Below are 70,808 nucleotides of genomic sequence, written 5' to 3' on the forward strand. Positions count from 1 at the left end.
TTTTTTTAAAAAAAATCTCATCCTGAAAAAAATTCAGAGATATGATACTGAAAACAGTTCATTTATCAAAATTTCCCTCTCTCTGTTTTGTATACAGGACTTTCTGCCTTGTTGCTTAAGGACTGCTGTTGGGCTGATGGGACATTTTCATGTAGAAAATGTGGGAGTGTTTTAAACTGATGTGTAAGGGTTTCTTCATATTTAAACCTCTTATTGTAGCTCTGTTTGCTTGCCAGGGCAGAGCAGTCTACACCTTTTGCTACATGCTTGCCTGCCATCATGATTTACATGCAGGATTAAAGCGGGGGCAATAAATTAACCAAGTGTAGCTCCATACTGCATAACTCTTGGCACTTTAAATGAAAAGCTGTGTGCTGTGGGCAGAGGAGTGCTTGGTGCAGAGCTTTGCCCTGCAGGCACATTTTTCACCGCCCCCTCTGTGGCCCCAGATGCTAGTGGTAGAAATGCCCATTTTACTCATTTTTCTTTTAGGGGATCATCCTTTTCCCTTTATTTTATTATTATTATTGTTTTTTACATTATCTTTCTTGAGACTGTTACCAACTGCAGATGAAGTCAAGCATTCAACCCAAGGCACAGAAGCGGAATGCATGCTACAAGCTGGAGCAGCATAAAATATTCAAAGAATGAACACGCACGTATTTAGGTCAAGGAAAATGAGGGATCCCTGCAGTCGCTTCCTTTCTGTGCCCTGAGCACACTGTTACTTGCTGGTATTTATGTGCCCACGATGTCTTCTTTCGGCTCCCTTCAGCCGAAGAGCTGGTGGCCTGGCATTGGGTCCCTGGAGCCTTTTCCATGTGATCTGCCTCCATCCCAGCTCAGTCCCCTTTCCACCAGCAGCATCTACAATGGCTTTACCTATGATAGCTTTGCTTTCCTTCTCCTTTTCTCCTCTCTTCGTGACTATTATCTCCTGCCATGGGCTGGAATAGCAGCTGCTCTGGGAAAAGAAAGAAACACAGGACACATATTTTGCTAATTATTTCTCTTTTATTAAACCTCGATCTTCCATTCTGGCACATGCAGGGCCAGCACAGTCTCTGTGAAGAGTATGTGAACATGCAAAATTTCCTCCACAGACTTTTTTGCCTGTTGTCCCTTCACATACTCTCAATGTGAGATTTCATTCATCAAGGTCTTTTTGCCACAAACCACACTTGCTCAGTGACCACTATATGGGAATTGAGATGAGAAAAGCTCAAACCGCTCCTTTTCCACAGCAATTTGCCCAGACATGGAATAAAAGCTGTTAGATCAATAAATAGATGTAAGCATTTTCTTTCTTTATACATATTTTTTAAAGTCTGTCCCCAGAAATGCAGGTCTAACTCACTGAATGCCTGAAAGCTGAATGGCTGGCACCCTCTTTGACCATTTCCTGTAACTTTTCAGACATATATTTCTGAAACATGTTGGAGCTGTGTTACTTTACAGCTAAAACTTTGTTGTTCCCTCCTACCTCATGTAAAAATCCACTATGGGCCAAACACCCACCCGGACTCTCCCAGCTGTGGGGTGCCAGAGGGATGTGAAGGAGCCGGCTGTGGGCGCCCCTTGTCAGGTCTCAGGAATGTGTGGAATGAGAGTAGGGAAAAGCATCCCCCGTTCTCCTTATCCCCAGCACGAGCCACGTCCACCACTACGTGGCTCAAAGAGAGCTCATTCGACCCTTTCAGGTTCAGTGCTCTGGCAGTGGTCACCAGAACCTCTCCCGTGGGCAGGCTGCCCCACACACCCCATGGCCCTGCCTGCTGTCCCCTGTAGAAGCCCCCAAATCCCTCCAGGCCACCACAGCTGAGAGTCTGCTCACTGCAGGGTCCAGGTCTCCGTAAGTGTCCCTCAGATAAGGGACAGCAGATGCCTTCTGGCTCAGGACGGAGCAGCCAGCCTCCACATCTGGGTGGGCTGCTCCCACTTCTCAGGCAGTGCCTGGAAGGAAGCAGGAGGTGGCCCCTCTGCAGCGAGGAGCCCTGCGAAGCATCAGCCCTAACCCCCGGGTCACGATTTTCCTGGCTGGTTCTGCACACTCCGTAATTTTTCTCCAGAACTAACAGGCTCCATCTCATTTGCAGCACATAACCTCTTCCCTCCGAGTTGCCAGTATTTCAATAATAAGATAAGCACTGGAAAATTAGCATGGTTAGTGCTCTAATTGGGCCATCTGTCCCCTCTCTGGCTCTCCATGTGTTTGTTGCCTTTTTGATTGCTGTTTCTTATCCCCACCAGAATCCAGCTTTGAAAAACAGGTTTTGGGGCCAGAGAGCATCTTCCTCCCCACCACACACATTTATGCCAGCACACAGCATAAAATGAACAAAATGAAAGCAAGTGCATCAGTCGGAGGTTTTCTACCATTTGTACAGACAAACGGGGAAGGAGATCCTGCTCCATGTGCATGTCCATCATGACACAATCCAGGCCTGCTCAGGCTGCCCAGAGAAGCTGTGGATGTCCCATCCCTGGAGGTGTCCAAGGCCAGGCTGGATGGGGCTTTGGGCAACCTGCTCTGGTGGGAGGTGTCCCTGTCCATGGCAGGGGGCTGGAACCAGGTGAGCTTTATGGTCCCTTCCAACCCAAACTTTTCTTTGATTCTGTGATTTTACAATCCAACCCCAGCACCATTGTGCTCAGCCATTCCTCAACCCCTCCACACAGTCCAGGTAAGGTGACACTGAGTTTAGTAATGGGAGCAATAGAAGCATTAACATTTATTTTTGTGATTTTTTTTTTTTCCAAGCAGAGACCAGCTTCTCTAAATGGATTTCTTCAATCCATAAGAATAATCCCCTGGGTTTTCATGTTCCCTGCAAGGAAGAATGAGCAGTATGTTAAAAAGTTCTTCCTACTGGTTTATTTCAATCTGTCTTCTCCTAATCCCTCTGTTTTAGTCTGGAAATTAAAATACACTTTCTTTCTCCTTTTATTGCAAACTCACCCAGCAATTGGACTGCTGAAGATTTGGAGAAATTCTAGTGGTACTAATGAGATACAGTTCTCTTTTGAGTAATATCTATCCAATGAGATTAGGAGAAGGTGGCAAAAATAATGTTTCATTTTGGGGATGGAAAAATGGAGCCGAGGCCAGTTCCCTTGTTAGGAAGCACTGCTGGGAAGCTCACACCATGCTGGCCCTCACGTGGCCCCCAGCACAGCCCCTCAGCCTTCCCCATCACTCACATGAGCCCAAGGCAATGCCTGACCCAATCGCTGCCGTGGGCCTGATCCTGAGGCTGGCTGCTCAGCATCCTGGCAGTCTCTGCCCTCCATGCAAAGCCTCAGTGAGATGGCATTAGCCTCGTGCAGTCACGGGATGAATCTGGTTCTCCCCGGCTCATTACTTCCAATGAGTAACAGCAGATTTGCCAATATTTATGCTGCACCCCCAGGAAAAGACAGCTTGTTTAAGCTGACATCAATATAAACCATCCTATTGACTCTGGCTGAAAAGCTGTCCACGTTTTCTAAACTGTTCAGTCAAGGTAAAAACCTTTGCATCCTTATAACCGTCTTCATATGCATTCATGCTCCGTATTAATATTCCCCATTACGGAGGTCAGAGAGCAGGGAAATGGCGTTGGCACTTTCCTTCAGCACCTCTGACAGCCTTTGACAGCTTCCCGACAGCACCGAGCGCGCTGTGAACAGCAGGGTCAGCAGGCTGAAGACAGGGTTATATTTTTATTAGAAGTACTTTTCAGCTGTGGCACAATGTCACATCCTCGGGAGTGCCTAGTGCACGTATACAAATGTTCTCTGCCTACATGACTGCCTTTGTGGGGCCCTAAGGGTGCAAGGCCAGCAGTGGGGTGAGAATGGAGACCCTGCATCTCAAACCCAGCCCTCCGCTTCATGGGGGACCCCGAGCTGAGGCACAGGACTTAGGAATTCCCAGTGTGTGTGAGAGCAGTGTTACCCTCCAGGTGGGAATAGCAAGTGCTAAACAAATATTTAGAGCCACGATTTTCACTCCATTTCTCATGTGAAGAAATGCTCTCAGTTTGATCTGCTTTATTGAACCCAGTTCTGCCTGGACTCGTTTGTGTTATTACATGGACATTACCAGGGCATGGATGGCAGTGTGCACCTCACAGAAGACAAAGAATGTTCTCTTTTCTGTGAGAGAGCACACGACGCTGGAATTCCTGCCCAAACCCCGCCTCATGTCGGCATACCCAGACTGGTTGAGGGGCTGATGATGTGAAGCTGGGAAGCAGGGGGCTCATGCTGGGCTCCATAATTGTGCTGCCATATCCTGGGCTGACATGGGGCAAGAGGAGCAGCAGCAGAGACATAGAAACACAGAATGGTTTGGGTTGGAAGGGCCCTTAAACATCACCTGGTTCCAACCCCCTGCCATCCCATGGGATGCCACCCACTGGCATGGATGCCAAGGACCCATCCAGCCTGGCCTTGAACACCTCCAGGGACAAGGAATCCATAACTAAGAAAAAACTTTTTTTTTTTTTTCCTTTTTTTTCTTCTTTTTTTCTTTTTCTTTATGGGTTAGAGTCAAACAATTCTGGCTGCAACGTGGATATAATCTAGATGAGGACAGCACAGCGTCATTAAAACTAGCCAGGAGGCAGAGATGGGTCTGAGGACAAGACCAGAGTGTTCCCTTGAGCTTCCGGATCTGAAAATGAAGTGAAAAGAATCAAAATCACCTCAAACACCCTTTTTAAATTATTTGCACAATATTGGAGATTTTATCCTGTCTTCAGCAGTGACAACAAGAAGGAGGCTATTTAGGGAGAGCACATGAGGCTGGCCTCTCTGTGCTGTTCTCTTCTCCAGCACACGCAGTTATATTAAGTCTGCAGAAGGGCACATTCTTCCCAATTCCCTTTAGTATTTATAGTTCTGAAGAAGGAAATACAAGATAAGTGTCTTATGAGAAGCCTTGCAAGGAAGGAAGCCTGCTGGAGCTTTGTGCCCTCTGTTTTCTCCCCACCAGAGCCACCTAAGCATGCCCTCCTGGCTGCTGGCCTCAGGACTGCTGACTGCTCTGCTGTCCTCTCCCCCTGCTCTGCTCCACGTCTGGTTCCACGCAGCCTCCAGGGGCACTGGGGGGGTGTATTGGGTTTACAGGGAAAGGTTTTGGTAGCGGGGAGCTGCAGGGGTGGCCTCAGTGAGAAGAGTCCAGAAGCTGCCCCATGTTAGATAAGGGCCAGTTTATGCCAGATAAGGGCATCAGAAAAGCCAAGCTATTAGGAGAGTAAGAGCCAAGGGAATCATTCACCTGTAATCACACCTCATAAGCGTGCACAGCTCCTGTAGGCAGATGGAGAGTGTAAATATATGGAGTATTTATTATAATTATCAGCCAGTTTAAGATTTTTTTTTTTTGGGGGGGGGTGGGTGGGGAGGGAGGGTTGGAAGAAGAGTGGGGTGGGGAGAGAAGTGTGCATGCTGTTTAAATATGAAATAAAAGACCACTTAAGGACAGAGGAAGCTTTGCTAAAAGGTCTGTCTTCCCCTGGCCTTATTTATTATTTAGGTCTTCAGCTGACATATTTAATACTGCCAGGCACTCGGAGACTGCTGTATGAAAGAAACGTGCTGCACAAAACCAAGCTTCCTCACAGGAGCAGGGAACACATCTTCCAAAGTTAATTGCTCTTTCACAATTAAATAAACCTCTTTATTGCTGCTCTGTTTGGTACGGAGAACAACTGTGCAGCATGCCTTCAATTTCTTCAAGGCACATGTTATATGGGCAGCTTGATCCTCCTCCCTTTTCTGTTTTGATAGCAGTGAAAGCTTCACACCAGTCAGTTGACTCTGACTTTATCTTGGCATAGACAAGAGGAGAATTATTTGTGTTATCTGTGATATTTTTTCTTAATGCTGAAATTGGCTAGAGACACAGAGACACACACTGATTTATTTCATAAACGCTGGAGGATAAAGCATAGAAGAGCTGAAAAGAAAACATGGACTTTGTCCCAGGCTGTTTTAAGCCGACAGCAGCAGATAATATATTAAGTGGAAAGCACACTAGAGACACCAGTGTGTGCTGTTACAACAAGGGAAATAAACCCACAGATATCAGAGAGAACAGCTGCAAATATCAGCTCTTCACCATGGTAGGAAGGCAGAGGCCACCACCTGAGCAACAGCCGTTCAGATGCTTCTCTCCTCCAGAGCAAACAGAAATATGGTTCATAAAGCTGCTGCAAAGACCTCCCTCGATTAAGTAACCAACAATCCTATGACTAAACCTGGCAACCTAAGCTGTCGGGGCTCTGCACAACAGGTGAACATTGCCCCCTGGCAGCGGTCCCTTAGCGAGGCGCAAAATGGGCAGCAGGAGGTGCACCGTGGGCCCAGGGCACGATGCAACCACCTGGCAGGGCTCGGCCCAGGGCCTGGTTTCACAGGCAAGCTGTGAATTGGCAGTGGGGTGGGTTAATAACTTCATTAAACTGGATTAAAACATGGCAGAGCTCTGGGCATTGTGCTCAGTGGTTGAGTCTAGTTGGAGGCCTGTGGCTAGCGGTGTTCCCCAGGGGTCAGTGCTGGGTCCAGTCTTGTTTAACTTAATCAGTGATGGTGAAACAGAGCACCCTCGGCCAGTCTGCTGATGACACAAAGCTGGGAGGAGTGGCTGGGACCCCAGCGAGCTGTGCTGCCATTCAGAGGGACCTCGGCAGGCTGAGGGTTGGGCTGAGAGGAACCTCTTGAAGTTCAGCAAAGGTAAGTGCAGGGTCCTGCACCTAGGGGGGAATAACCCCAAGCACCAGCACAGGCTGGGGGGTGGCCTGCTGGAGAGCAGCTCTGCAGAGAAGGACCTTGGGGTCCTGGTGGGCAGCAGGCTGACCACGAGCCAACAATGTGCCCTGGTGGCCAAGAAGGCCAACGGTGTCCTGGGGTGTGTAGGAAGAGTGTTGGCAGCAGGTCAAGGGAGGTGATCCTCCTCTGCTCAGCCCTGGTGAGGCCACAGAGAGGTTGTGGACTCTCCTTCTCTGGAGATATTCAAAACCCACCTGGATGATCTTCAAAGGTCCCTTCCAACCTTGGCCATTCTGTGATTCTGTGGTTTGCAGTGCTGGGTCCTGCCCCTGCACACCTGACCCAGAGATGCTGTCTTTGAGGATGAGGGAAATAAGAAGAACTGTGGGTTGGAGCGATCAAGTATGCTTATGGCTGCATGAAGGAGAAATGGAAAGGCTGGGACTTGATGCATGTGCAAAAGGGAGGGCAAACAAGAGTTCAGACAGGGCCAGATGCATATGTGAACGGCTGCATTACAGAGGGAAACACATCTTTCAGCACTTCCAGTGAGCATCCTACAGTGTGGGTACACCAACACGCTGCAATGACTTTCATGCAAACTTGCATTAAGAAAGTTACCTTACAGACAGTTAACTTCTGCAGCCATGAAGGGAACAGGATCTTTAGTGACATTAAATCTATTAGTTGGATACATATCAGAGACTTAGATTGTTTATTTACTGAAGTAATGGAAATGACAAACAGGTAACACAAAAATACTCTTCCAGGAGAGTAGGGGCATGTTTCAGGCTCTGGGGTTTCTCAGCTATTCCCCCAGTTTGCATTTATTTGTGGAGAGCTGCTGTGGTGAGGACTGATTTTGTAGGGCGCTCAAAGCATGCAGCAAGCTTCATTACTTGCACGCAGCCTCAGCAATTGCATGGGCAAATAAGAACACTCTCATGTTTGCATTTAGCACATGCACGGATGTATAACTCGGGCACAAAGTACACAGTCTCTTACAAACACAGCAACTGCAGGGATTTTCTCTTTGATGTGAGAAAAAAATAAAAAAAGAAAGCCATTCAGGCAGGGGATGCCAGATGGCTCACTTTGCACAACCACACCTTCACCTCGTTTGCTTCTGAACCGGGAGGCGGCTGACCCAGTTCCTGAGGCCTTCTGGTGGAAGTTTGGGTTCACTGAGAAATCAGGTGATCTCCATGCTGGTTTTGAACGCATTGATAAATGGTGGGAAAGGAAGGAAGGGAGGAGGTTTGGTTGATCTGTTTTGCTCTTTCTGAAATCAGAAATACAGTCTGCCTACTTTGGGGGAAGTTTCAAGAGTGAAGTTTCAAAATGAGCTTTGTGAGATCAGGTGGGAGCTAGATGGTACTAGTGGGAGATGTAGCATAGTTGCCTTCGCTGCAGTCTGAAGGAAAAACTAGCACACACAAATCACAGCTTTTGTGCATCTTGTGTTGGAAGTGTATTTCTAAGTGAGACTGTGGTGGAAGCGCCTCCTGACTGGGTGGTGGTGGCAGGAAGTAGACAGCACTGCTGGTGAAACATTCATGAGATGAATGAATCTTTAATTGTGGTGTTTATGGTCTGATTTGTTGCTCATCTTTTCACTTCATGTTGGCTGGCTCAGTGAAGTGTCTTATCAGTGAGAACAGCCATATGCTTAGAATCTCAAAAAATGCCTCTCTTAAAAAGACTGGATGCTGTGCTATTGGGGAACTGTAAGGGATGACTTTATTTGCAAAGTAAGGAAAAAATGTTTAGTGAATGAATGTAAAGGCTGAAGTTCTGTGGCTCACATTATGAAAGTGAGCAGGCTATTCAAATAGGATTTTTCTTGTTATAAAAACCTATAAAAAGAAAAAAAACTTCCAGCAGTTCTAGTTAATTAGGTCATCACTCCTTTTTTCCTTCCTTGTAAGCTTTTAATGGTATTCCAGTGTTTGTAACCAAATCTTTTGGTTCTGTTTTCTTGTCTGTTTCTAGCAAATTATAAAGAAGCCTCTGTGTTTTGGTTTAACAGTAATGAAGTGGACCTGGTATTACCTAGTTATCTCACAGGAGTATGCTGGAAGTTAACTACAGTTTGAAAAGCAAGCAGGTCCCCTGCTTCTTAATTACCATGTGGTAACTGTACAGCACTGCAGCCTTAAAAATTGCTTAATAATGAGTTACTGAAGATGTGACCTCATTTTATCCCTAGTTTCAGTTTTTCAAAGGTGAAAATGTTCCAGTTAGCCCTTGTTCTGCAATGGAATATTCATGACTAATTAGCAGCGGTTAGTTGACACAGATATAATTTAACTGAAGCTTTGGCTACAGTGTATTTACCGCACCAATAAAGATGCTAGTTGCAGATAACAACGCGTGTGGCAAAGAAAGTAGCGTGTTTCCCTGATCAATATACTTGTTGTAACTGGAGATAGCTCGGAGGCTTGAGGACTCAGAATTCCTGGAGCTGTGATTGAACCAACGCTACCAGAGGAAGCTGTGCTACCGAAGAAGTGACAAGTTAGAAATGTTTTCCCCTCTTTTCAGGAGGAATTCAAGACTGGGGGTGGGAAGGTTATCCCTAGACGGGATATTCCTAGACAGGCGTGAGGCTTAGTAACTTTGGCAAAGGGAATTAAAAAGTGACGTTAACATCAAACTAATAGTTACAGATCATTCTTTGATGAGGTAAAGCCTGTACCGTTCATCTATCTGTGTGTACATCTATGCCGAGTCTTTTGCGTGCAAAATAAGCCTTGTTAGGAGTTTTGGGGTCTTCATTAAGATAAGCACACAGGTACCATCCCCTCACTGGGAAATTGCGAAATAACCAGTGGGCAAACTCCGCACCCCTGGGGTGCTCCAACGCTCCCTCTAGCGACTCTGCACCACGGGTACCACAAACTGATTTTATTTTTTTTTTATTTTTTTTAAATTCATTTTTATTTTTATTAACTCCCCTAATGTCTATTTATCATATGCTTGCTGGCAGCTGTGCAGGGTGGGTGTCACATCCTACTATGGAGAAGAGGTATGAGTTCTCACCTAACATCTTGTTGCATGCACCAAGCAGGTTTGAAGGAAATGATTTTCATGTAGGTGGGTGTCATGGAGCCTGGTCCTCTGGAAGATTTAGTTCTCAAAAGTATTTCAGGTTTTGTTCCAGGACAAATAATTGTGCTACATCTAAATGGCCATGCTGCAATGGTGAGGGTGCAATGTAAAGCTTCACTATGGTGGACTTTTGGAGCTCATTGGAGATACCTCCTAACTTTGAGGTCTTCAGCTAAGAGCCCTGTACAAATTGTATCAACACCTGAATGATTAGGACTGCAGGAAAAGTCTCTTATCAAGCAACTGAGCAATTCAGAGTTTAACTCTGAGTTGCAAAAGTGACCTTGGACTTGGAGACACTATTGCACTTAGGTAAAAGTCACCTGCAGATATTTTCAGCAATGTACAGCTCTGCTGGTGAGATGGGAGCCTATGGCATTACTGAATTCCACAAGAAGCCTGCTTATCTACCCCAGAACGTACATAGATGTGATTTTTAAGTTGATCTGTAGACACTTAAAGGTGTGAAAGGTTCATTTTCTACTGAAGGGTTTCAGCAGGACAAGTCAAAAGTACAGATTCTCTTACTTGCCAGCCAGCTGCTACCTGACTCTGAAAAGGCACTCACATGTGAAGTGTCCATTTTTGACAGCAAATCTAATTGGGAAGGTGGAATTCTGCTTCTGAGGATTTCTAACGCTGCCTCAGGTGGGACATACTGCACAGGATTTCTGACCCAATGTATGGCCCTCATTGGCTGCCAGGGCTTTGATGTAGTAAGTGCTTTCAGGGTATTTCTGATAAAGCAGGCCAAAAAAAAAAAAAAGCCTCTTGCTTGTCTGTTTTTCCTAACCTTAATAACAGGGGATAACCACCTAGGAAGTACAGGTTCATTGAGTATCTAGTTTTGATTTTCCTGTGATACTGATGGTTCAGTATGCACTTGTCTCCCCTTCTCAGTTAGGTTAACAAAATCCTGTGGTTTAGGTCATTAAATCCTTCTAGGCATTGCCTTAAAAAGGAGTCAAGCTGACTGTGCTCTTCTGCTGCGTTTGGAAATAAAAACATTGGACGTGTTCCTTAAGACAGATTGCTTCTGGCAGATGACTCAAGGCTCTGAATGAACGGAGGGCTCTTCTGGTGCCAAGTGAAGTAGCCTTGGAAATATGAGGCATTCAGGACAGCTCTCTAGCACTTTCTGCTGCTTAGGCTAGGTGTCCTGTGTGCTTTTGTGGTTCCCATTTACTGGCACCGAACTCTCAATCTGGCAACCAAAGGTGTCATGTGAACTCTGCAAGCTGCAGCAGATGACTTGCTGTGCTGTGTTGCCCAACTATGTCCACAGGCATAGCTCTAAAATGTGTTAGCCCTCTCAGTAGCCATGGCCAGCTCAGCACTTGGTTGCACAACCGTGTCTGTTTATGGCCATACATGAGCACAGCAGCCACCCTCAGCGAGTACAGCTCACCACTGGACTCAGCTCTTTGCACGCAGGAAGATGGGTTCTTTGGAGGTAATTGCATCTGTGACTACAGGAGAGGAGACAAAGTGCAGAGTGAGTCTGAAAAATAATTGCTTAAGTCTGGGTTCTTGAATGAACGTGGAAGCATTAATTCTCCAAAACCTTGACCTTTACTTCTGGCTGCTTTGCCTGTTACTTGTACTGCAGTCCCAGTTCTGTGGCTGTGCAATGAAACCCTGTCACAGGAGCCGCCTCTGGTGCTCTACTTGCATTCCCATACAAGCAACACTTGCATGGGATGGGCGCCATCCTACCAAGGACAAAATATTCTGAAGTCCTGTATTTACATGGATAGTTCCAGGCCTGCCTTCTATATGTGTGTGTGTTTGGTACTTTTATAACCACCTGGAGGAAGAGAGAAGTCACTGCACAAAGCACGGTAGCTCAGTGCGCTGCTGGTCCCATTGCCTTTCTGTCTTATCCTTTTTCATAAAGACAATGAAGCCTTCAGGGCAGGCCCAGTCGTCTCTTCTGAGTTTGTTTATAATCTGTGATTGTACCTAAGCCTTTAGGCAATAGTCATACTGATTTTTTTTTAATAGGCACTATTTACAGATGCTTGTTACAACAATTCAGTTTCCTCACTGTGTAAAAAGGAATTTGTCATTGTATTTGGAGATGGCCTATGGCTTCTGAGTGTCTTTCTTGCAACTAAAACCCTTCTGGAAAAGACAGGAATTTGATTTGGCCAATATGCTACAGGTAGCCTTATCTTCACTTTGAGTGGCCTGCAGCTGCTAAGGAAGCCAAATTGCAGGGTGAGCTGGAAAGCAGGGATTTGTGAACTTGTAGTTCCTCAAAACTGGTGCAGGACTCCATACATGAGGGCTACACCTAAGCTACAGATGGTTTTCTTCAGTGTGACAGCCATGGGTGAGACACTGATGTAGTGCCAGCGACTCCTGCGAGCTGTGCCAAGGGGCACGGAGTCATCTCTCGGGATAGTACTGCTGTCCTCACTACTAGCTTTTGCACTTTGGGATGTGTTGGCTAAAAATTCCTGGCTGCTAAAGCAGCAGAGAAACGCTGACAGCTTCCCTGCTCTGCAGGTTGGCTCCTGGCAGATGCTTCAGCGCTGCCAGAGTAAAGCAGCTGCAAAGTAAAGGGATGCGAATTGTAGTGCTGTTGGTGGTCTTTCACTGGGACTACAGCTCAGGAGGAAATAGCAGCTGATCAGTGGGGAAGCTCGGGGCCTCACGTGGAGTACCATGGAAAAAAAAATTATATATATTTAGGGGAAAAGAATGTTTTCAAGTAACTCTTTTTTGAAATAGTCATAACTGAGATGTGCAGGATGAGCTTGTTCTGGTGAGAATCATGTGTCTAAATTGCTGTGCTATGAGATAAGGAAACATTCCTGTGTTTTCATTTTGTTTTATCTTCTTGCTCGCTTTTACGGCACCACTGTAAATGCCTCACGCTTCAGCTGTGCATATCCCAGAATTTAAGCCAGTGCTCCTTTACCCAGCAAAAGCTTGCGTCCTCAGCAGCCTCGTGGGCTGAAAAATACCTGGATTTGATGCTGTTGTTTGTTATCCGAAGCAAGGGCACCCCTGAATTGGCACCTCCTGACTCTCTATTGTGCTCTGCCTCGCCATGTGACTGTGCATGCTGCGTGTCAGGGACAAGCCGGCTATTCACAAAGCCACGCCATGCGTGCCTTGCCACTCACTCGCTGCACACATCGATCTTTTTGAACAAACACATCCATCGATGGCAAGGCCAGGGGCTTGAAAAGGGTGCAGCGAGAGATGTGTTAGGTAGCTTAATGCTCTTGACGGTCTCTTAAAACGGTTTGCTTGTGAGACTACATAATGAAAACGCTGTGCTTAATGTTATGTTAGGAGGAAGAGCTCAGATTGTAGGCAGGACAGTCGGTGGTCTGTTTTCTCCTCAGCTGTTAAATTCTCTGTAATGTAGCCACGAGGCACTGGCTTGCCTGTTCTTAAGTGCTAGCAAGTCTCATGGGGGAATCTCTAAAGCTAAAACCAAATCACAGCTTAATTTCAGTAACGTGGCGTTATCTGTGAGCGTGCCTGTGCTTTGCTGGCAAATATATAACAAATAGGAGGTGGAATGACCGAGGACTCTGCTTCCACAGCAGCGCGAGGCGGTGCGTTCGGTTATCATACCGTGAAGCCTGTTCATGCTAATGGTGTTAGAGCAAGTTTTTCTTGCCCTGTTACCCCGTGTGAAGTTACGTCGAGGAACAGAAGTCCTGGTGTTGCATTACACGCATACCAGACAAGGTGTACAGACAGCGAGACACCACACTTGGGGAGAAAAATGCTTTATAAGGAGTCGGATGAAGGGAAAAGGGTTGTGGCTGGAGGAACTGGGGCTGGGTTGGACAAGCCAGTAACCCCACTCTGTGGGCTCCTAATGCTGGAATAAAACTAAGGGATGTGCAGAACTGCCCCTGTGTGTGTTCACTCTGCAGATCTGAGCCTCCCTGAGGCGTGGCTGAGGTCTTTGAAGCCTTTTTCAGCTGAAGCCATCGCTCCGCGCGGCTGGGAGCCGGGGGCAGCGGCGGGGCCACAAAATGGCGCCCCCAGCCCCCAGCGGCGGCTCCGGGGCGCGTCCCTCCGGGCACCCCCAGTGCTGGGAGCGCCTCCCGTGCCCTCGACGCCTCCGTGCGGCCGCTGCCCGGCCTCTAAATCCCGGGGCCGAGCGCTGATGGCGGCTCCTTCCCCCTCGGGGGCCGCCCTCACCTGCGCGGGGCCGGCCCTGACGCGTCCCGCCCCGCCTGGCAGCGCGGGCGGCGCCTCCGCGGCACCGGCAGCGGGGAGCGGCGGAGCCGGGCCGCCATGGAGCCCCGCCGGGAGCAAGGTAGGGCCGGGCAGGGCAGGGAGCTGCCCTCTGCTCGGTGAAACCCCACCGGGGCAGGGGGGGTGCTCATTTATACGGGGGAGCTGCCGGCCAGACCAGGAACCCGGGGTGGAGGGTGTGGGGGGGGAGGCGGCTGCCACGTCCCGATGGCGCCGGCACCCCCGGGGGTTGCAGGGGGAAGGGGACCGCGGAGCACGGCTGGTGCCTGGGTCCGTAAATCCTTCCTAAGGGTTTGATTTTTTTTTTTTTTTTTAAAAAAAAGAAAGCAAAGCGAGCACCGGCCTCGATGGGTCCGGGCCTGTTGTGATGTGTTCGGGCCGCTGCTGTGATGCCTGAAGCTGTCTCAGGTTTAGTTGTTGCACTTACAGAGACTTGGGCAGCTTCTTGTGGGAAAAGCGAACTATTGAGCTTTCCTCGAGAGCTTTAGAGACAGTGCTGACTCTTCCTATGGGCTCGTCCTGTTCCTGAACTCATCGTGGCTTGAAATCCAGCCCTGGGTAAGGAGGGTGCTGCACCCCAGGCTGTGTAACGAAGCGGTGTATCTGGTGTGGCAAACCTGCCATGAAGCATCCATGGTAAAACACCTTCTGCTGCTTCGTTTTAGGGGGGTGAACACGCTATTTCCTCATTCAGGCGAGGTGAAGACCTGCAGGTACAAGGAGAAAAAGCTAAGGAAGGCACCACGCTTGTGCCTGTTCAGTTAGTGGCTGGTCGTGCTCTGCTGGCCAGCCCTCAGAGGCTTTATTTCTGGCAAGCTGGAGTGCTTGTGCTGGAAATCCCATCTGGTGATGCGGCGTTACTCACCAATGACATGCATTTTGCTAAGCCCCAGGCTGTCAAGTCCTGGCCCTGGGGCTGGTGTGAACATCCTGGGTTGCTTCTGTTAACCAGAGAAGAGTTAAAAACTGCCTGTGTTTCTCTCCTCCACCCACCATCTGCACGTGTCAAGAAGCAGTCTCTGTTTGGCTTGTGCACTGAGCCCTTATGCTGGAGAAGAGTGGACAGGAAGGTACTACTAGCCTGTGACCAGCAGCAGCAGAATCATTGAATGATTTCTTTCTCAGTTGGAGAGGCTTCATTTGCAGCAGAGGGATGTCTGGCATTCCTTTAAACGATGCTCAGTGCACACTCCTTTGCCAATCACTCCAGAAAGCTGGGGCTTTGAGTGCTTGGAGTCTCTTGCTGTGTGATTGCAGGCACCAAAGCAGCGCTGCCAGTTCAGGCTGAAGGGACATAGTGCTCCGAGCCTTCTATTGCTTTGTGTCCAGGTGCCATGAACAAAAATCCTGTTGTTGCATGGGCTGAGTAGCTGAATGGGCTAACAATTGAAGTTGCATGGTTTCTATTTTTTTTTTTTTAATTAAAAAAAAAAAAAGTACCTGGTTTTGCTGCAAAAGAGTATCTGTGTGCCTTGCCTCTGATACCATTAGTGCAGGTCCCATGCACCACTGGAAAACAAGGATGGAGCAGCCCCCACAGTACAGAAGCAGCGCCTTGTGGTGCTCTGACTGAGGAGACTGCTTCTGAGCAGTCTGGTGACCACACACAGCACAAACCATGATCTGGTGATACAGAAACTCTGACTTGGTGATAAAAGGTGGCTGTATATTCAGCAGCTTTTCATTTATGTGAACTGGGGACTTTCAAAATGTCCTGTTCTTGGGGGACTTTCAGGACGAGTCCCAAAATACTGCATGGGATCTCTTAAGAGAGCACGTAAGCCTTTCTTTTCCTAGAGCCTTGACTTGCATTTCTGGGGCTGATAAAGTGGACTTTAACGTTCCTTATATGCCGAGGGAACTGGTTGCTGGCAGTGGGACAAAGCTTACCTCATTGTCCGACCGAACAAAGGAGCACCTCTTTCTTCTGCTGTGTTTGCTTTCTCTATCACTGGGTACTTGCAGTACTGGAGGTGAGGTTTTTCTTAACACACTGTTGTAAAAGTCAAAGGCTTTGTAAGTAAATAAGACAGCTGGTGTCAGAACCGCGAAGGAGGAATTAGCTCACTGAGCTGAGCATCTCTAGCTGTGTCCTCAGGATGGAGGAGGGAAAAACAGAAGACCTGTTACATCAGCGGGTCCCTTGAACAGGAGCAGACCTGCCTGAAATCTCTGGGAGGGGGAAATCTTGTTCTGAGGGTCCTGGGTGTTGTTACATGGGTTATTTAATGATGTTTCTGTCCTATTTTTCTCCTCAGCGGGTGCCTGGATGAGGTGCTGAGCTGCTGGGGATCAGTGCACGGTGTTGGAGGGGCCCTTCAGCAGCTGACATGTGCAGCTGCCTGTGTTTTGGCACAGCGTGGGTGGCTGGAGCAGCGTCAGCTGTTCTTGCTGGGTCAGAGATTTGGGAATCGGAGGGTAACGGGAAGCTGTCACTTGTAATCACCCCTTTTCAGGAGGAGGAGCAGGTGGGGTGGTGATGAGGCTGGCCCTGCCAGTTCAAAACAAACTGGGACCATGGGGCTGTGAATGAGGTGAGTGCCTTGCTCTGCCTGATCCGTGTGCCTGGTGGCAGAGTGGTACAGCTGACTGAGGCTGTCGGATGCTCTGTAAGGCCCATAGGGGACAGAGGAAAAAAGCCTTAGTCATGGTTGTCTTCCTTCCTTCCTCCTCTCTTTGCTGCCCTTGCCGTGAGTGCAGTCATCAGATGACCTTGCCTCAAGCCTCTGCCAGGTTCCTCTTTTGGCCAGAGCAGTGGTGCGGGGCTGAACTGGGCTCCTTCCTCCTCACCATCAGGTCTCAGGGCTGTGTCCTCTTCCTCTCACCCCTTGCTCTTTTAACAGGGAGGGGCCCCCCAGGCAGTACAGAGGAGCCTTGTGTGAAGTCAAGGGATGAGATTCACCACGTAGCATCAGTGAGAGAGTGCTGGACACCCGTGCAGGTGAGGGAGGATGTCAGCTGTACCAAAGAAGTGATGTTTCCATGGCAGCAGGAACAGGGAGTTGTCTTGAAAGCCAAGGTCTTGATGACCAGCTTTCAAAAGGAGGGTGAAAAAAAAACCCACAACCCCTTCAGTCACTTGTAGGTAGACTGGTGACAGTTCCACTCTTAGCTCTGCTGCAGTCCTGGTAACGTGGGCGCTCTGTGTGGAGGCTCTCCCACCAGAGGAGGGGAGGTGTTCACCCTTGTCCTTTTGACGTCCTGCAGTGAGTAAGCAGAAAAATGTCAAACAAAGGATGACCGAAAGGGAAAGCGAGCATTAAGTGAGATTAAGCACTACGTTGAAATGCTGCTGTGCAGCCAAAAATGTTCCTCTGTCAGCTTCAATTTACGGCTGCAGAGGGACCACTTATGTTCCTCTTAAAGGCAGTGAGAGTTTTTAGAGTCACTCCTATCTGGGTTTGGATTAGCAGCAGCCAGGGAGGCCGGGGCCTTTGATCAAAAACCCTGAGGTGCTGCAGGAACCTCTGCCCAGCTGAGCTCCTCTGTGGGAAGAAAGATGCGGAGCTGCAGCCAGCAGCGGGCTCTGAGCTGTCCCCCTGCTTCCAGCCACGTGTTCTGTGCCTAAAACCTCCGTGGGCAACGAGGAGGCACACTTCAATTGCAGTAATGTTTCCTGACGCTCCCATGAAGCTTTAGCTGAAGAATAATTATTAATTAGGATCTAATTATTGCAGAAAGATTACTTATACAGACAGGGTGTCGTTAATAGTAATACAGCGAAAGTTCTTATCTGCGCACACAGTTTCTGCACCTTCTGGTGTTGTTCTCACCCTCCGACTGGCTTCTAAGGCTGGTAAAGTCACCTTGGTGGTGGCAGGGGTGTTGAGAGCAAGCTGGTGGTGTTGTGACCCCTTTGGTGGCTTCTTCATCGCTTTGGGATCTTTAGGATCCTCTTCATGTGTCTGCTAACATGCCTTTTACCCCTTTGCCTTTTCTTTCATTGGCCTGCAAGCTCCATGTTACTCTCAAATTCACTCTATTTGACACCTTTATCTGTGTTAGTTCCAATTTCTGTGCCCTGTTACCTCTGAAATCCAGTTTGCTCCCACTGTAAGTCTCTGACGTCCCCGTAGCTGTGGAGTCTCCAGCTTGGAGCAGTGGCAATACCCCACTGCGGGAATATCCCACAGAGGCCGGGGAGCAGCTTGCAGCTTGCTGTGGGTGGTGGGAGCGGTTGGAGGAGGCAGCCAGGCGCACGTTTTCTCCTGTTTTGCTTTCCCTTCCGTAGCAGCTAGAGGGAGTGGAGCGTTGTCAGAGCCTCCCAAGCTGAGCCACGCACAAAGGGATGTGACCAGGGCTGGGTTCGGTGCCTTGGTCAGATGCTTCTCGGGGATCAGAGCCCACGCTGATCTCACTTCGTGAGGAAAAACCTTGAGGGAGAAACTTTGTAAGTAATGCTCTTGAGGATCACCTGGGACAACCCTGGGAGCCTTGAGCAAGGTGGGGAGAGTTCAGGGCTGACACTGAGGGGCTCTGAGCTCTGTCACAGCCTGCGGTGCTGCCCCTCCGACACAGGCAGCCCCAACACGGTGACCTGGAGTGAGTTCCTGTCTTCTTCCAGGATAACTTCAGTGCCTGCCTGGCAGGTACCTGTCTGTTCTTGTTCTTCAAGGGTTTGTCCTCTGGCTTATGGCAGCCGACAGACCTGGCTGGTTCTTCAGGTGCCCCAGGTACTCGTGTCACAGTGTGCCTGTGCAGGCTAACAGCTGGGAGCAAGCCCCTGGAGGGCTGCAGGGAAGGGATGGCATCCAGGGGGACCTGGGCAGGCTCCAGAGGTGGGGCTGTGCGAACCTCATGGAGTGCAACAAGGCCAAGGGCAAGGTCCTGCATCTGCAAAGTCCCAAGCACAAATACAGGCTGGGTGAGAATGGACTGAGTGAGAGCAGCCCTGAGGAGAAGGACCTGGGGGTGCTGGTGGATGAGAAGCTCGACGTGAGCCAGCAATGTGTGCCTGGAGCCCAGAAAACCAACTGCATCCTGGGCTGCATCAAAAGCAGCGTGGCCAGCAGGGCGAGGGAGGTGATTGTCCCCCTCTGCTCTGCTCTCCTGAGACCCCACCTGGAGCCCTGTGTTCAGCTCTGGGGCTCAGAGCACAAGAAGGACACAGAAGTATTAGAGTGAGTCCAGAGGAGGGTCATGAGGATGCTCAGAGAGCTGGAGCACCTCTCCTATGCAGACAGGCTGAGGGAGTTGGGGTTGTTCAGCCTGGAGAAGAGAAGGCTCTGGGGAGACCTTACAGCGGCCTGCCTGTTCCTAAAGGAGGCCTACAGGAAAGCTGAGGGGGGACTCTGTGTCAGGGGGTGCAGTGATAGGACGGGGGGAACAGCTTTAAACTAAAAGAGGGGAGGCTTAGATTAGATATCAGGAGGAAATTTAAGGAGTTGCATTATTAACAGTTAGATCTGGAGCACCTTCTGTGCCTATGGCAGAGCTACCAAATCTGGTGTGACACTGATGTGCAGGGTATTATTAGCTAGACCACTCCTTAAACACAGAGGCTGAAAGGTTTACCAGACTAATCCATTAAATGACAACTCATTACATGGACTGGAGCATGACGGTATTTTGGGGGGGATTAGAATTGATGTGTTTTATGTTTACAGTTGTGAAATGGGGCATGTGATGGGTGAGCTTGTGCAATAGGAAGTGATGATGCTAAATGCAGACCTCCCTGCAAACCCTGAGAGTAAAGCTGTTCACTGCTCCTTGACGCTGAGGTCCTGCTCAAATACTGTGAGGCTCCCATATTTCAGTAAAATAAAGGGTTTAACTTGCTCTACCTACTTCTCTTTAGAAATACGAGTAAGGATACTGGAGATCAGCTTAACCAAGTATGTTGATGTTTAGGAGAACTTGCCTTCAAATGGAGTAGACTGGGACAGAATTATGTCATGCATAAATACACGAATACAGCTTGGAAATCTTGGCTTGAGATCAATGCTCTTCTTATCTGAAGGAGTTTCCCATTTAGGTTGTGAAAAAGCAAAGATAAATTGCCTGCAGTGTCACCCCGAGACAGAAAGTGGTGTCCTGCCCAAAGCCAGATCTGATGGAGGGGGGGGATGCTCGAGTTCCTCCAGGATCTAGAAATGCTTGAAAGCTTTTCCCCCTTGGCAGGAAATCATCTCTGGACAAGGTTTCTCGACCCTCTTCTTCACCTTCTCCTGCTGCTGGAGTGCTTCGTGCTTTATGGCTGGCCGGTGATTCATGTGACAGCGATATCTGCGGGCCAACCATTGCATTTAATTTACTGTCCTGCTCTGACTTGGAGCAAGAGCAAACGTCTCTTAACAGGATTTACTCAGCTCAGGCAGCATTAAAAGTCATTCAAGGACGTATCAATCAGATCAAGTCTCAGCGTACTTATTAATATAATGGTGGTGGTATTACTTTAAAGGTAGGTGCACGAGCTGCATTATATTTAACACAACCCCCTGCACTGGCTGCCTGTTGTTAGCAAATCGCTCCTGGCTTGTTGCACACACAGCTGCAGGGCTCTGCCTCGTCTCTTCAATGAGATGAAGAGCAGTGCAAAAACATTTGAACCCACAGCTTACTCTGTGCTCTCAAGGGAGAGGTGCCCAGGACCAGGGAGCTGCTGTGTGAAAGCACGGAGGTGGTTCTGGCACTTGCTGCTGGCACGCCTGTGCGAGCTCCTATTTCCTCAAGTTTGTGTGGGCTCACCAAAACTCTGCACTGGGTGAGAGAGGTAGGTGAATAATGAGCTTGTAGACATCAAACTGGAAGTGTCGTGCAATAATAACAACCAGATTTCACTTGTTTGACAACATTAAATCTTAAGTTTGGTTAGTCAAGGCCTGGGAAGAGGAAATAGGGAAGTGTATCAGCTTGGTATTGGCTATCACATTGGCTGGCTTGGCAAAACCTTTGTCTTTGTAGTGGATAACTGAGTAAGGAGATGGTGCAGCAGGAGAGCAGCTTAACCATGCAACCAGTAACTTCTGTGGGAAAGTTCTGGCAAAAAATGTACATTTGTACAGCTTTGTGGTCTTCAAGAGCACAGTGTGACTGTACGGAGCCTTGACTTGAGAAATCAGAAAGGTTTGTGCTTCTCAAGAGGAACCACTTGAAAATAACTGATGTCCAAGGAATGTGAGCATATCTTTGGTTTGAGAGTACAACAAGGGCTAGATTTGGCTGTAAGCTTTAAAATTCACTTCCACATCTTAATACTTATTTATTAGAGGCATGCTGGGGGCTGAAGCTTGGGCTCTGGGAAGAAAGGATAAGAGAAGCCTGGCTTCTTGTTCACTTCTGGAGGTTCTGGGTTACCCTGGAACGTGCAGGTGTGGTGTCTTGTTTCTTTGATGTCCTCACAGGAGGCTCTTTAGCCAAGTGTTAAGTCATGGTCTGGCAGAAATGTCCTGTTAGAAGTACCTTCGGTTGAATTCTGTGGCACTGACAGGTAGCTTGTCTTCCAGCTTTTCTGTGTTACAAGAGTACATTCTTCCTGCCGAAGAGGTGGATGCTCACTTGTCTTCTGGAGAATGGGGCTCAGGGAGAAGTGAGTGGCTTTTCAACACGTTTGCCAGGAGCCACTTCTGAGTTAAAGGTCTGAAGTCAGGTATCGTGCCCAACGAGCTGCCTGCTGCTTGTTCATTTTGTGAACAAAATGTAGGCAGTCCTTTTGGAGTAAATACGGAGTATTTGGCAGAGTGCTTCTGAGCCCTGTTTGTGTGCTGCTTGGTTGCGGAGGTGCTTCTGGTACTGCTGCCTGCCGTGCTTCTGTCCCTCATAGCACATCTACACCCTTTGCTGTGCCAAATCAGGTGCAAACCCAGTAACTGGTTTTGTGGGAGTTAGTCCGTACCTCAAGCACTCAGTGTTTGCTGGCATTGCTGAATTTAGCCTTGCTAAACCTACAAATAGTGCTTTTTTCAGTGCTTTGCCTTTTAAATTTCCTTTCTAAATCTCATAACACATGATTCATGAATCAGTAACTCAGCCTGCTTTGTTTCTGTCACTCCCAGCAGCGTTTTGTGGCAGGACCTGATGCTGTGAGGTTAGCTCTGTGGGTTCCCAGAGCCGCTTTCCAGAGCCAGAAGCGCCAATGTGCAGCTGGAAGAGGCAGGAGGCTGCAGAGCACAGATCAGAGCTGTCTTCTGGGGGAAGCTGCGAGTCGTTCCAATCAAACGCCCTCTAGTAAAGCTTTTAATTAGATTGCAAACTTACATGCTCAAACTTTAAAACAACGCTGTTCCACGCCACAGCCTTCTAATCTCTTCCAAGTGCCATCTAGCTGCAGCTCAGCAATATTTTTCTGACGTTTTCCCCATTTGTCTCTGAACGCGGGATCAGAGTCTCTAGAGAATGGCAGTGGAGCTGGGATAAGCAGCTGAAATCAAATAAAAAAATACAAATTCCTCTAAAACCTACCTGGCAGGGTTTTGATTCGGTTAATCTTGTTTGGAAGCGTTCCTCTGTGTTCTCGTTTTGGCCTGGCTTCTCCAAAGGTCGTGCAGTGCCTACCTGATGGCTCACTCAGCGTCCTTTGGCCTGGGCTCTCGGTGTGGGCTGGAAACATTTTTCACCCATTACTGCTGGAATGGACAAACGGGATTGTTCTGGCCTCTGAGACACAGCACTTTGCAATGAGGCAGGGAGTTCTCCCTAACAAAAACCTTAAATGCTAGAGGAGATGGCTTCAAAAGGTAGTGGAGAAGCTGTGTGACTTTTATCTGACATAAACAGGCTGTGAATCTTACGGTATCATCTTGTCTGGCTGCAGAATATGCTGCAGCACGGATCTAATGGGTTTAATGCTTTGCAATATCTCAGGAAATTAGCCTGTTTGTAATTGGACTGGGGGGAGGAGGGATGAGAACTGCTGCCCTTGCTGAGATCTGCCTCAGCGGGCTGAAATGCTGCAGGCTGAGACTCTGGCCTTAAAAAAGGAGCAGCACCAGTAACCTGGTAGTCATGAACCCAAAAGCATCCATGTTATAGGACAGTACATCTCACCTGGTCATTCTAACAGATCTGTTCTTTAATGTGGGTGAATGAGGACAGTTCAGTGCTGAGAAAATGTTGGGGGAGCTGTCTCTGTACAGAGAGCCCTCCTGGGCAGTGCTGTCGTGTGCAGGTTTGGTCCAGAGGAGGTCCTGGGGGGAGGCTGAGGTGTTAGCGAGGATGGTGGCGGTGAGTTGGGTGCTGCCAGGAGACAGCAGACACCTAAACCTCCACCTGAAGGTCTGCTGGCTGTCCCTAACAGGGCTGCAGGAGCCCGAATTGTGACTGTTCATCTGTTGCTATATCTCCACAGCTCCACTATTAACAAATCTTGGGGGCTGAAAGAGCTTCTGGTTTCTAAAGGAAGGGGCAGATAGCACAGCATGGAAATGAGAGCATAAATGCACCGATTTAAGGCTTGCCGAGTATCTGGTTTTCTGTCTTATTGCCTCATGGCATCTTTTCCTCTTAGAGCAGTCTTAAAGCCTTTCGGCGCCTGATCTGAGGCCTTATGGGTCCGTAAGGTGGTGAGGCTTTGAAGATCAACCTGATGCTACGGAGCCTACGCTGGCTTAAGATGCTTAAGTGGCTTTTTAGCTCTTGTGAACAGCACTGCTTGGTGTAAATTGGTGCTGGCCAGCAGCAGGCTGGGGTTGCAGCTAGAGAGCTGGGGAGCAGAGGGTACCTGAAGAAAGAGCAGCGCCTGGCAGTAAGCAGGCAAATGTCTGCTTAGTGGTGTTTGCTCAGCCTTTCTGGCTGTGCTAGCTGTGCTTCTTCCCATATAATCCACGAGCACAATCTGTGCTACCTGGTAATGCTAAATAGCTACCTGGAAAAGCTTCAAACACTCAGACCCTAACAGAACTGATTATGGGGTGATTAGTGGTGGGAGATGTGGTGGTAATGCCTTGCTGAGCACTCTGTGATACTCGCTTGAACTTGTCAGTAATTGGTTCAAGCATCCTTGACAGAAGTAATTTACCTTCGTGTCAGTCTTCTAACATGGTGCAGGTGCCTGAAGGGCCAACCTGTTTGTCCTTAGCCAGTCAGGATAACAAAGCAGTACAAGTTCTGGAGCAGCAGAAGCATCCACAGCGAAATCTTCAGTTTAAATCTCAGGGGTCGTGAGCAGAACCCCACTGCTACCTGTCTGTGGAGCAAGTAAGTGCTTTTAGGCTTTCCTATCTGTTGAGGAGGGCAAGACACATCTAACAGAGCATGGCTTTGCAGCCTTAACTCAGCTTGAGCCAGCTGTGTGGGCTCCAAATTCCTCTGGAGAGTGGAGGCCCTGCAGTGTTGGGGCTGTGGAGGGCTGGGGGTGACCTGGCTGAGGTGACCGAGGAGGAGCCTCGCTCGGGGGGACATCATCTCTCAGGCTGCAGTGAGGACGTGTGGCACACGCTGGTGTCTGTGTAGCAGTGGGTGGCTGGGGCAGTAACCTCAGACCAGCAAGCCAGGTGCCAGACGGGATGTGAGAGTGCCTTTTGCATAGCAGACATACAGGAAGAGTCCCAGATCGAGTTTTGCCGCATGCCATCTATTGAAAAAGCAGCACGGGGCGTTTCCTGTGAGCCACAGGAACATCAATGTTGAGTCTCATTCATGCCCTAGCCCGGGAAATGGTGGTACTGGTGGCATGAATGGATCACAAGGGATGTTTTTAGCTCTAACAGCACGTCAGGACAGTTGCAAGTAGCTCGCATCGATTTGCTCCCAGTGAGTGATTCTCTGGGGCTGTCAACTTGCCGGTGGTAAACCCCCCTTCGTGCTTTTGTTTCAGGGAAGTGGTGGTGGAAAACATTCAGCTTTGCAGTATGCCTCGTCTAACAGCTTGTCCTGGTGGCTAACCCAGCTAGACAGCGGCTCCAAGCTGCTGCACAGGGCACAGGCTGCCTCTGAGCTGCATGAGGAGAGGCTGTAGGGCACTGCCACCAAAGCTTTGAACTTTTTGGGGTGAACTTGACAATATTTCTGGCCGCTGCTGCAGTCACGTGTCAGAAACGCAGAGGGATGTTGTATTGTCGTCTTCTGAGTGGTTTCAGGCAGTAGCAGAGCTGTGTTTCGGGCTTGCGTGCGCTCATTGTTAGGAGCCTGCAGGCAGCCTGTGCCAGAAACCAAAGTAGGTCTGCAGCCCAAAGGAGCTGCTCTTTAATTAGCCCAAAGGCCTGCTCCTGCGGTGGAAGTGAGAAGCTAAAAATTTAAGTGGTGTGCTTTCTTCTGGTAGCCCTGGGGAGTTCATGGAGGTGGCTGTGCTGCAGGGCTCCTCCGCTGCTGTGGCTCTGAGCAGAGTGGCCTCGTGTCTCTGCTCCTGTGGCGGAGGAAAAGGAGAGCTGCCTTTTGGTTAATTCTGCGTGCAGGCTGCAGCTCGGAGCCCAGGTGAGGGCGTGGGGTTGGGAGGGCTCCGTTCAGGAAATCATTGCTGATTTCTTCATAGTACACGTGGCAAAACACCAGGATGAGGGCCGTGCCTTCCAGCGTTACCAGTTCCTGCCGTAAGGCTGCCTGACGCACCAAGGGCACGGGCAGTGCACCTCAACAGTGTTTTTTTAAAGAAAATGGAGGGAAAAAAGCCCCAAACACAGCTTCATATATAGATACGAAGCTGTCAAATACCGCAGTGCACATCTTCACCACCGTGGAGCTGGGTGGTGTCTCCAGCACAGCCCTTGAGACGAGGGCTGCTCTGTCACCTCCTGAGCTCGCAGAGCCGGGCTTCTGGCACTCACAGCTGGAGAGACAAGAGTTACACAGGCAGAATTTTCCATTAATCAGAGGAAAAAGTCCTCCCCAGATGGTATATAGGGTAGATTACGGCTACTAATCCTTTTGTGTCCTAGAAGATTAAGGATATCCTGGTGTGGCTGCTGTCAGCTGACCCTTTTTTATTTAAATGATTGAAAATTCTTGGTGCCATTCTTGCAGTAAGGGCGAAGGTTTCTCCATTCAGTGCACGGCTCCTGGGCTTCTGTTTGGCAAAGGCACGGTCTGTTTAAGTCCAGCCCCAGTTATAAATTTACAGGAACTCAACTTTGTGCCATGTAAACAGCAGAAGCTACGGCGTGGTTAAGAAATTCCTCACTGGACGGCTCTATCAAACATGGGAGAGGTGTCGGCTGACTTTTAGGAGGAGTTTTTGTACGGTGAGTGCCAGGTGAGGAAACGAGGGCTGAAGGAAGCCCTGTGGCTGCCGAAAGCCAGGATGCCTCCTTCGGCAGCAGCAGAGGGTGGCTACGTGCTCTGAGCTTTCTGACATGGATCTGGCCGAGGATTACAAGTCGCCCTTCGATTTCAACTCGGGAGTAGACAGAAACTACCTGTACCTCTCACCCGGCATAAACCTTTCTCCGCCTGGGTCGCCGACACTGACGAAGCCTGGTAACGTCCTGCTCTCTGTTTGTCACAGTGTGGTATGGGAAGCTGAGTGGCTAGTATCTGTAGAAAGGATCTGCTCGTGTGAGGGATCTGTGGCTGGGCTGAAAGGCCAGCATAAGTGAAGTACTGCTGTTATCTGTGTGGTCTGTGGGCTCTGGGATCTCATGGAGGTAATATCTCGTGTGCATCTACCACCTTTATCTTACTCATCAACTCTGTAGGAAGGCAGTTTGTGGGGAAACAAAGCAAAAAAATTAGGAACAAAAGGACAACATCTGCAAGATTGATGTAGCCAGGCTAGTTTGATTAGATTACATTTTTTTTTTTGGGGGGGGAGGAAGTGTAGGAATTATATGCTTAGACTGGAGCTCTGAAATTACACTACCTGCTGCTGCCTGAGTGTATATATATGTAAAAAACAAAACAAACAAACAAAAAAAACACAACAAAAAACACTTAGCTGCTTGACAAAAATGTCCTGTAAAACCTTATCTCTCCTCACTTAGCATGCTCTGGAGGAAGCAGCTGTTAGGTGCTGTGCTGCAGCAGCAGGTGCCCTGTGCTGGTGCCTAGAGCCTACCCTGAGCAGCTCCCAGCTGGTGACCTCTGTTCCTTGCTGCTGGACTGGATTTTTCAGTGCTCGATTCTCTGGAGTAATGAAAAACAGAAGGTTTAGCCCTCCTTCCAGCGTGATGAAGCAAAGCTAAGTTAGATGTGATGGCTTTTTTTTTTTTTTTTCCTTTGTGGGCTTGTTCTTTAAAGTCTTGCAACCCCCGGGGGTGTGAACGAAACCAAACCTCTGCATGACCCAGATGAGCTGCAGGGCGCTGAGGAGCAGCGGTCAGCTCTAGCTCTGCACCTTGTCCTCCTCTGAAAAGGGGAGCAGCAGCCCTCAGTACCTAGTGGCAATGCATCACAGCAAGTGCCAACCTTTTGCTGTTTTCTTCTTCATTCACTTTGAATGGTTTTATGGTGTTTGGGAGAGGCCAAAGGATTCCCTTTCTGAGGCTGAAAAAACGGGACTGGCGTTTTCACTGAAAGGGGAAGCACTTCATCTTCAATCTTTCTTAGATATTGTGAAATAAATCCCCTCTTTTAGCCACATCATACTATAAATTTAAGATCATTCGGCAGCTTGTTCTTCTGAGCTCTAACAAGTACCTTTAGCTTTTTCTTTAGCTTTGCCAACTACATATCAGACACTTGCAATGAGTGTTTTGGCACAGAAGGTCTGTCTAAAGGTAAGGTTTTGTAAAGGCAAACCCTTCCCCACCCAAAAGGTTGCTCATCTGAAGTGACCAGTGCTTCCTGAAACGGCTGGTGTGTGTTGCTAATCTCTGCCTTCGGGCCAGGAAGTGGTAGGAACTTCAGGTCAAGATGGGTAACAAACGTGGGTTGAAAACAGCAAAGCACAGACCAAAACCTGAGTGAGAACCGAATGCTTCATCTGCCCTGTAAGAGGAACGTGGGCTTAAGTCTTATTTCTTTTGACTGCTTGTGATCTGCAGAGACCTGACAAACTGAGTTCTTAATGTCTTTATTTGGTTCATTTAACTAGATCTAATCAACTGTTGGGATAATTTCTCAGTCTTAGAAAAGCAGACACCTAAAAACTGACCTTAAAACTAGGCAAGTTTTCCCAATACAGGCTAACTACTTCCAGCTACTGGATTCTCTCTGCAGAATTTCCCCTCTGCTGAAGAGATTTGAAATGCTCACACTAAACTTGGTTACAGCAGGGTATCCAATGACTGAGTTTTAAGTGCTTTGCAACTCTAAAGAGAAGTAAGGCACTGTGAAATAAGAACGGAGGCCAAGCTCTGCCTTGCAGGTGCACCATGTCTTGCAAGTAGTGACGTGAGAGCGGGAATAATGCCAGGGCAGAGGTGAACAGTAATGGGGTGAGAGCGCGGGTGGCAGGTGTCTGCATGCTTCAGATGGGACTGAAGGAGGAGTATCATGTGGGAGGGGGACAGAAAGCAAGAAGGGAAGGTGTGACGAGATGAGCTAGGTGAGGTGTGGAGGCATTTGATTAGCAGTGGCTTCCTATCTTCCCAAACCATCTGTAAATGGGGAGGCGAGGTGAGATCTTTCCCATGCTGCTTAGTGTTGAACCTCAAGTTCAGCGTTGTGCTGCAAGAAGCAGCAGAAACCGCCTTGAAACACCACTTTTCCAAAGGTAAAGGATATTCCCCAAATGCAAGCTGATGATGTGGGAGGCAATCCAGCCTGTTTTTCTGCCCCTGAGTTCGCTTGATCTATTTTTGGTGAGATAATCCAGATGACCCTTCCTAACCAGATTGAGCAGCCTCTCAGCAGGATGTGCTAATGCTCTGTAGGCAGTGTGCTCTTTGGTGCTTGAAAAGCATCTCAAATTTGGGTTTGAAGTGGTGAGGTCTGTAGCCCTTAAAGGGATTGCTAACCTAACTCGAAACCTGCTGTCAGGAAGAGGACAGTTTGCAGAGGATGACAGTGCATCAGAGAAAAGTGCAGTTTGATTTTCTTCCTTCTGTTGGGCATATGTAATAGCATAAGTAGCAATTAGACAAAGTCATGGCATTCCTAATGGCTTGGTGTTATAAAAAGGAAATGTGTTGATGTATAAATAAGTGATCTGGTTGTGGGACATGAGCTGTAATCCTTCAGTGTTTTGGGCTGTAGTGCTGTGTTTTATTTGGGCATTAGACTTGAACCCTCTGTGTCCCCCTTTAGATTCCTGCCAGAAAATAAGTGGGAAGCCTGTAGGCTCTCTTATGTTTAAGACAGACATAATTCTCTGGGGAAGATGTGGTGCTGGTTTCATAAATGCAGGATTCAGTATGGTTCCTGATTGCTGTGCTCCACAGCTGACTTGCTACTTACACACATTCTGGCCATACAGCAGTGTGCTTCTACTGTTCTGGGCACAAATAGAGGTGGGAAACATATTGTTAGGGAGAGAATTTGTGGAAATTGAGCTTTGCTTTAGTTTAACTTGATCAAGTTGTCGTCTCTTCTTATAGACTTGACAGCTGCTGGGAGCATATTTTATAGAATTACAGCCTTGCAGAATTTCTTTTTTTTTTCCCCAGGCTTTTTCAGTGTGTTGTGATGTAGCTGTTTGATACCAAGCCTCACAAGGAAATTAACAGTGATGTAACATTGCTCGTTAATGAGTTGTTGGATTCTCAAGCCAAACGCTATCATGTAATGCCATCAACAGCTGCTGAAACCAGGGTGGGATTGATCTGGTTAATCACTGTGGTGCTAGCAAGGGAACACTAATGTGCCCTCAACTTGTCTGAACGGATGCATGCTTCCAGCCCTGTGAAAGGATAGAGGAGGCAATTGTTCTCTTGGTACCCCTGAAACGCCTCAGTGCCAGGCTTTGTTAACAGAATAGCTGGCTAATAGCTGGAAAAGATCCACCCATAACTCTGCTTTTCCTGAGTTATTGGGTTTGTCACCCTCCACTATCATTTAAAAAAAAATCTCAGTGGTTTAATTCGTTAGGCTCTTCATTTTACTCTATTTTACTATATATACAGCTATTTTACCTCTTGGTGAGTGTTAGTTCTGGGATCCTGTAACCATTCCAGCATCCGATCTCTCTGCAAATTGGTCTCTTTGCAAATTAGTACAAGATTCCCTCGTTTTGGTGAACTGTGTTTACATATCAGCTAAAAAGATACAAAATGGGAAATCTTATGCTGTTTGTTGCGTTACTTGGTTTGTTCAGAGCAGAGCAGGCTGAGGGGAGGCCTCATGGCGGCCTGCAGCTCCCTCACGAGGGGAGCGGAGGGGCAGGCGCTGAGCTCTGCTCTCTGGGGACAGCGACAGGACCCGAGGGAACGGCATGGAGCTGGGACAGGGGAGGGTCAGGCTGGGGGTTAGGGAAAGGGTCTGCACCCAGAGGGTGGTCAGGCACTGGGACAGGCTCCCCGGGGAGGTGGTTGCAGCACCGAGCCTGCTGGAGTTCAAAATGGAGTTCTTAAAACTGAGCACATCGTAGTGATGTGAAGAATGCTGTTCTCCCTCCTCTTCATGAAGGTGTGAAGACAAAGGCTGGGAGGGGTCATAGGGGTGTTTGAGATTCATACAGAGGGGTTCAGCACAGTTCTGGTTTCTGGATTTGGAAGGGGAGGAGTGGAAGAGCTGACTGACATCCTCCTCAGTCCCTTCTCAGCACTCCACCACCTTGTCTGCAGTGGAGGCCTTTTGGTCTTAAACTGTCTCTGGGCTTCTCATCTGTCTTAAGCTGCTCTTCTGTGGCTGGATTTTACTTCTAGTTCCAGGCTCTCTGTGACTTCCTAGCTATGGCAGTTCCAGTTATGAGGGGCAGAAAGGTCAAGCACTGCATATGGGGAGGAGTTCCCCACTTGTGGTGCTGAACTTGCTTGTGGCCATGGCAGTTCCCAGTTTGCTGAGAACAGACATTTTTCTCTGATCTAGAGAGCAGGGAGGGAGGGAGCGAGCCTTCTTTGCTGGTTCCGAGCACCTCTAACGTCTCCAGAGTTAGCGTTGCAGGGGCAATTCAGAGCAGTAATCATATGAAGTCCTGGGCAGAGGTTGTGTGCGAACTGCTCTGTGGTTCAGATGTGCTCTGAGCCTTGGTTTTCATCAGAGTAGTGGGCCAGGTCGTTCTCAACAAGTTTCCAGTCTCCTCCTATAGCAGAAGTTGAGATTATATTGAGTTTTATTGCAACTTGATAGAATGAAACAGTAAAATGTCTTCTGGTCTCCTGTATGCCGTAGTACTTGGAGTGTGACTCTGGTATCCTGTCATCGGTCTTATATATAAACTGGCATGAAAGAGCTGTATGTCAGCATGTAGTTGTTGTCTGGCAAATGCACAATGATCTGACTTCTAATGGTTTGTTCACCTCTAGGGCTGCTGAGAACTGACTCTATACCTGAGGTTGGAGAGGATGCTGCTGCTACAGTGGGTATGGCAGAAACACTCTCAGAAGAAGAACAGGATGAGCTAAGGAGAGAGCTTGCTAAGGTAAATCTCTTAAATAGTTCTTAAGTTCTTGGTTTTGAGAATTAAAATCCATGTCTCTGAACATACAACTAATGCAATGTGTATTAATTCTGAGTGAAGCTGGGTACTGCAGTCTTCTGTGTTGCAGGGTGTGAGGAGAAAGGGAACATGTCAGGAAGAAACTCCAGTTATAACTACAGGGAATTAAGCTAAAAGTTCGTAGTAAACAGAGCTTAAAACAGAATTTATAGATGTCTAACTCTTTTGTCCACCCCTTTCTCACCTAAGGGTGGGAAAAAAAAGCTGTCAGAGAACATGGTTAGAGGCCAGTACCAAGTGTTATCTCTATTGCTATGGTGTGATTAAAGCTGTTCTCATGAAGGATGCTTTGTAGTAAACTCCATGTGTACCCTACTTTGCTAATTGCTAACTGTGTAACTATTCTTGTCTATACTTAACAGTAGCAGAAGTTTTAAGAGCAATTAAAGTAGCACTTGTTGAGGGACAGTAAAATATTCAAGCCTGGTGTATGCATTTCATAAGTCATTAAAGTCAAGTTTCATTGAGTAGACTTCTTTCCTTTGTAGCTCCCTGTGACTTTAGGACCCTAAAGGGAATAAAAGAAACTAGCATAAGCTTAAAAGTTTGGCATACCAAGGTTAGCTGTGAAATAAACATACAACTTTTCAGTCAGGCTTTGTTTTTAGTAGTCCTGAGTATTGTTCCACGCAGAAACATTCAATTGAAGGTGGCAGGGGAATCTGGTCCTGCTCAGCTGTCAGGCTGATCTTTATACAGGTATCCAAACCCAAGGTGCATTAAGGATATTGGTGTTCCCTCAAAGGGGATTAAATGAGTAGGCAGCCTGATATCCTAAAGTAGGGTGGCCCGGTCTTGATGAAGAAAGTAGGCTTGGATGCCTACCTTTGTACATGTTGCCTTAGTGCCTCTGTCAAACAGTTCTACAGTGCTATTCTGTAGGCTGTAAGCCTCTGACCATGACCTGGTCCATGTTTCTGAGGGACTTAATTGACTATATGTGTAAATAAGAAAGTACACAGGCATTGTAGTTTCTTCTAGTTGTGGAACAGGTTATATTTTTTTTAAACCACTCAGTCTGCCACTATTCCCACCCCTCCAACTCCTTTCCAGCATGCTCTGGGAAGGACACTCCTGGAGCTGAATTCAGCCACAGAAGAATTTTTACGGCCAAGAAAGGAGACAAAACTCATGTGTGGAACAGACATGCTCTGAGCTTCCTCATGTTGTCTGTAAGCTAGCATCTCTTCTGATGTGGAAAGAGCATGCAGGCTTGGTGGTTGCCCCAGGTTTGACTAATATTCAAGCTCAATTTAGGCCAGTGGAGTCTAAAGGTAGTAATTTCTAACTATACAGTCTTTCAGAGCTACCCAGTTGCTTACGCCTATTATACTAACAGAGCTAGCTGAAAGTAGGCTTCTTTCTGACTAACTGGTTATTGTTGTAGACTATGTTGGATTTCCCCTTCAGTAATTAGAAACAACCATGAGGCGATGCTAAAAGAAAAAAAAGCTGCTATCCCTTCCATTACTGGTGTCTAGTAGGTATTTTTTCCTATATATGTAGTTAAATGGCCGTGTAGATCACTTGTTAACTTGATTCTCTCATCTCTGCTGCAATAGGTGGAAGAAGAAATCCAGACACTCTCACAAGTGCTAGCTGCCAAAGAGAAGCACTTAGCAGAAATCAAGAGAAAGCTGGGAATTAACTCCTTACAGGAACTAAAGCAGAACATTACCAAAAGTTGGCAAGATGTTACATCAACTGCAGCGTATGTACCTCTTAATGATGGTAGTCTGAGATGAAAACTATGAAGTTCTAATGTCTAAATCATCTATTTCTGTGAAATAAGATGTGTTGATAACACAAAGTTAGGTTGCACTAAGATTTGTGTGAATAATTCATAGACTTATTTCATTGAGGCCACTACTAGTCATACCATCTCATGCAAAATAAGAATTAACCATAACATGGGAGATTCTAATACATTGGACTAACAGAACTGAGATACCATTACCAAGATATCAAGGTGTACCAAGTCAGAGTATCCTTTTCTACCGTGGAAAACTTTGTAAACAAAAACTTCTACTTTGAGACATAGAGTGAACTTCATTTTCTGCAGTCAATGACTTTCTAGAATGTGTGAGGATGTACCTCTTAATACAGAATCTTGTGGTATGAAGTTTATTTACAAAACCATTATGGATAAGACTTCAGACACTTGTTACCAAAAAACGTTAAAAAATAACATGTATTTGTGCTGTTTTCTCTTTTTGAAGCCCTACAGTAGCAGATAGCATATGTTCTGGAGCTGGAGCAGTAGAGATATGTTGGTGAATCTGATCTGAAATCTGAGGTGGCAGATATGCTGTAGCCAGAAGAGACAGCAATGATTCAAAATAGTCTCTTAAGTAGCTTGTCCATTCTTCCCAAAAGTTGAAGTATACTTCTGGGTTTGATAAAACTTAACATATATGCACTAAAAGTTTCTCATGTGTTCTGTTAAAATAACTGCAGACTTAATTTTATTTGAACGCAGATACAAGAGAACATCAGAAACCCTGTCTCAGGCTGGTCAGAAGGCTTCGGCTGCTTTTTCAACTGTTGGTTCAGTCATAACCAAGAAGTTAGAAGATGTCAAGTAGGTTTCTTTAGTTTTTAACAAAAAGTTGTGTTTTTCTATTTGAGCAGATCACTGAAACAAATTTATGCTGTTAACATACTTGGCACTTCTAAAAGTTAATCTATCAAGAACCCTTGGCATGCCTTAGGAGTGCTGAGTGACTTGCTGCAAAATGTGCCTGTATGTCCTCCCTGATGTGGAAGAGTTTTGTGGGGTGTGTTTTATATATGCAAGAGACACAACATATGCTATTACCTTTGCTGCCACTCCGATTTTTCTGGTAGGATTGCAGATAGAAGCATCCCTGCCTGCCTCTGTGTGCCTAATGCGAGTAGCACCATCACTTCTGTTCCCTGACTTTCTCAGCTTGTGGAATGCCACACTTGAAGGACAGTTTTGAAGGACAGACTTTTTGTATTTTGTGTGTGTGAATTCCTTTTATGGTGCCTTACTTGTTTGTAAGCTGTTCTACCTCACAGCAGTGGCTTGATTTTATTACCTTTTAGCAGACTATTTTAATTCCTAAACATTGGTATGTAACAGCATATTTTGACTGTGTGAAATGACACAGCCCTTTCATACAAATTAGGTAAGTTTAATGTTAACTTCTGTCATTACACGTACTGTTAACTGCATGCAAACTAAGCTCTTCCTGGATGCAATCTAATCATATGCTTAGAATTCCTTGATTATATCATTTTTACTGCTGGAACATATCAAACTTATCTCCACTTGTAACTTGTTATGAATAGTGGATCAAACTTATTTTTCAATTATTGGACAAGTAAAACACATTCGAACAGAATATTGCTGCATCGGAGAGCAATGTAATAAAATCAACCATTGATTTTTGAAGTGCTGCCATTAACCTCTTTCTTGCTTGTTGAAGTCTAGTGGAAAAAAAAACTTTGAGGTGCAGCTTCAGTTACTTATTTTGCTTCAGATTTATCAGAACTTCCTTTCTCTCTTTAATGCTTACTCTGGCATTGTGCAGACTACAGGCATTTTCACATTCCTTTAGGTAAGGTGGGCACAAGAACTGTTTCTGAAACTAAGCATGTAGTCAGACTGTCTCCATTAAAAGCTTTAAATGAGTTGTGTCTGTAAAAGGTAATTTTTTTTTTCTCCAGTGTTAGTTGATGTAAAGCTGCAGTTCTTCTAATGTCAGAAGACATTTCTTCAAGTTCATCTGCTAACTGTCCCAGGACATGAAATCTTGATAATATGTAATAGTCTCTCTTTTGTATAAGAAAGGAATCTGTTAAAGTGACTCTGGATTTCTTTTTTAAAGAAGCAGAATATGGCTTTGAGGTCAATGGCATGCGGAACTCCTCCTTTGTCTGTACAGTGTTTGTGCCTTGAGAGAGTAAATTGTATCCCTTTCTGGTGCCTATTACAGTGGTTGTTCAGCATTGTGACTCTAATCAAATCACTACAGGTGAAGTGTGAGGTAGCTTGTGCATTCTCCGTTCACGGTTTTGCTAGTGAAGCAGTCCTTCTCTTTGACCTGATTACTTCAGCATCTCTGGACATGGAGTATTTTAATTATCTTTGCTGCAGTGCCTTTTATCTGGTTACTCTAAGCAAATATTCAGTGTGAAGTTTTCAGTAGATAACTTTTCCTGTGTAGCAGCTTCTGTCTATTGCCTCATCCTCTCGTGTGCACCTCTGTCTGGCTTCATCTTTGTGCTCTCTCATTATGTACCCATTTAGATGCTAATAGGATCTCTAGAGATGTAGGGATCTGGCTGCTAGAACACGAGCTAGGAGCTCAAGCCCCTTCTGTTGTGCCTGCAGAGGAGGCAGGCAGTGAGCCCAGTTTGCTCAAGGGTAAGAACGTCTGCAATATATCTCATCTTTAGCCATCAGCAAGACAGAGGGAGACTGAAAATGCCTTTGGGATGCAGGGCTCAGCTGCTTGCTTAACTAATGGGGTTCACCTTCCTTCCATCAGGCTGTGGTGTTCTCATCCTGCTATTGGAGTGCTCTATTTGACAGGGATAAGCACAGACTCCTAGCTCTCTTCTGCCCTTAAGAACTTAATACCTCAATATCCAACCCAACAAGAGCGTCCTAATTGCTAAAGGTAGAGAGTGTTCAACAGCGACCTGGCCATGAACAGAAATGAGGCCACTGGGAGTGAGAGTGACAGGGCCTGGGGAGTCACACTGTCTGTGTGCTGCTCTGGGGAAATCATGGCAATGGAAATCCGAGGTATGGATATAAACTCAGGAGCAGATGGATTTAAAAAAAAAAAAGGGGGGGGGGGGGTGGAATTAGTGCTGTTCTAGATCTTAATTGCACTTAGGAGATTAGAAACACTTCATTTTGCGCTTTCATAAGGATCGTGTTCAACTGGGATTTCAACTGGGATTCAACCAGTGAATTCAGGTCCTGTGGTTATGTAACCCCTAAAGCGCTGTCTACTTTTAAGATGGCACAAGCCTGAATTTCAGGAAGCATTAGATGTCAAAGTCTTTTCCTAGAACTGCGAATTTATGGGTCTGATACTTGAACAAGTACTGAATATTGGTGTGCATTTTTCTTCAAAGTGGTTTCTTCATTATGGCTTCCTCTTGTGCTGTCTTAACTTAGGGATTTTTTAGCTGTAGTGACGTGATTGGATTATTTCCATGCCAAAAACGTATGCGGGTGTTCATTGATGCGATGGGACTGGAGACAGTTGTAAAAAAGGAATAAGGCAGCTAGCTAATGGAGCTGTGAACTTGAGAAGTATTGAAACAAGGAGGACTGGTATTGCAAAGTCAGGCAGCTGGTGCTTTCTTTATCTGTTTCTTCTGCTTTTTGTTGTGCTGTAAACAAATTCTGGCCCTTCTCAGGTTTTTCTTAATACCTTTATTCTCCTTTATACGAATGTTTTGATTAGCTAGACATCCTCATGTGGACAACATGAGTATTATGTGCCAAATAGCAGTAGTACCACGATGCAGCTCTCACCAAACTTCCTGAACTACCTCTCACCAAACTTCCTGAACTACCATAACTCTGCGCTTAGCTCCTCTAACACTGTGTCCATACCATGGAGCAGAAATCCTCATCTTTCCCCTGTTCTGAGGTTGTAGAATAACTTTTGCTTGCTTTGGAAACATGATGTGATTGACTTCAAATTGTCATCATTTGACAGCATATCAATTGAAAACCTGACTATTAACAAAAGGCACTAGTGCTTATGAGCTCTTAAGCATATTTTCTGGACAGGGACTCTGTCATGGCTCTGTATTTTCAAAATGTGAGGCAATGTAGTAATTATAAAAATAATAATTTCTAATAGACCAGAAGCCTTTTAATGTAATACAAACTATATGGAAGATTAGGGAGGAACTTACTGTGTTGGTTTTGCTTTCATATGTAAGCTAGTGTCTTAACTTCTGGGTGTTGCAAAAAAGGGCTTCTCATCTTCAAGCTGCCCTGCTTCTAGGTCTAGCTGAGTGAGTGCTTTGTGGCATTCTGTCAGTTGGGAATAGAAAAATTGACTCATCTTTGTAAAGCTTCTCAAGACTTAATCTTGCTTCTTAGAACGCACTCGTTGAACAAATGATTTGATGTTTAAGATTACCCAGTGCTCTTGCAAACCAAACCATTCTGTGCCAAACCTATACATTACAGTGACACTTTAAAAAACATTCTGAGTATGTGCAAGTGGATCACATGAGAAGTAAACTCGAGAATGCAAATGGTTCTTCTATTAAGTGATGTGAGATTAAAGCTCTCTAGGCACCTGTTAGAAGATCTGCAATATTCCATAGCTTGTTGCTTTTCTGTGCAAGCAGGTTTGCAGATTGTAAACATGGGGAAAAAAAAAGAAGGTAACTTTCACCCTTTTTAGCCTTAAACTTCCTCAGCTGCTGAGGCACTTCTTGCAGGCTAAGGGGAAGTGGCTCAGTGTGACTCTACAAAGAGTTATGTAGCACCAGCCTAGTTCTGTGCTGAAACTTGGCACAGAGCAGTGAAACCAGAATTACTAGAAATCCACAGCAGAGAAAGGAATATGAAGATGCTTCTGAAGATAGTCATCTTCTGTGTGTGCTGAAAAACTTTGTGGAAGCCAAACCATCAGTGAAGATGAAAAACAGCAGAAAGAGGTTTAGGGTAAAGGAACAAAGCATGGCCACACATTACTGACGTGTAGCAGGACAGCAGCTGGCCTTAATGAATCTGATTCCCAGTGCACTGTACCTACAAAACCTGGAGTTGTACATCTGCTTTAAGGGATTCCAGCCTTAAGGCAAGCTTTCTTACATGTGTGTTTTTCTTCCTATCATTGTGTTTGGCCAATGAGCCTCTGAGAACTTCCTATGCAATGACCACTTTTGCTTTTGTGAACATATCTTCTATTGTGCTGAGGTACTAATTTGAGCTTTGGAGGTGCATCAAATGTGAGGGTTTTTTGTTATTCTTCCCCCCACCAACAAGCATGGAAAGAATTCTCTTGAAAGACATCATCAAGTCCTATCAAAAAAACAGTATTCCAAACAATTATGAAAAATCATCACTTTTTTCTAATTTACTGTTGTGGTAGCTGACAAGATACATTTAACACTAAGACTAATTTGTATCAAGAGTAAATAAGGATGTCCCAGAGTATGAAACTGATGGTTTTGAAGTTATCTGGGAGCCCCTTAACCTACCTCCAGCCATTTTCTAGGAGTAGGTGTGTTCTCACCAATCAGTACCAGTGTAGCAACGCTGGTAGGTTACAGAAATCCTCCGTGAATTGCAGAAGTGTTGAAACGAGGACTTTTTCCCTGCCCCCACCATAAGCCTGAAGTTGGATATAGGTTGATGTAACTGCTCTCTCTAGATAGAATTTATACACTTATCAATATAAATTATACTGAATTGAAGTGGGAGCCCTCTGACCTTTGGACTAATTCTTTGAGTAGGAAGGTCTGTTGGTTGATAACTCTGGATTGTTTGCTTTCTACTTGGTATTGTCAAAACCGTAAATGCAGCATGTCTCATTTGAAAAAACTTACCAGCAGACAGACTTCAGCTAAAAATATGTACTTACTAATGAGCATGGCACTTGGATATTTTTAAAAAGGAAAAAATTGTTGCAGCTTTTGCTCTGTTGTATGTGTATGCGTGCATGGCTAAGCAATTAAAAAAAGCAAAACGAAGCAGTTCTTATTTAAGACTGTATAAGACTGGCTGTTTACCCAAGATGGTGTCTGGAAATCAGCTTTCTAAGCCAATTTCTGCTGTCTATCATTTCAACTAACTTTTTGCTTTCTCTTTTCTTAATGCTGGCAACTTAGTATACGCTCCATACAGCATTCAATTAGCATGCCTATTATGAGGTAACGTATGCATAATCCAGCTGTTGGGTATATGTATTGTCATATGTGGGATCAAGTAAAATGTAATTTTACAGATTAAAAAAAAAAACAACAACAAACAAACCCAAGAAAGAACAAGACTTCATATTGGTGAAGGAAATTGACTATGTAGGATACATTTTTTTTGTTTCTACTTACCAGTGGTGGTTATCAGACATTTGGAATGGGACTAAGTGCACTTTCCTGATGTTTGGAGAACTGTAACACTTTGCCTTCCTGTTAGAAATGTAATTGACAAGTTTAAAAGACAGTAGTTCACCATCTGATTTAGGACTGTCTTTTGGAACTGAATAGAAAATGTGGTTAGCTAAAAAGTCTTTTTGTTGACTTGTAGTGCTTGCTTGCTTTTCTCTTTGCATTCTTTTTTTGGCACTGTGTCCCTCCATCTCCTGAGGGAATCTGGTTTCAAATACAGATGTCACTGTGTGTTTTCCTAAATGAAAGAGCGCTGCTAGGTGTGGGTGACTGACACAAACACCAAGCAAAGGGAGGGAAGGAAGCTTAACCTGTTAACAAAAACTTCTTCCATTTTTATGTAACTTTATTTTGTCTGCTATGAATCCTTAGCCTTGGTCCATGGAGGGCAAGCATTTTCCATTCTGCATAAAGGCAGAAAAGGTGTACAAGCTACTGCACAAGTTTGCAAGTGTCAGTGACAGCTAATTGGAGCGCCAAGGCACTCTTTTGACCCTAGTAGTAAAAATATAGCGTCCCTCAGCACTGAACACTGTGAGCTGTCCCGCTCTGCATATGCAGAACGCACTGTTTGTAATCACAGCTGTCTCCAGCACTTAAAAAACAAGGGGGAGTCTCTCAAACTTACGTTAGCAGAAAATGTCACTGTGAACTATTTTGTTATTTAAACACAGCCTGTTAAATTAAAGTTGTTTTTCTCCAACAAGCGAAAAAAAATCTGACAAGCTTTATCCAGCAGTAATACAGTAGGCTATCCAAAAGGGATGACAAAGCTTTTCTGAACAAACCCTTTAAGCCAGAAACCTGTTTGAAATCACTGTGTGTGGAGGGGTGGGGGAGCGTGGGGAAATTGCTAGCGCTCTCTTCCATCTTCTAATGAAGGATCCTATAGCTGAGACTGGCAATGGCTAATTGACATGAATAAGTTGCAGCTTGAGTGTTCTTCAATTTTATAAATAGATATACAGATGTAAACTTTTTTAAGCTGAAATTAAAAACAAGGAAAAAGCCCCAAATAAACAAAATTCATGTTGACATTGGGAAAAGCAATTGCTTGCTTGTTTTCTGATATTTATATGCTAACTAGATACATTTTTAATTCTGTGGTTCCTTTTTGTCCCTAGAAATTCTCCTACATTCAAATCTTTTGAGGAAAAAGTTGAGAACTTAAAGGTAAGCATTACTAAGAAGTCCTGGTGACTGTGGAGCTGTGTATATGGAGAAGACTTAAGTGGGCTCTGGGTAACCTGTGTGATTTTTTATGTTACTGGTAAGTTGTTGAAGGTGCTTAGATGACGTCTTTAGAAATACTGTGTAAATGGTTTCTGTGCCTAATGATTTCAGAATAAAAACAGAAGGATGCTAATAACTAGATGGATCAACAGCTATCTAGCCTGTAGAAGTGGATAGTATGACACACCTAGTATTATATCATAGAATCATATAATATCCTGAGTTTAGGCTTTTACTTCTGTGCCTTCCTAAGGACTAGTATCATATGTAGGAGTACAGATTGGGTTGCTTCTTTTTAAATTATGTAAGGTCTTTGTACTTTTGGTTCTGCAGAAAATATTTGTAAAACTAAATTTACTCATAAAAGCCTTAATACCATTAGTAGGTTCTTTCCTCCCCCCCCCCCCCCAAAAAATGCAAAAACACCTAAAACAACACCAACTTCAAAAATAACTAAAACATGTAACTAGATCCAGACTCCAATGTTCTCAGGGGCACACTGGGCTTGATGAGAAGCATACAAGCATTAGACAATCATTAGATTTCTGCAAGCTCATTGTCACTAATGGCCACGCCATACCACAAAATAACTTCTGTAGAGAGAATTGAAACGGTGAACAGACTGCCTGGAGAAAGTAGCATAGCTGCAAGGCTCCACGAAAGAACTCAAGATCTGCTCGTGAGACTGAAAACCGTTCAAGGCTCCTAATTGAACAACACAGCAGCTAGTTTTAACTCTGAATCTTTCAAAGCCTAACTGGCTTAAAAGGCAACATACCTGTACTGTTTTTAACTGAGGGTGTGTGTGTGTCAACCTTCAGACTCCCTAGAAGTAGGTCTGCTTCGTTCTTTTTCATTCTTTGTGTCTTGAAGACCCAGGGAGGCTGGTGTGTCTGTGATATTTAAGGATTTTCTAAGTAATATAAAGAGTGTCATGGGGGTAGCTCAGTCCTGGAGAAGCTGCTCTGCTGAGAAGAGTTAAGCCTCTTTGTGCAGAGGTACTGGTTTTATGTAGATAACTTTATGTTGAGGCTCTCTTTATGTTCTAGTTTAAAGTTGGAGGAAACAAACCTGCCGGGGGAGACTTTGGAGAAGTTTTGAACTCTGCTGCCAATGCCAGTGCCACAGAAACAATTGCAGAACAGACACAGGAGGAGACCCACTGAGATTCCTGCCTCTGTCCTGCTACCCACTGCCAGATGCTGCAAGCAAGACCTAAGCACACTTCTAACATTCTTTGCGCTCTTTCCACCAGATGTGCTTTTATTTAGCACGTAGCTGTTTTACCAGGTTAACTGATACCAAGCTTGTTTGTGGGTTCAAATTATTTTTGAAACTAAAATGCATTGTTTGGGGTTTTGTGTGGGAAGGGGAATTTTTATGCCTTTCAAACATTTAAAGGACTTATCTCTAATTTGAAGGCAACCTTTAAAAATATAGCAATGAAAACTCTTCTGAGAAGTTAATTATACTGTACATATACTGTGGATACATAATTGCTTCTGAATCTGTAACTACTGTTCAACTTGATCATTTTGAATCTACTTCTGCTGCCAAACTTTACTCCTTTGTGATTATTTCAGTTAAGTGTTGCCTGCATGGGAACCAGACTAGGAGGATCACTCCCAGCTAAGGAAAGGACTTGTACTTCAACAGGCTTTAAACAAGTTACTTGTAGCACAGTTACAGATGTGTTGGAATGTACTGTATTAAGAGCTTGGTTTTTGTACAAAAGATACTGGTAGTATAACACATGACATCTAAAACTTACTGATTTGTCTTTGGCTTATCTAACTAGGAGGACTCTGGAAGCAAGATGCCTATTAAGGCTGGTTTAGTTCAGTTACAATAACATGATCAATATTGCGTTTTGTTCTGAACTTTTGATCAGTTGCGAATCTTAATTCAGATGCAGAGGTGTCAGACACTAACAGAACAGGGATGGTAAGAATAGGCCTGAGCATGAAAGTGGTTCTTCTGTTAGGCAGTGGGAGAGAGCTGCTGTCAAATGCTGATGTTCATTCCCCTGTAGACTGACTGGAAAAGATCTACTACATACTACATAGCTGTTTTTTTTTCTGTACATCTTGAGGGCCTGAACCCCTTAAGATGTACCACTACTCCCATTTACTCTGCTGCGCAGAGTGTTACATTGCAGCACAGCACTCTGGCAAGGTCTGTTCCTCTACCTGTCGCTTTATTGGATTGTTGTCTTCAAATTGCTTGTCTTTTCTATGTTTCTGGCACCTGGTGTGGGCAAGATTACAGCTTTGGGCATGTGTCTTATCACCACGGTCAGAACTGGAAGCAGGTTTGAAACAGGTGCGTGAAGCCTGAAACTTCCCCCTGCTGTGGAGGGGTGTGGAAGAAAAATAAAAAAGTTCTTGACAACTTTATTAGCATGCCAGCTGTCATGTATATATGCTCAGTTCCTTGTGAGAAGCTTAATAAAAAAAATAAATTAAAAAACAAAAGTGTGAGGAATGTATTGTTAATATAGAGGATTACACTTAAAAATAAGAAAATAAATTTACTTCCAGGTGAAAATAGCGGGTCTCTCGGCTGCTGAGGGACCCGCGACCCCTCAGCCCGCCATGGGGCGGTGCCGGGCGCCCCTCAGCGGCCGCTCCCCGCCCTAAGATGGCGGCCGCCCCGCCTCACCTTGCCCCGCGCGCAGGCGCAGCGCCCCGCCCTGCACGCGGCCCAAGATGGCGGCGCCGGGCTGGCGGCAATGGCGGGCGGCGCGGCGCTGGCTGCTGACGGCGGCCGGGCGGGGAGGCGGCAGCGGCGGCCTCAGGCAGGACGGGCCCCGGCAGGAACCCCCCGGGCAGGGAGCCCCTCGGCAGGAGGCGGGGAGGCGGCCGGGAGGCGCCGTGGCGGCGGCAGGGCGGCAGGTGAGGGCGGGGAGGGGCCGCCCCTGGGCGGCGGGGCGGGACCGGGGCTGCTGGCGGGGGGCGGGTAGAGCCCGGGCGCCTCAGGGGTGGGGGTGTGGGAATGGCCTCAAGTTGTGCCGGGGGAGGTTCAGGTTGGAAAGGAGGAGACATTTCTGCTCAGAAGGAGCAGTCAGGCACTGGGACGGGTTGCACAGGGAGGTGGTGGTCACTGTCCCTGGGGGTGCTCAAGGAGAGGTCGGACGTGGTGCTTGGGGACGTGGCTTAGTGGTGACATTGGTGGCAAGGGATGGTTGGACCAGATGATCTCGGAGAGCTTTTCCAACCATAATGAGTCTTTGATCTACCTGTTTGCATTTGCCTATCTCACCTCTCATCCCTTCACTTTCTGTAGTGAATATTTTACGGAAAAGTTGACAGTTAAAATACTCCCACAAAAACGTGTCCTGTTTCTGTAGGAAACACGTGGGTTTAACATAGGAGGTGCAGGTCTGCAGCAAAGCCACGTGCAGGGTTTTATAAGCTGGCAGAAAGAAAGTGAAAAGTGTGATGAAATGTCGGTGGGATCAAAGACGATTGAGGGTGGTACTCTAGTGGCTTACAGCAGAAATATTAGGGCAGGAATGAGAGAAATAAGTGGAAAGCACTTACGTGAAAGTACTTGCATGTGAAAGCAGCAGAAGTTGCAATATGGGGGTTAAACAGGTAGTTACGAGGGAGGACAGCCACCGTTCCCTGGTGCTGTCACAGTGGTGGCAGGGGGACGGTGATGTTCTGGGCAAGTCCCAGCAGCACAGGAGTTGGATGGAGAGCAGACCCCGCGTCCCAACAACAGGATGGCAATCAGCTGGCATCCCCTTACCCGCCTGCTGTTCTTCTCTTACCCCACCATGATGCAGAGGTGCTTTAGACAGGTATGGTGAGACCCACGGTGAGCAGCAGCTAAGTCACCCTCTGTGGCCATTACAGTGAATTTTGTCATGCTGATTTTCCCCCAGTATCAGCTGTGACAGTGGCCAGTAACAGGCACCTAGTCTCAGGAAGAAGCAGTAGATGTGTATTAATGTGTCACAGAATATCTCCTCCAGGCTGAAAAATCCCAGTATCTTTGATTTTTCCTTACGTGGAAGATACTCCATACTGCTGGTCACCCTCGTTGCTCTTCGTTTTGTAATTTTTCCAGTTCTGTGTGGCTGGGATTATGTTAAAGTGTGCCCAATAGGATATGGAGGCTAATGCTGTTTGTTAACATTGCAGGACTGACACAGTACGGGGAACGCAGAAATGCCAGTTACTGGATCCAGGAGCTGATAGCCCAAATTGTGTTGTAACATTCTGCTTTCCAATGAATATCCCTAGTAATGAGGCTGGCTGTGCTAGGATGAAGCTGTGAGCTGGCTCAGGTACTGTCCAAGGGAGAAGTCTGCAAAAGATTTAAAGAGTGGATCCAGCTGACCTGGCTGTAGAATATAGCAAACTCTGCTTCAGGGGTTACATTTTTTTTTGCCCTGTTAAAGTAACAAGTTAGGAACATAGGTTTTTTTTTTGTTTTGTTTTGTTTTGTTTGTTTGGTTTTTTGTTTGTTTTTTCTGTTTGTATATATTTGTATAAAGTTTTTAAAACGTCTTTACAGAAAGTCTTTCAAGTTTGTGTAGGTATAATACTGAACTAACTGAAATGTTATGTGGTATTCACAGTGTCATTTCTAAGTGTAATTACATGTAGAAATATAAACACCTAATACAATCTGGACTTCAGTGTAGGAATGCAAAATGAAGAGCTGGACCACAGCTCTGGATTTTTCTACGCTGTACTGAATTACCCTGACGTGAGGAAGAGGAAGGGCAGTGCTGTGCTGTGTGATGTCATGGGGATGTCAAGGAGCTGAAGTGAGACTGCCACAAGCCTGCTTCTGTGCTGTTCGGAGTCCATTTAGCAAAGCGCTCAGAGAGCCCCAGTGTGGCCGCTGGTTGTTCACGGCTCTTCTCTTTTAAGAGGATGCAGATGAGGGAGTGTGCTTGATGAGGGTGAGCTAACACTGCAAGGTGGGATACTGGAACAAGAGGAGAACACAAGGGGTCCAACACCCCGTGTTACTTGTTGGCTCTTTCCAGGTTTCTTAGCTCTCTGTCTCACTAACTGTAACCTATTTTGATTGCTAGAAAGCGTGGTTTTGGATAAATAAACTTCCCACAGGTATGAGCAACCCTGATGGTAACGCAGCATGAAGTTCTGTGATACTCATGGGAGATACTCAAAGCATTTGAAGTCTTTTTAGGAAAATCCTTTCAAGGGGAGCAACATACTCCTCTCCTGAGGAAAGCGTGCAGTGGCTCCAGCTGCAGTCCCTTTCCAGGGTGCTGTGCATCCACGGGATCTGCTCTTGCAAGACACAGCAGCTGTAACAGCACAGGGATGTTATTTGGGTCCTCGGTGATTCTGCTTCGATAGAGGAAGAAATACACAGATTCAGTGGCATTTCTGCACTGGTTTCATAGATGGGCTTTTTTCTTCTCAGTTTTGAAGCTGCACATGTGCCGTGGTGTTTGGGATGCTGTGGTGTTTTGCAGGCAAAGGTTTATTTTATGTGGATGGCAGAAAACTTGGCAAATGGACATGTTGATTTGCAGTTGTTTTAGGTAACTAAAAAAGCATGATGGTATTTTCCCTGGGTAGCTTCTTAACTTTTTAGGGCACAGCAGCAAATGCGTGATGCCAACCTCGCTTCCTAGCTGCCTGCTGTTGTTCCCTGCTGGCTGGTAACGTATCAGAATAACGTGTTTTATTTTTCAGGTAGGGAAATCTATGGAGCAGGTGCTTAAATGTTGCTTTAAGTCGTTAAAAGTTAGCAGCACGGTAAGCAAAATATTCTGGGAACCCTGCGTGCCGGTTAACCTTGCCTACAGTGGGCGGCTTACCTCTCACTGCTTTTTCCTGCATTTTTGTGATGATGTAGTGCCGAGCCTAGAACACCAAACCAGAAGACAAGCCTGGAGCTCTCCTCCTCTGCGTGGAGCCCCGTAAGGAAATCTGTCAGAAGCGGGGGAGATGCTGTGGGTGCTACCCGCGCAGCCAGGTAGGGAGCCCCGTTTTTGGGAAGGCCGGAGGGGCGCTGAGAGGGTCTGGGCCCCCTGCCCCTGCCTCTCCTGCGGCGGCCGGCAGGGGGGGGCCGTGTCGCGCACAGGCAGCTCCAGGGGAGGCGCTGGGTCAGAGCAAACCTCACTTTTTTATGGTTGTTTTTTTAAAGTTGGCCTTATGGGGACAGGCTCCGTGCAGAAGCTGTCCTGCGTCTGAACTGGGCGGCGCTGAGAGTGTCACCTTGCAGCGTTCGGGCTTTATTTCCATATTTTCATCTTGGCAGAGGTGTACAGATTTCATGTTGCTTCTCCTTGGTGTCACAGCTCTCACACAAAGTTTAGCATGTGCATCGTGCCTTCTCTGTTTAAATTCTTACACGTTATGCATATGGAAATGCTGAAGAGAGCCAACTGTATCCTCGTTGTGGATGTGATTCAATTTAAATTTCACTTACGGGATCGCAATCCTCATTTTGCAACCTTAGAGGCAATAGTGTATACTAACGTGTATGTCTAAACACTGGGATCATTGAGAGAAAAGTATTTAGTTTAATCTGCAGAGCATGGATTGAACTCTGTAGCAGTTTCTGAGCTCTGCAAAAGAAAAGCATCAGAAATCTGCAAAACAGTGACTTTTCAGGGCATTGGTATCAGTACGTATTTCTGAAATAGATTAGGAATTATTCCATCAAAAATGTTTGTATTTTTATTTTTATTTTTTTTGGTCCAGTCAGATGTTCTTTTCCAAAAAGATTTGGGAACTTGAGGGCATCCACATATTTAAATTTCTGGTTGCTATTTTCAAAAGTAAGATATCCATGGTCATAAAGAGAAGACAAGTGCTGTAACAGATGATATAAAGAGCTGTCTTAGCTATTTATATTTAAGGCGAGAGACTGAAAACTGAGACACAAAAACAATAGTTTTAAATGAATGTACTGCCCTGTTATAAAGGGTACGTGGATGTTCTTTACAAAGGACACGCACCTGCCTTACTTATGCAGTGTCTTCTCAACCTCAGTTTGGAATAATGCCTAGCATGGGACATTTTGAAAAAAATATCAGAATTATTTATAGTGCAATTGCTGGTGGCAAATAGTTTTCTTAATCTATCTTTTCACCTAGGATGTTGTCTAGAAGATGGTTTTACTGAAGTAGCAGTTATTTGAGAACAAAATTAGTTACTCTGGGCATTTTTCACTTCGGTATAATGTTTCTTAGTGCCCCTATAAACTCTGTGGGTGGAGTGCGCTTTCAGTCTTAACAAAATACTTAAAAACGTTTTTGTTTTGATTGCAAATGTAATAGCACTTTACAAAAAATACAGAGGTGACTCTTTTAGGCAGATTACCTTCTGGCCAGCGTTCAAGTACTCGACGCTGCTGACTAGCAGAGAGCACGACTTGCCCCACGTGGAGTTTATGGGACCTGGAACGAGTTTGCTTTACCTGTGAGTTTCTCCCGGCTTGCGCTGGCTGTGTGTGCATTTGAGAGCCTTGGGTTATGCCTGCTCCTACACCATGAATGCTTCCTGAGACTGAATGCAGGACAAGGACTACAGCGCAGACTTCTCAGCATCCTCTCAGCTCTGTCTGCTCTAAAGGCTGGTTTGCATTCCAGTCCTTGGCAGAACACAGAGGTGTGGTGCTTGCTGCCCCTTTGTGGAGCACAGACTTGTGTGGCAAGGCCCTTAACACTGTGCTGAGCTCCCTCCTCAGCGTGAAGATCACAGCACTTAGGGAATGGGTTGCAGTTGTCTTCTGGAACTTCTTTAGATAGCTTTGAGACTGCTATCCAAGTGATGACTGAAGCAGCCTAGCTGCAGGTGCTGGGCTCAGGCACCACAGGTTTCTCTTAGCACTGCGTGCGCTGCTCTGGTACGACTCTTTGTGATGTGACCCATGGAGCGGGCTCACCGTGGCTTAGACATTTTCCTTCTTCAGAGATGAGAATTTCTGTTCTTTTCAGAAGTGAACTGAAGAGTTGGATGTTTTGGGTGCGCTCAGCATGTGCGCAGGGAGGAATCTTGCCCTTGAGAGTGGATCCTAGCTCATGTAGGAGCGGGTGCAGGCACGAGGGAGGAGTATGTGTGAGCTGGGGGAGAGCTGGGAGGAATGTGAAAAGCTGTGGGCACGCAGGGTCAGGGCCTTATAGGAATCACCTCCTAGTTCTTACGTTTTCTTCCCATCCCTTCCCATATATAACAAAATGCAGTAAAAATATTTAGATAACTGTAAGTGATTTGAGTTGGCTTTTTTTCCTATTACTGGTGAAGATACTGCATTGAGACTCATCTCTCCTTTTGCAGAACATCAGTGAACTTTCATCTCTGCTATGATCTTCACCTCTTTTGACCTATTTGTTTGTTCTCCGAGGGCTTCATATTTTAACCTTATATTGACACAATCACAGTGTTCTATAACTTTTTGCTATAAAACAATCCTTGAAGAAAAATAGAGATATACTTTGTTTAAATTGTATACAGATACTATTTACATCTAAGAAAAACAGGCAGGTTTATTGCAAACAAATTATATATAATTTTATGTTATCAAATACATTCTTCACTCAGCACTCCTAGTACGTGATCCTTCCAGCTACTAACCAGTATATTTTTAAGCTGCATTTGAAATCCTTTATGGAAGTCTTGTGTTCCAGTTTCTGCACTGTGTACCTAATGAAAATGTGAAGATAACTGGAGAACCTTCTTCTTACAACACAGTTGCTATGGAGTCAACCAGTGCAGCAGATTTATATGTACATTTATAAGATTTGGGTGTAAACCTTGGAGGTTTCGGTAGCGTTACAGAGTGTTAGCAATGTATCTTTGCTGCTTTCTGGTATTATAAATGGACAGTTGTTTTGCCTCACAAGAAATTTCAAAAAAGGGACTAAACGCAGCTGTAGATGCTTAAATTCCTTGTGAAATAGAGCTGTGATGGCTTTCCTCTCACCAAATGTGCTCTGTTGTTTTATGCTGTTCCTCCTCAACGCAGTTGCTTAAAGTCACAGAAAAACAGACCATACCGTTGGCAGTTTTGGAAAGGGGCAGGTGTAGCCATAATGGAGTCAGAAGGCTCCAGTTTTTTTACTCACTGTGCTAGTGCATGCAGCATTTCTTACAAGACTTACAAGGGTAGTTTGAGTTGGAACATTTACATTTGTTTTATGAACAGAGCTACTACATTTGATTTAGCAGCACAGAGTAAGACATCAGTAGTGAGTCATTTCACAAAAGAAATAATTAGTGTGTTTTGTGAGTTTAAAGAACTGTTCTCATGCTACATCTAGATGATAAGTCTAAGAAATACCCGTCTTCAGACAGATAAAAGCTTCAGAAAGCAATGTAAAGAACTTACCAGACAACAGAGAAGTTTTGATTTTTAAAGTCCAGCTCTGGAAAACCTGTTGCATATTATGCACAGCGTACAAATCATATTCCTGTGATCTTTTTTTTTTTTTGATGTCTGCATGATCCTACTTGAAAAGTGTAATTATGAGAGACAGAAGGGTAGTTTTCACCGTGGTATTTTCCTGGTTAAGTGCTACATGTATTTGGTTAATTGTTATTTGCATCTCTTTTAAAAATGTGCTTAGTTCACAATATTACATTGTTCGTTATTACGAGGACAATATATATACAAATATATTTTGACATACAAGTGTAATGCCTCTTCTCTGTGCAGTTGAAAAGCTTTTAATTAGAAGTTATTCTGTATGCAAAAATGAGATTATATTCTTCAGTCAGCGTTGCAGTGAGTACCAAAATGCGGAGCTTGATGGAAAGATAAGCAGAAGGTAAAGACTGAACATTAAACACCAACATCAACTGCTTTCAAATAGTGTGTGCTGAATCTTTCATTATTTTAAAAATACAAGGGTAGTCCTTTCTCAATCGCCAATCAAAATACAATTTTAAAACTTTTTTTTTTTCCCAAATGTAATTTCAGTATGTGGGATTTGGCTTAAAATTGTGTGTGCACTGAATTGCAAAGCAAAACCTAGAGAGTTTTGCCAAGTATGACAGCAAATAACTTGTAACTTCCTATGACCATGTCTGTTCCCTTTTGGATAATGCTACAAAATATGATTGTACTACTCTTAGTATAATTGATGCTAGGTGCTTTTGGTATTTTTTTTTTCTTTTGGGGATGAAAAAGGTTGGCAAATCTGTAACGTGCACAAAGTGAAGGTATTCTTCAATGGAAATCAGTCATTTCCTCATAGTATGCATTTCAAATTAGCTTTGTGCATGTTTTTGTGTATTAGCCTGTCACAACTCTTCGAGGTGGCAGTCAGTGAAGCAGCTGCAGCTCTTGCAGATCTTCTTTGGGGTTATATGCCACGAGATCTTGCTGCTTGCATGAGAGATTGGAAAAATGGTACCTGCATTGTTGAAAGTATATTCAGTTTAATCTTAACTGAAGATTAAACAAATTTTTTTTAGGCTAGAAAAGATCACTGTGAGCATCTAGTCTAACTCTGACATAGAGCACTGGAGTTTCAGCCAGAGACTCTTGGACTTCTATATAAAAAAAAAAAAAGACTCAGCCATAATACTTGCACGTAAGAACACAACCTCAGAGTTTGTTCCAGTATTTCCTCCAGTGTTTTGTGCCTTATGAAGGCAGCTTGGATATCCACGTAAAGTAGTCTTCCAAATGGCATTACCTAGAGGCTTTTTTTTTTTTTTTTTTTTTTTTTTTTTTCAGTATTATTATGGTTTACTTAAGACTAGATTGAGAAATAAAATAAGGCTTACTTCATTTCCAGGACTTACAGCTCAGCCAGTTTCAAGTAGATAGGTGAGAGCAGTTCTGAGTTCTCCAGCTTACAGCTGAGCTGTAAAATATTGCCAGAATGTTTTGCCCAGGCTGCTCACAAACCTTACCAAGCAGCTGATGCTTTCTCAGAAGTTTCTTGGGGGCTTGAGGGTCTTCTTAGAGATTTCAGCTCGTGTACACTCCCAGCGCACACAGGGCGCTCTGAGACTCCTCCTAGCATGTTGTGTGCGGCAAGATCACTGCCAGATTTTACTGTCAGGTTAGTGGTGAATATGGAGATACCCCGGCTTCCATAGCTGTGCTGGTTAAAGCCTGATCCTGCAGTATTAAAAATAATAAAAACAAAAATGTTAGGGTTTTAATGAAGAGTTCCTTAAAAAATAGTATTATACTTACACACTGTATTAGTTGCCAAAAATCCTACTATCTTCAGCAAAATTTAAATGACTCTTTGCCAAAACACTTAGTCACTGCTTCTCACCAAGGGATGCTTAAATGTCTAATTTCAGCTTTTTTACTTCCAGGCTTCTTGGCTGAAGAGGTTTGTTTGTTTTGCTTTATGAAATGAAACCACTTTTTTTTTTTCTGTACTGAGGAAAATATATGGATATTCCTCTTTTGGTTGGAACAACTGAAGGTTTGCTCTTTGGTGGTTCTTCAGGGATGCTTGTAGCTTCAAGTTTGTGATGGGAAATACCTCTGGACAATTAAAACCCTAAATATGTGAGTTTTTGAAAGTTAATAAAGATTTAATAAAGATAAGAATGAAAACATAGCAGTCGATTTCCTTTATCCTGTTCTAGGCAAAAAAAAAAAAAAAAAAAAAAAAAGGTGTTTTCCTTTGCCCTTTTTGGTTTTTGGTCGTAAAATCTGAGATGTATTTCCTTTGAATTGTAAAGTTTTGGAGGAAAAGCCTTCAGCAGTCACTGTTCTCGTCTTGAATACCAGTTTTGTAGTTCCATATTTTTATTTAAAAATGATTGTGTTTTCTTCTCTCTCCTGTTTTCTTCAACCAACTTGCCTTTAAAAAACGGATACAGACACCGTGTGTTTTTATTCTAAAACTAATCGGGGTTTTGCTACCATTGAGGGTGAACTCAAGTCATTGCGCAGGCATGGACGGAGCGTGGTGGATGTGGTGTCTGCAGGAATTGCTCGGCTTTCTGAACTGCTGCTGTTCCCTTATCTGCAAGTCCCCGTGTCTCCAGAGCGTATTTCCATGTTCAGAAGAACAAAGGAGACTTTTAAACCGGAATGAAGAATGTTTGGCATCTAATCTGTTGTGATCCCAGATAGAGCTTTTTAGCTACACTGATACGTCTTGAGCTTGCCTGCAGATTTTAAATGATGAACACTGGAATATATTAAAATCCTTACAGCTAAAACACTTCCCCTAAAGAACTCAGGTGGTCGTAGCATAAGCTGATGGGCAAGTATTTTTGTAAATTGGACATTGAAACAGTCTTTGCAACACAAGCACATCATGTGAAGCTTTTTTATTAGTATCTTTTTGCTTTCAAGCAAAGAAGTTTCCAGTTTTCTCCTCGATTGCTTTCAGAGCTGTCCTTTGTGACTTTGCAGTCATTAATCTCGGATTTTTCCCTGAATCACTGCTTTTATTTCTGCTTTGAATCATGGGCCCTTCTTTTCTGCTTGGCACTGTTTGCCTTCAGCGGCTTTATTAAATAACACAAATCTTGCTTTTGTTTGTTTTCTACAGTTGTTGCTAATAAAGGGGTTTGAGAATCAAGAGCTATGTGCTAGCTGCTCGCCGTTATCTCTTTTCACAGGATGAAATGGAAAAATCTATTGTTTTGAGGAAACTGAAGAGATCTTCCACGTCTTTGTGGTTGCCCAGTTTGGGTTGTGAGTCGAATCTGTTGGCAAACAGCATGAACTTCAGTTGTTCTGTTTGTTTGATGGTTTTAAACAGGACAAAACCTCTGACCACTAACAGGAGAGGACATCCAGATATGTTATGATGGGGAAAAATTACAAAACACACAGTGGAGCTTAAAAGAGCAACCTCTTGAATTTGTGCTGGCTTTGGTAATGCTCAGTGAGACTTCGAGCTTTGAGTCCCGCTCAACTGCTCGTAAACTTTACCAGGTGAATTTTGCTGGCAGTTGTGTTCAATTACTTGCATATTACCTAAAACTTGTGACCTAGTTTGCTGTATGCAGGGCTGTATGAAGAATAATCGTACTGTTTTTTTTGAGTGTGTGTAGTTTCATGGTTTAGCAGGTGAGGTTGGTAGTAGGGTGATGGACCAGATGATCTGGAGGTCTTTTCCAGCCTTAATGATCCTGTAAATCTATGCCTGCTGTATCCATGATGTGTTTTGTTAATAATAGCTGATATTTTAGTACTTACCTTGTTGAATGTTGCAGAATTAAACATCAGGTTTCAAAACAGGCTGTAAACAGTAGTCAGATGTGTTGGTGGAGCATCAGGCTGAGGGGTATGGCATGTGTTCTCCGTGCATGAGTACTGCAGAGTAGCTGGCGATATGCAAAACGTCTTCTTCAATACTACTTGAAACTAATGCTAGAATTAAGAAAATAGCAACTAACTTGGTATTTTTTTTTCAAATGGCATACTGGAGATGGCAAAGATGCATGTTACACTGGGGGATAATTCCTGACTTTGCGTTGCTGTTCACGAAAAAGCTGGAGTGATGCTCTGGAGTCAGGTTTGTGATTTCTTCCAGTGACGCAAAATAGGAGCAAGTCATCTACTGCATACGACAAGCATAAGTATTTTTAAGATTTTGCTCCTACTTTCTGATAATACAGGTGCTGATAATAAGCCTGTGAACCCCTGGTACGCAGGGCTGTAGCTCGTGCCATGTAAAAAGGGAAAGTAGGCACCAGCCTCCCTCGAGGGAGTGGGATGTGTAATAATTCAGGGACTGCTCTATATTGAGGCGATTACTGGTGGTGTTTTCTGCACCTCGAGAGGTGTTTTGCCAAGTACTGAGCTACTTCGGAGCAGGAGACAAAAAGGCTGGGGAGGGAGGAGGCCGGGAGGACCCTGCAGGCTGCATGGGGATGCTGTCAGGGTGGCAGATAGCTCTGCGGTGGCATCAGCCTGGAAGTGCAAGACTGAGTTAGTGCTTAAGAAATCTACATTGGGCACTTACTTATTTTAAAGGAAAGAGACAGTAAGTATTAGTGGCAGCTTCGACTCTTAAAATATGTTTTTTCTAAGCTCTTCTTTCTGCTAATGCAAGTAGCAGAGCCTTTGCTTCAGAAAGCTCTAAAATCACCGCCTACTGCTGGGCACAATGTGGCGAACATGCTCGGGGTTGGAGGTATAGAAGGTACTTGAACTATTTGGTCGAGAGGAGACGGGGCTGCACGTCTTTGTTTTGACATGAGTGAAAGGCATGGGGCCAAAAGCCTGGAGGATTATATTCTGGGACCAGAATAAAAAGCATTGAGCTTCTCAGTAATGAACCGTAAGCATTCGGCCCAAATAGTTTAATGTATAAAAAGAAGGCGACAGCCAGAGAAATGGATTGTACAACTTTGAGCTGCGATTGCTTGTGTGTTGAGGTTGCAGTCGCTGTCACCATACGGCAGCCCTCGCAGTGCTCCTCTCGAGGCTTTACCCTAATTTCTCAGAAAAGCTTCAGCGTGTAGGGAAAAAGTGGTGGTGAAAACAAAGCGTGTTCTTTGATGGGTTCAGGAGAACTCTTGAGTTTCGCTTGTTAATGCTGCTTATCTATTTCTGGGTGGAAGGCCATTAGCTGCTTGGTGTAAGCGTTGGCAGCACGGTGTCGGTGTGAGTTAGTCCTGGTGGCTTTGGGGTGATATTTTTGTGCAAAATGAAGTTTTGACTTAGTGTCCAAGCCAGAAGTCTTGTGTGACTGTAGGCTGCAATTACTGCTCGTATTGTCTGAATACTTTAACAACTGCAGACTGGTGATTTTTGAATGAATATCTAGTTGTGCCTTGTTTACAGGGCAAAGTGGATTTCAAAGGGATGACGCTTTGGCAAAAAATAGAAATGGTTATTCATTTGATTTAAAAAATAGTAAAAAAAAAACACTGGAGAGGAATTCGGTAAATTAACTGTGAAGCACTGTGATCTGTTGCCCCAGTAATCCCTTCAAAAACTGTTAAACAATTCCTGGGATTTAGGCTTATGGCTAATTAGGTCAGCACACTCGTAGCAGTTACTTTGTAGGGAAAAGCAAAGTTTGCTGAGCTAGTAGGTAGCAGTGGGTTTGTTTAGGTTGCTGGTTGAAATACGTGCCTTGCCAATAGATACCTGATCAGAGGGAAGCTTAATACATTTTAATATTCTTTATAACAGGATCTCAGTCTGTTTCTTGAATAAAATAATGTGTGTTGAAAGAGATCTCGGGAGGCTGTCTGTTCAGACCCCTAGCTCCAAGCAGCACAGACTTGGGGCAGATGACTCAGGGCCTTTCCAAATCAAGTTTGGTATCTCCAAGCCGTTGTGCCTTTAGCTGTTGTGGCATCACGCTAGCTCCCTGTTCCAAACTATTTTTTCCATTTTCTTGTTTTGTGTAACAAACATTGGGCAGAAAAACCTTGCAGGCTGTGGGTGACAGTGCTGCGGGGACAGCCTTGATGGTTGTGGAGGGTTGCATTCTTTGCATGCTGCTGGATGCTCACCTGTCATTCACCCTCTGATTGTAGCCCTCTGATTACCAATCTCCCATCTCCCTCCTTCATGTTGCAGCCGTATCTCTCACATTCCAACACGCGTGCTACTTGTCTGTGCAAGCAAACTTAAAACATATAGCGAGGGTTTTAAAGATGTCTTGCTCAGTGGGTGGGACAGGACCACCCTGCATGTATAGTTCATAGGCTTTCCTCCATTGGAGTTGCTTCTTTCAGTTGGATCTTATTGGGGCTTAAATCCATGATGGCTTTTCCAACTTGCAGAATATTCTGTTATTTAAAGAGCTACATTGTTCTATTATTATTATTATTTCCCTATGTCCAGAGAGAGTGGAAGGCATCCAAATATTTGTGAATAACTTTCGACCCTAGAAAATTAGAAGGAAAATCAAACAGGCTGGGCATTTAAGAAAAAAAATAAGTCTTTGCACTTGAGGTATTTGAGAAGAATGTTCCCTTTGTGTTTCTGGACTTTTTTAGTGGCCTTCAACTTCTGCTACTAGGTGAGTGATCAATGCATTGCATATATCACAGCTGTATGGCCAGCACTCATCGAGAATCAAAAACGTGCAGAGGGTTTCATAAAGTGTGTTGCCCTGTTATCTTAACTGTCTTACAATTTTTCTGCAGGGGCACTGTGAGGAATGCAGTGAAGGAGATTTGGAAATGGTGGAGGAAAGTACTCATTAAATCTCTTTAAAAATCTAGATAAATTACTTTCATAAGAGAGCTCCTGTGGGTTATGCAAAGGAAAAGATGCTGTGCTTTAGCTCACTCTCTGTTTCTTGGCTGTCCTCAGTCATGTTCTTGATGGCAGTAACCAGTGGAGTCTTTTGAAGATTCCTGTGTACTTGAATTAGATATTCATGATATTCTTGAGAGGTTTCTCTGCAGGAAGCTGAATGGAAAAAACCTGCAGAGTTGCAGACCAGTGATATAATTCAAATAAAATCCTGGTGGCTGGAAAACTGTCCACAGTGAAGGATGGCCAAGGGGTTCCTGGTACATTAGCATTCGGAGCTCACTGACTTCAATCTCCGTTGCAGTAAGAATTGAGTACATTTGTTGGTGTGTAAAGATAGTGCTCGGGTGTTGTGTACAGAGATTTCTTCCCAAGCAGGCTTTCAGATGGGAGAACTCTGTCTAATTTTTTTCCTGCCAGAAAGATAAAGGAGAGGGATGTTATTAACTAAAATGGGCCATTTGTAGGGGATAAAAACAGGAAATCCATACAATGTTCATGTACCCATCTTCACAACGCAGAGATTAAAATGTCACAAGTGACAGCTTTTGGGTAGCTTTAGCTGCTGCCTGTGTCATGGCATGAAAGCAGCAAGGATGAGGTGAATGTGATTGATCAGTGGCACAAAGCAGGGTCAGTGCTGGGTCCAGTCCTGTTAAACTCCTCCATCCGTGACCTCCACGAAGGACCAGAGGGCTCCTTCAGCAAGTGTGCAGGTGCTACAAAACTGGGGGGAGCGATGGGTGCACCAGAGGTGGTGGTGCCATCCAGAGGGGCCTGGACAGGCTGGAGAAATGGGCTGACAGGAACCTCATGGAGTTCAACAAGAAGTGCGAAGTCCTGCACTGGGGAGGCACCACCCCATTGGAAAAGACCTGATGGGAACCAGTCTTCTGGAAAAAAACAACAAAAACACACTTTTGTGGGCACTTTCCCAGACAGGAATTTTGTCTGGGAGGGAGTGGAGAGTGGAGGCAGGGTGACACATGGCAGTGCCACCTTGGTTGGTTTAAACCAATTGGTTAACCAATTTATGGAGTGGTATCCTAAATTAATAAGACTGAAAGGAATTTTTGGAGGACCCTAGAGAGATTTTTGTCAGATGTTCACTCAGAGCAGGTGAAGCATTTGGAATGGAAGGCTTATCTCCGAAACACCGTGTTCTGAAAAGCCAGCATCTCTGCCAGTTCATGGTCCTGCATTTTTCTCTCTGTCTTCAACATCATTTAGTCTGGAGCAGAGGAGGCTCAGGGGAGACCTCATTGCTCTCTACAACTACCTGAGAGGAAGGTGTGGGGATTTGGGGGTCAGCCTCTTGTCAAAGGTAACTAGTGATAGGACTAGAGGGAATGGCCTCAAGTTGCACCAGGGCAGGTTTAGGTTGGAAATGAGGAGACATTTCTTCTCAGAAAGAGCAGTCATCACTGGGACGAGTTGCCCAGGGAGGCGGTGGAGTCACCGTCCCTGGGGGTGTTCAAGGAGAGGTTGGATGTGGTGCTTGGGGACAGGGTTCAGTGGGTGACATTGGTGGTAGGGGGATGGTTGGACTAGGTGATCTTGAAGGTCTTTTCCAACCTGAGTGATTCTGTGATGCCGTTTAAATATTCCTCTTACTGGTTCCAGTGTTTTGCATTCGGTCTTGCAGCACTTAGAAATGCATCCTGTGTAATTAATTTTTGTGTATTTGAATTCAGAGTGCATTATGAATTCCCGTGCTTGAAACTTTGTCTGATATTAGTTCTCCTGTATGAAATCCTACTGCTCTGTTTGTGTTTCTCCATCACCAGCAGCTTTACTTTTGTGAAGTGTGTGTGCATGTGCATATGTGTGTGTTAGAAGGCATTTTATTCGGTCCTTGTCCTTGGGATGCTACATTTAAACTTCCCCAGTTCTGAGGCTTCAAACTGGCCAGGTGTCAGATCTCTAGCTTTTAATTCCTGAGGTTATGTCATGTCAGAACAACCCATGCTGTTTGTGCATTCCAGCGAATCTGGAATTCAAAACTGTTCCTTGTTTTGACTTCCCTGAGAGTAAAAGTTTCCAAGTGTGCGAAGGGAAAATGATGGCATTATTCCCTGCTGGTACGAAATGCAGACGGCCTTCCAGCATCTGCTGGCAGTAGTCAATGGGGACATGTTTCCTCCCGGTTCTGTCATGTTTGGTAAATAGTTGGTTGGCAGAAATGAGACATCTTTCTTCTGCGGTCTAGGAAAGCATGGTTTCGATACTTTGATTTAAACCATTTGAAATTATGTTATTTAAATCAGGAAGAAAAAAAAAAATCCTGGTGCATTTTCCACAGTCCTGGTGCGAAATCCAGGATGCGATTGCTTCCCACAGCTCTGTTCATCAGTGTCATGGAAAAACAGGTAGGAACAGTCAATGCTAGCCTCTATTCTGAGGACATGGTAACTATAAAAGGAAACTATCATGTATTTACAAATTTTAGATTTTGGTTGCTTTCTTACAGTTGAGGGCAGTGTAGTTTAGTTAAACTTCATGCTGTGAATTCAGCCCCAAGTTCCTGTGTGCTGAGCAGAGCCTTGCAAGGTCACAAACTTGCAAGGTCACAAAATATATAAAATCCAGATATATCCAGATAGAATCTGGATATAAAATCCAGAGTGCCCATGTATCCTTACCACACTCACATACTGTGCTGAACATCCTTAGTCACTGGATTATTGTAATAGAATAGCAATTCATCGTGAGAATCCGTAGCAATATTATTTCTCTCTTCTTCCAGACTTTATGGTAAAGTGGAGTGAATTTTCAGAATAGCTTTTTACTTTGAAGCCAATGTATCTCTAAATCGTTAATTACTTCATTGTGTTGTTCTGTTTAGTTCTTGTGTCGGCGTGAAAATAGTCTGAAATCTTGCATGAAGTAATTATTCTCTCCAGTTAATTACCACTAAAGGTGAGGGAAAAATTAATAGGCTCTCATTTTGTGTGTTTGTGCTCTCTTTTCTGTGAATTTGTTTATCCAGCCATCCAATAAAACACTTGGTTTCACTTTTGGATTTCAGGTACATATTGCTTCCAAAACGTGTGTCCCCTTTAAAAGGTGACAGTTTTAAAAAGTGGTCAAATTTAGTGTATCAGAGGAAACACATGAGAATGAGTCTCACTTTGATGTAACTGGGTATGTTTGTCTGAGTTAATGAAACCTTTGCCTTCAGTGTGTAAAATGTTTTGGATTGGAGAATAGAATAAATGACTCCATAGAAGTATTACTAAAAATGTGCAAAAGACTTAAACTCTTTACTTGCAATAATCCTTTCTGTATGTTACAGGTTTAATATATTTCCTCCTCCGAATTGTATATTTTGTGAAATGAGTACTTTTATTTATCTGTAGGTTCCTTCAGACAAGTCGGAATCCTTTGCATCCATGCTGAGGCGTTCACCTTTGATTCAGATGGGACCTGCCAAAGATAAAATTGCCATTGGTCAAATATTCCACATTGTAGAAGACGACCTTTACATAGATTTTGGTGGCAAGTTTCACTGTGTGTGCAAAAGACCAGAAGTAGATGGAAAGTAAGTAATAAAGTTACGGTAAGCAAATAAAATAGGGGAATGATGAACTGAAGAGTCTAAGCAATTTGACTTGATGATTTTCAGGGCTGAACTTTCATAGTTTGTGTGAATTACGTGGTTTAAACTAGGGAAGTTAATACGTTCATTCTGCACAGCATTTTATCACAGGCAGATCTGTCTAGCTCAGAAATCACTCTTTTGTATGCAAATTCCTTTGTAAACTTGCTTTATTGATATCTACGTTATTCATGAAGACCAAAGGAAGTTACTTTTCTTTGAGGTGTGGGATGTTCACAGAATGCCAGTTACAGTTCTGAAGTAATTTGCTGGCATTTTCTGTTCTGTGTTCATTTGAATATACAAGTTCAGAGCATTTTTCTTCTGCTGAAGTGCATGTTGGCAGCAAATTGATAATGGACTGAATAGTTTTGTGATAGGATGACGTTATGTGTGTCTATGATTTCACTTTTGTGTGTTTGATTCAACAAAGCTAACAGGTTCTTCAGTTTGTTCCGTGAAAGTAACGAGATTGTTAGAATTTCAGTTAAAGAAACTTAGTTATAATATTGCTTCAATTACAGATAAGGAGATCTGAGTTTAAGAGGTTATTACTGTAAGAGAAGCATCAGCTTTTCATAGTAAAGGTAGTAAACCTAATTCATCTACCTCTGTAAAATGAGCTTAGTATTTATTCCATGGGAGAAACCTCTGTTCTTTGTGAGAGAGCATAGCATGTGTGAATGAAAAGCAGACTGATCGAGTCTTGCTTTCTTCAGTTCTCAGTTGCTTTGCAGCAGCTGCAGGTGAGAAGGAGCTTGCTTTTTTTTTTAATTATTATTTTTTATTTTTTAATTTCCCTAAAGGGAGAGCCCAGTCTCTTGTCTCATTTCCACTTGTGCAGTAGGTTTCACCTTCTGACTGGTGGGGCTTTTGTCACTAGGAAAAGGGAAATTGTTATTACCTGAGTTGGTAAAACAAGCATTATTTCTTGAAATACTTGGAAGCTTTGTGAACGTGGAACTTTAGTCCTGTACAGACAGTAAGCCTTCTTGCACAGGAACTATCTATTCTAAATATACGAACGTGAGGTGACATACTGGGGAGTTTGCACGTTATTTGGCTGATCAGACAGACAATGGCAGATACCCACCATGGCTCTGTCTGTCTTGGTCTTATCTGTGATTCTGACCTGTAACTCTCAGCTGTCTCTGCCTGTAGGATAGCACGGCTGCATGCATTCCTGCTGCTCCTTGCTTAGGTTGCAGCTCCCATTCTCTTGTCCCAGGTTTGGGGAACAGGCAACTTTTCGTGTTGTCTGTAAGTCCCTCACAAAATTCATTTACCCAGTGAGTGCGAAGCCCACCACTCCCTGCTTCCTCCTGTGTGTCTCACTTTGTCCTGGTGCTCTGTAACAGCGGGGTAATGAGATGAAGTGTGGGAAAGAAAGGTATTTCAATGAAATGTGTCTTCCTGAAAAACCTCACAAGTAGACAGGTGTTTTGGTCTGTCCATGGTTTTCTTTTAACTCCTTTCTGTTTGCTCCTAATGCTGTGTTTCTGCTCTGTCAGCACAGGCTGTGGTGCTGGTGTAGGAAGTGAGGCCCAAGGAAATGTGTAGGAGCAGGTGCTTCAGAGTTCTCTGTTGAACGCTGGGAGCATAAACCTGGCCCTGAGAGCCTCTAGGCCAATAAAACTTTTTGGCTTTGTGTCCTAATGATAAAAACAAGTAGGTCCACATAAGGCTTGGTCATGCCTGCCCACTGCCTTTGAGTGGCAGTAGAGAGAGGGACATAAAGAGTCTGGGCATTTTTAATGAAATAAGATTTGGAGCTAAAGTCGTAGGTACTTCACCTGATGGCATAGGCAATATCCACAACACCGAGAATGTGGTGGCAGTGGGAGAAGTAGTATTGGTACTGATGGACCCACAGACCCCCAGCATTCATTGAGGTGTAGGAGATTGATTCAAATCCTGTTTCTCCTCAGTTCAGTCTTGGAACCTGAACTTGTTGATAGTCTCTTAAATGTTTAAATGCCATACAGACCTAATCCTCTAAATAAAAATATTTTTATTAGCAAATAAATAATTGAAATAAATCTCACCCTTTTTCCAATTCATTATGTCTCTGTAATTAGAATTCCTAAAATTGATCTGGATTTTTCAAGGAACACAGTTGTGGGCAGTCTTTTGTTCTGGTGTTTGTTGTTAGCTTGTCATAAGGTGCTGAGTCATGTAACATATTTGCTCCAGTCCATTTCTAAGGGGATTTATAATGTGAAACTTGCAGATTACTTGTGAAATCAAAAATAAACCCAGCAAACTTCTATTTTAGCTGCATATATCATCAATAGTACCTAGGTGCTGCTGAGTTTGGATCTCAGGACTTATTAAAATGTAGTGGGAAGAATATGCAAGCAAATGTCATTGCTTGTACAGTTGCTTTGATCTGTGTACTTAGTAAAGGCAGTAGCTCATTGATTCCCTGAGTAAAGTTTGCCCTACAAAAACAAATATAATCTTTTCATATACTGGCCTCTTAGTAAGTGTGAAGGCTTAATGTCTTGTGCGTTGCTTGTTAAAGCACCTTGAAATGAGATGTTATTCCCTTTGGAAGGGTATGGCTGTTTTAGATCACCAGAAAAAGGGGCAAAACAGTGCTGCAGTACCTTCTTCCAAAACTTGAAAAGAACTCAGTAGAATTTGCAGTATGTGTTTAGGTCTGTACTTACTTTGGTGACTGCCATAAGACTTTGATACTGTTATTTCTGTGAATTCCCTTGCTGACAGAAGTGACATTATCTCTGTGTCTTCCTGGCATGTTATCAGTAGGACTGTTTACTGTTTTGTTCACAAAATGTTTATTGTTTGTGCCAAGGAGAAAGAAGTGCACATTAATCTACAGAAAACAGATGATTTCTAGAAGCCCATCAATTCAGGACAGAAGAATCAGATTTAATCTTCAAATGTGGAAATACATAATAGAAGCTTTATGCAGTCTGCCTTGTGAGCATGGCTATTCTAGCACATGTATTCTAATGCTGATCCTTGCTTTTTTTGTATTGTCTCTTCAGGTGTTCAGTAACTTACTCAAAATGTTAGTTTAGAACTGCTACGGGGGAAAACCCTTTCTCTTGCCATTTCTGTAAGCAGGCATCTTCATGAGAACATGTGCTGTTGGTACTTTCTTAGTTCTTACGCTTTTTGAGTTCTCACCAGAACTCAACTATTTGCTTTGATACTATAATTTAGTTTGCTTTTTCTTATGTAATGTTCTTTGATCTTTGAAAGTGCTGGAAGAGCTTGAATTTGAAAAAAACAAAATCCTGCTTGAGGTTCTTCTCCGAAAATCTCGTTCTCTTAACCTGCTAAGTCCTGATCCTGACAGCTGTAATTTCTTGGGACATGCAAGTGAAAGACCCTGCAGTTCTACTGCCCCATGGCAATCAGGATTTCATCCTCAAGACTGTCTTGGCTGAAGGAGTAACTACAGAAACAGGTGAACTTAGTTTGGCAAATTTGAAGCAGCTACCTGAATATATTTTTGTGTCAGCTCTTCTAAAGTAATTTTTCAACCTTAAAAAAAAAAAAAAAAAAAAAGGTAAGCTAGTAAGTAAAAGAAATCTTAAAACAGTAGTGGTATGGAATTCAAACTGAATGAACATTTGAATTACTTTTTTGCTGCTTGTTTTCTTTCTTCCCACCGTCTTTGCAAAAGCTGTTTCATAGGTTTGCAAAAGGCATATTTTATCAGTATTGATTGTTTTGAGATTGTAAGCATAAATCAGCTTAGAAACCAAAGGTATTGTTGGAGAAACGTCACAGGCATCAGGCAGGGATGTATTTGGTTATAAATATCAACAGCGGGTTTCTGTCTGGGATTTACTTCATGTGACAAAAGTACTTATTACCGTTATGATCTCAGGGTCTTACTTGATATGTGCTATATTTATCTAATATAGACTAATTAATAAATACACGTTTCTTGTTATGCTTTGATTTAAATGCTGTATTAATTTTGAGTTATGACAACATTATACAGAACTCTGTGAAGCATGCAGAGACCGTACGAATGGCAGAAAGGGTCTCTAGGAAAGCCAGGGTAAAGTAACTTTTCAGTTCTAGGAAGAATATGATGTTTTTTCCCCTTTCTTTCTTTTAACATGCAGAGGAAATGAAGTGTCATTCTTCGATCTCCAAATGAGCAACACTTTAATCCATGGTGAAAAGTTGCTGTTATAACCTGCTGCTGCCATTATCAGATGGAATTCTTAAGAACCAGAAAATGTGGGAAGGGGTTGTGCTGACACTGCCTGATACATGGTCTGCACCTGTACTGTTAATGACCAATTCCCATTCAAAGCACAATGGCTTTCAGCAATTTTCTGAAATGCAGGATTGTAGGACCAACTTCCAGAGAGGATTAAGCTGCACCTTTCCATGCCAGGGTAATGAAGCTTTATTTTCAAAGCCTGCTTTAACCCTCCAGCAACTCCAGTATTATCAGGCTATAGGATCAGAAAGGCACTTCCTTTAGGTTTGGGTGTGCAGCTGGTGCAGGGATTTCCAGTATGTCCTGTGGCAATTTTACTTGACACCTTTTATACTGTGCATATTTGCCAAACTTAAATAGTAGAGGAGGGAAGAAATCATTTGATGCCGGCTGCGATTTAGATCATGACAGCTTAATGAGCATCCTAAAACATTACCTAATGTTGTTTCGGTAAACTGCATCAAAATGTTCATGCCGTTTGAATGGTTGCCAGAGTGAATTTTATTTGGGAAACATTTTAAATTCTTCTCTTTTTGTTCTATTTTTAAAATATTTTACAGATAAGGGCGGAGTGGAATCCGATTAAAAATCCTGTATCTTTTGAGTCTGGGTAAGGAGAGTAAGTCTGGGTGTTTTATAGCAAATTCATTTAGTAAGGCTGTCTTAACTTAGACAAAACTTTAACAGCTCTTAAAAATGATTAAAAATAAAAAGTTCTCCACAAAAAGGTGCACAGAGGAGTCTGCGTGGGGGAGGATTTCAATAAGACAACGTTTGGTTTAGTTCCAGTTTGTGTGTTCAGCTTAAGTTACTGTGCATTAAGCTAGGCGTGAGTTTGGAGTTAGCTACTCCACTGTCATTCCATGTGAATATGCTTTTTGAGCAATTACTGCCCCTTTCTGCCAGAACCTGACATAAAGCACAGTACAGAGCAATCTGCCTTGCCCCCAGTGTGCGGCAGATACATAAGGAAAGGTGCCACTGTATAGGAAATTCACCCTTTGCCTGCTGAGCATTTGTTTCCCTGACTGTTGTGTGCAAGATTACTGTGGGAAGGTTCAGAGAGGCAGTGGTAAAGACATCATCTTTCCAACTCTTTTCTTTCAAATTAAATAAAGACCAGACAACTGGCAGGAGTTAGCATTTTCATAGCTGAGTTCTGTTAATGTTTGTAGATACTCCCGTTGACATAATTTCATTAATCTATTTAATGCTTTGTGGCTTTTCTTTCATTAGGGGCTTTTTAAAAATTAAAACATTTGCTTTCCTTCTGATCGATGCTAGCTGCTTGAGTCATCAGTTCCCTTATAAAAAAAACAGTGTGCATTTAGGCCAAAAAAGTGAAGAGATTTTTATGAAAGTAAAGATTTGTTTCAGATGCCTGGAGTGCTGCTTTAAACGCTGTAAATAAAGCATGGCGATGCTGTCTGTCCTTTTTAGGTGCACCTTTCTTTTGCTTTAAGTGTTCATTTTAACCCTTAGAGTACTGTGCATGTAAAGAGGTACAAAAGCTTGAGAGTAGGCCTTAAGGTGAAAAGCTTGGCACAAAAGAGGTGTTGAACACCTGAGGATGAGATAGGCTTCAACATGAGAAAAAGGGGGCACTTGCTGGAAATCATAAGTGCACGATCACAAAGGTGCTCTATGAATATGTGGATAGGGGAGAGAGAAGCTAAAAACATCCTGGCCGTTGGGAAAAATGAATGGACAAGAAGAAAAGTAAGGCTGGGGAGTCTCCAGTGAAACCTTTGCATAGCTAGCTATGAAGGTGATGCATAGAGGCGTGCTCCAGAGGAAAAGGAGGGCAATCAGGTCAGCATCATTTAAAGAGACGCAGGAAATTCATGACCTTCTGGCCGCCTGGCAAATCATACAGCTTTCACATCAAACTTGTAATGTTGATGGTACTACTGCTTTAAAAAAAAAAAAAAAAAAAAAAAGAGTAATAATGTGATGCATAAAGGAAGCAAGTCTTGCTGCAGCAATGCTGGTTTTAGTTTTACATGTTTGTTTTTACAGTGGTCTATTTCCTTTTTACTATCTGTCGCCAGCTAAATGCCATCTATGTGTGGTGTGTAATTCTCGAGGGGAAAGAAGGAAATTGCTAACAAGCAGTATGAAGGCTACAATAAGAGTGATGCTTTTGCAAGTACAATTTTCAAATTCCTGCAGATGCAGAAAAAACAAGTCATTTGAAAGGGACTGAAAACCCATAGAAATGTAGTACTGTTTTTTTCAATTTTAATATATATTGAAGGTACTGAAAAAACGCACGCCTTACTGAATCAATGTGCAAAATTACTTTTTATTTCCGTGGTGTAACGTTGGCATAGAAAAGGCTCTAGGACTGCTGAGGAAAATTTTAAACTCCCACCAGTGTTAAGTGAGGAAAATGACAACAGCAGCTATGCTAGCAGCATTTTCTCATTGTATTTATGTATTCGATTTATTGCTGATAGTTCATTGGTGTTAAATTGGTACCTTCCTCCTTTGCTGCTTCCCTCCTTCGGTTATAGTTTTTTTTTTTTCCAACAGATCGGCCTTTTCCTCACAAGCCTTTTCTAGTAGTAAGCACACAGTAGGAAAATTATAATGAGATGAAGTAAATGCGCAGCCGTTCTCTTACATGAACTAAATTATCTTCCGTCCTTCCTTAATTTTTTGATGGCATTTCCTCGTTCATGTAGTCTGATACTGCCATTTGTATTGGTACATTAAGCTCCTTGCAGTCTTGTTTTCTGTATTCTTTTTTCCAATGCTGATTTCTAAATGCATATTATAAATATACAAGGTGGTTCATTTATCATTAATTGCAGTTTTATATTATTATATTCAGTATTGTATGTTAATAAGCCTTTTTTGGTTCATAGATTATTGCTCACCTCTTTACCAGTGAGTTCTCCAAATGAACTGTTAGAATTTGCAGTTTTATTTTGTGCTTTTAAGCAGTTACCGTGTTTTAGGGATGGCTGTATTGTAGCGGTACATATATTCCTTCCAATGATGCTTTTGTAAAAATTAATAAATCATTTTTGCTCTTTTATATATAATGAAAGAACTCACCATTCACACAAATTGCTCTGTTCTTTTGTCATCAGATCAGATTTTTTGAAAACATTTCTTGCCTATTGAAAATAGCGTCAGCAAAACCAATAAACCCATAGTGGCGTAAGTAAACAGCCAAGGAGGATTTGGTAAGATTGGATAACTGTGATTTCTTTTGCAACTATAACTTCAAATGGTTTAAGTCCATAAGCCCATCAGTGCCATGTTGCTAGTAAATTTGTAACACCAAGTAACTCCCCGAAGTCAAAAAGTCTTTGTACTTGCCTACTCCACCCTCACCTTCTTCAGCCTCAAAGCTGTGCTACCCATTGAGTAAGCACTTATTTATTGCAGGGACAAATTCCTCTGCACTTTGAAGGATCTTAGACCATCTTATTTTTGACTTATTGAATAATTGCGACCAGGTCAAACTTGCTGAAGTACAAAATGAAGTTCACACACGCTTTCCTGAATCTTTTCCAAGTTGTATCTTTTATGGAAAACATCATCAGACAGCCAGACTCCACGCTGTGAAAACCAGTCTCTAGCTGTGATTAAAAGTACCAGAATGTCATGTTGAAATTCTCTTAGGACCAAGGTGGTTGGCACCAGTCATCAGCAAACTTGGCTTTTGGCACTCCAGCCAGCCTTCGGTCACAAACTTTGCCCGAATTCCAGGGAGAAATGGTAAGCAGGACTGATCTTGTCGTCCTGTTCCCACATACCACTTCTGCGACTTGAAAAGGAAGCCTTATTGTTTATGTTTAAGACAGCTAAACTCAAGGAGGTGGCACGAACTCCCTTTTCTACAAAGCTTCCATATAGTGCAATTCGCTGTTGCTCCTAGCCCAAACAATGCATGCGGTGCCACTGTGTCTGCTGCTGAACAATTTCAGCTTTCTTTTCAAAAGCATGCTCACAGAGTAGCCATGTGATTGCAAACTCAGGCTGTGTACTTCGGCAAATAACCTCTAACTTATTTATAGCAGTGTGCATTGCTGAAATTATGGCATTTTTATCCCCTATGGACATAGCTTATTATTTGCTTGGTTACTTTACAATTGTGCCTGTTTTTGCCACCCACTGTAGATCGTTCTTCAGTGGTTATTCTCAACCACAAATTGAGGTGTTGGCTTCTTGTGGTTCTGTAATACACAAAGACTCTGCTTCCAGAGTTCCTGGAGCCCAAAGCGTGTAAACATTTTTTGGACTGTAAATTTTTTCATCACAGATAGATACTCCGGGGTTTGGTTAATGTAATAATAGCGTGGGACAGGTGTTGGTTATCACAAGTACAATTCATCAGCATAGACCTAGGATTACTGCCACAGCAGTGCATGCTATCCTGCAAATCCTTTTTTTGTCTCTGTTTTTCATTTCTGTCATCAGTTTGGAGTAGCAGAGGGTTACGAGATTTGATGGCCTTTGGAGGAAACAAACAAACAAGCAAAAAGAAAACACAAAGCAAACCTCAAAAAACTAGCAGCATTTACTGGTGAAAACTTTGTGCCAGCCCTGCCTTCCCAGGGCATCATGATAAATGGAGATGGAATATGCTGTATAAAACATCTTGGGAGAACAAAGCAGTCTATAGGTGGCCTGGGGCTCTTTTGGCAGTGTCAAGGCCTGTAAATACTCGTTAAGCCACACATTTTCTCATATGTGGACGTGCACACACACACGATAGAAAACAAAGCTTGGGAAACTTACTACTGCATTGGAAGGCTTGAGTGCTGTCTGTAGGAGATGAGGTAGGTTAACTCTCTCTTTTGCCCTAATTCAGATACTGGATGTCAAGAACTGTAGAAACTAGAATTATACGCTCATTACTAAGGTTGTTTCTAGTATTTTGTTCTAAAACCCATGAGAATAGGTGACTTAAATCTTTATATGCAATCTGTTTGGAAATTGTTTTTTCCACACTGTGATAAAGCCTTGCTGTCGGCACGTGGGGAGGCGCTGCCCGACTGAAATACTTCTGGTAATGTCAATTACCTCAGCAGCCAGATAAGGCTCTGGGAATGTCAGCCATCCCAGGTGCAGAAGATTGTGATTCCTGGTGCAAGCCCTGGCCCTCCCCATCCCGTCGGACTGAGGGTCTCAGGCTGGCAGCTGGCGAGGTAGCAGCGTGCCAGGTACGTAGGTGTCCTGTACTCCTCGGGGGTGCAGGGAGCTGGGCTGTGCTCCACCATGCAGCAGAGCAAGGTCCAGATCTTCCTGGCTTAATTTCTGCCCACACTGACGCATTCCCGTAGCACAGGCAAGGGCAAAGCAGCCCAGGTTGCTGAAGCAGCGTAACTGGTCAGGTATAGCTGTGGCCTCGACCCTCTCCTTAGCATAACGAATTCAGCTGCAGCGCTGCCCGGCTGCAGCCTTTGGTTTCAGTTCAGGAGCTAACTGCACCCCAACTAGCTCATGGTGCAGTCCAGTGAGAGGTGCAGACTTGCCCAAAGACAGAAGCTGTTGAGTTGCTAGGTTGAGAAATTGAATTAATTACTGTTAGGGCCAAATGTGAATTGCAAGGCTTCGTATAGTATGGATCCCACTCTGCAAAATTAATGCTATCGTATAACTCTAAAGCAAGGAGCGGTAATTATTCATCCCTTCGGAACAGAGAGTCTGAGAAGGGGATTAGCACAGCTAGAGGAACGCTCTGCAGCTGATACACGAACCTCAGGGTGTTCAGACAGCATTAGTTAAGCCTTCCACATGAAATTAAAGTTGGGCTTCTTGTTTTTTCTCCCAATTTCTTTTTGGGTTCATATCACTTTTTTTTTTTTTTTCCTTAAACACTTGACTAGGAATTTCTAATTAAACCAACATTTTTAAAAAGGCAATAGAGCATCTTTTACCTTTCCTATGCAGACAGGCTGAGGGAGTTGGGGTCGTTCAACCTGGAGAAGAGAAGGCTCTGGGGAGGCCTTACAGCAGCATGCCAGTACCTAAAG

At 44.4% G+C, this 70,808-nt stretch overlaps 1 protein-coding gene and 1 long non-coding RNA gene across 13 annotated transcripts; both read left to right on the forward strand.

Annotated features, from left to right (window-relative positions):
* The first annotated feature begins 7,819 nt into the window (after positions 1-7,819).
* TPD52 (tumor protein D52) lies at positions 7,820-43,329 on the forward strand. Of its 12 annotated transcripts, none has more exons than XM_038173925.2 (8): positions 7,820-7,952; positions 31,311-31,426; positions 33,067-33,215; positions 33,984-34,085; positions 35,062-35,088; positions 39,347-39,388; positions 40,747-40,795; positions 41,905-43,329. In XM_038173925.2, the coding sequence occupies exons 1-8, from the start codon at positions 7,835-7,837 to the stop codon at positions 42,019-42,021; spliced, it is 720 nt and encodes a 239-aa protein (XP_038029853.1). In that variant the 5' UTR covers positions 7,820-7,834; the 3' UTR covers positions 42,022-43,329. The 12 variants fall into 12 exon arrangements, with proteins under 12 accessions (XP_038029853.1, XP_038029857.1, XP_038029848.1 ...); XM_038173929.2 differs by lacking the exon at positions 7,820-7,952 and adding an exon at positions 7,972-8,116; XM_038173920.2 differs by lacking the exon at positions 7,820-7,952 and adding an exon at positions 11,224-11,362.
* Positions 43,330-43,860: 531 nt separating this feature from the next.
* Positions 43,861-57,917, forward strand: LOC106017099 (uncharacterized). Its single transcript, XR_002402151.4, has 3 exons — positions 43,861-46,602; positions 46,703-46,822; positions 48,166-57,917. It is a non-coding gene; the product is annotated as an uncharacterized lncRNA (long non-coding RNA).
* Positions 57,918-70,808: the final 12,891 nt, after the last annotated feature.

Source organism: Anas platyrhynchos, chromosome 2 (genome assembly GCF_047663525.1).
Source record: "Anas platyrhynchos isolate ZD024472 breed Pekin duck chromosome 2, IASCAAS_PekinDuck_T2T, whole genome shotgun sequence".
Taxonomy (NCBI): domain Eukaryota; kingdom Metazoa; phylum Chordata; class Aves; order Anseriformes; family Anatidae; genus Anas; species Anas platyrhynchos.

Bases quoted from the DNA above. Each gene is read 5' to 3' on its own strand.
- TPD52 (XM_072034503.1), top strand. From the start codon at position 12,849: ATGCTGTTGTTTGTTATCCGAAGCAAGGGCACCCCTGAATTGGCACCT. The intron at 13,090-31,310 runs GTAGCTTAATGC...GTTCACCTCTAG, and splicing joins TGCAGCGAGAGATGTGTTAG to GGCTGCTGAGAACTGACTCT. The intron at 40,796-41,904 runs GTAAGCATTACT...TTTATGTTCTAG, and splicing joins AAAAAGTTGAGAACTTAAAG to TTTAAAGTTGGAGGAAACAA.